The sequence below is a fragment of the Lolium perenne genome, chromosome 6 (assembly GCF_019359855.2).
Source record: "Lolium perenne isolate Kyuss_39 chromosome 6, Kyuss_2.0, whole genome shotgun sequence".
Taxonomy (NCBI): Eukaryota; Viridiplantae; Streptophyta; class Magnoliopsida; order Poales; family Poaceae; genus Lolium; species Lolium perenne.
This window is the reverse complement of record NC_067249.2, coordinates 70132259-70203988: the sequence shown is the minus strand read 5'-3', so window position 1 is coordinate 70203988 and position 71730 is coordinate 70132259. Positions and strand designations below refer to the sequence as shown.

General features: G+C 43.2%; 4 protein-coding genes and 1 long non-coding RNA gene across 5 annotated transcripts in view; 2 read left to right on the top strand and 3 right to left on the bottom strand.

Annotated features, from left to right (window-relative positions):
* Positions 1-1962: 1962 nt before the first annotated feature.
* On the bottom strand, positions 1963-10856 carry LOC127307631 (uncharacterized). Its single transcript, XR_011746918.1, has 8 exons — positions 10469-10856; positions 8365-10315; positions 7182-8263; positions 4509-5855; positions 3808-4022; positions 3012-3069; positions 2872-2930; positions 1963-2272 (listed from the first exon to the last, which is right to left on the bottom strand). It is a non-coding gene; the product is annotated as an uncharacterized lncRNA (long non-coding RNA).
* Positions 10857-13252: 2396 nt separating this feature from the next.
* LOC127307630 (26S proteasome regulatory subunit S10B homolog B) lies at positions 13253-21119 on the top strand. Its single transcript, XM_051338372.2, has 10 exons — positions 13253-13435; positions 17306-17425; positions 18057-18193; positions 18325-18486; positions 18592-18678; positions 18756-18842; positions 19187-19324; positions 20170-20361; positions 20440-20538; positions 20629-21119. The coding sequence occupies exons 1-10, from the start codon at positions 13330-13332 to the stop codon at positions 20701-20703; spliced, it is 1203 nt and encodes a 400-aa protein (XP_051194332.1). The 5' UTR covers positions 13253-13329; the 3' UTR covers positions 20704-21119.
* A 16503-nt stretch (positions 21120-37622) lies between these two features.
* LOC139832422 (uncharacterized) lies at positions 37623-38715 on the bottom strand. Its single transcript, XM_071822180.1, has 4 exons — positions 38517-38715; positions 38346-38418; positions 37982-38245; positions 37623-37903 (listed from the first exon to the last, which is right to left on the bottom strand). Exons 2-4 carry the CDS (start codon positions 38413-38415, stop codon positions 37623-37625), a joined length of 615 nt encoding a protein of 204 aa, XP_071678281.1. The 5' UTR covers positions 38416-38418; positions 38517-38715.
* A 25104-nt stretch (positions 38716-63819) lies between these two features.
* Positions 63820-70291, top strand: LOC127307628 (C2 and GRAM domain-containing protein At1g03370). The gene is made up of 10 exons (XM_051338369.2): positions 63820-64282; positions 64862-66232; positions 66518-66700; positions 66845-67125; positions 67204-67320; positions 67476-67738; positions 68962-69106; positions 69251-69523; positions 69625-69817; positions 69990-70291. Exons 1-10 carry the CDS (start codon positions 63889-63891, stop codon positions 69998-70000), a joined length of 3231 nt encoding a protein of 1076 aa, XP_051194329.1. The 5' UTR covers positions 63820-63888; the 3' UTR covers positions 70001-70291.
* Positions 70292-70636: 345 nt separating this feature from the next.
* Positions 70637-71730, bottom strand: part of LOC127307629 (pentatricopeptide repeat-containing protein At3g02490, mitochondrial) — a 2008-nt gene continuing 914 nt past the window's right edge. The window contains exon 1 of the mRNA XM_051338371.2: positions 70637-71730. This exon is cut by the window's right edge and continues 914 nt beyond it. Coding sequence (XP_051194331.1) covers positions 70799-71730 — 932 coding nt within the window. The 3' untranslated portion in view covers positions 70637-70798.

Genomic DNA, 71730 nt, shown 5'->3' with positions numbered 1-71730 from the left:
CATGAGCTTTGTAATCTAGTTGAATAAGTAGATGCTATTATTCATCTATTATGCTACTCAAGTGATTTTATTATGTGATCTCCGAAAACACCTTATCGCACGGTGTGAAGGTGACAGTGTGCACACTGTGTGTGTCTCTTAGGTTAAATTTTACAGAAATACTCATAAATTGTGGTGTTTTCTAGTACTATCTTTGGATGCTCAAAGTGATAGCGTGGGGCGTCCCTAGATTTGGAACGTGAACTTTAAGGAGTGCTTTTGTAGCCCTACGCGGTGAATTGGTGTTCGTTATCCAACCGGAGAGTGGTTCAGAGTAGCATAGTGAAGAGATGTTATTTATGTAATCAATTATGATATCATTGTTGAGAGTGTCCACTAGTGAAAGTAAGATCCCTAGGCCCTGTTTCTAAGCATTGAAACACCGCTTACAACCAGTTCTGCTACATGTTTGCTTGCTGCCATTTTTATTTCAGATTGCAATTACCACTCGTAATTATCCATATTACTTGTATTTCACTATCTCTTCGCCGAACTAGTGCACCTATACACCTGACAAGTGTATTGGGTGTATTGGGGACACAAGAGACTTCTTGTATCTTAATTGCAGGATTGTTTGAAAGGGATATCTTTGACCTCTACCCCCTTGAGTTCGATAAACCTTGGGTGATTCACTTAAGGGAAACTTGCTGCTATTCTATAAACCTTTGCACCTGGAGGCCCAACACTATCTACAAGAATAGAAGCGTGAGCAGACATCAGTGACGAAGTCAGACATGACGAGGGGTGGAGGCGGAGGAATCTTATCTCTTTGTCATTTCTTCACTTTAGCCCATGCGGTCTTTTTTATTATTCGAAAATGCTCCCTGTAAACGGCTAGGTGGCTGTCATATGGGGCCACCACTTGGCACGTCGGTAAATACATCTCTTTACGGCGAGCTAGTGACCTAAATAAACAAAGAGGCATATTCAGGTACTGTACATTGCATATTTAAAAGATCGATGACTATATCAATTTTAGATAAGTACTAGGACAAATGCCCGTGCGTTGCACTGGGATTAGGAAAAAACCACAAAACCTATTTTTATTGCATTTTGTTCACCCACGAAAATAATCAATTTTTGCTAGTGGGAAATCAAATTTCTCGTGTAAATTCACCTTGATTTTCTTGAAAATAAAATATTAAAATTACTTTGGTGGGAAATTCGTCAAGCACCTAAAGAAACCCCCACAGCCTGACTTGGTGGGAAATTTCTCATATAAATTCACCTTGATTCACCTTGATTTTCTTGAAAATAAAAGATTAAAATTACTCTGGCTGGGTCGATGAAATGCGCAATTTACTGAAGATCGGGCCGGGCTGCTCAGGCCGGACTAGGCTTTTTCGAGCTTTGGACCGGGCTCAAGCCTAAATCCTTGTTCCGACATCCTAGCTTGGACCTAGACTTTTAATTTCGGGCTTTTTAGGCCTGGCCCAAAGCCCAGTCCTGCCCAAAAAATGCCCAGGTATAATCACAAGCATGCCCATTTAAGATGGTATATATTTTCTTTTAAACTGAATCGCTGAATCGCGCTTGTGTTGCATGCTATTGTGGTATATTTGGTAATGGAATTATGGAAATACATGTAGTGGGGAATCCAAACCTTGCAGTTTTGCTCCCAAACACCAAACATAAAGACCTAGGAGTGTTGTTTACAGCGTGCCGATTTCTTTTCCATGAGAATCCAGCTTGTATCATCGTATGTGCAGCGTTTGCTTCCTGACGTTTGGTCTCGTCGCCGAGCCTACCATCACTGTAGTTCGCCAAAGCCTCTGTCGAATTCTTCACACTAGATTTAGATGTGCGCCTTGGCGCACGGTTCCGTGAAATTTGTTCCTATTTACATTTTATATATTGACGATAAAAATCAAGGCAAGAAAATGATAATAGCTTTGATAAATCAAACGGAATTTCGAATGGAGTAGCAAATGCTTATTGACAAAACCCATAGGAAGCTTCTGATGATTGTATTTGTAGCCAGGTCAACATATGTGACAACTTTTACACATGAAGAATCATGTGCTGTTTCATAGTTTTCTGACTTTATTACAAAAACATCGAGGTACACAGGAGAACACTCTGCTGGTAGCGCAAAGGTGTTAAACAGAACAATCACACAAACTTAGATATATTCGCATAGCTCAAGATGGAATTCATCCTTTGAAACACCAAGTTCTTCTAGTATAAGATTGAGTAATATTCAAAAAGGGATCCTGATTATCCTGTGAGTTTCCTACAACAGGAAGTACGCGAGTAAATATTCAAAACAACCCGGCCTAATCATGTTTTTTGTTCAAAGGTTTGTTACTGTAAATTGTAGAGAAAAGCAAAAAAGCCATGTAGTGGTGTAATTGCCTCAATATGTAAATAACATAAGTCCAAGCGGTAGATAGAGAATGAATTTTAAATGATCTATAAACAGACCTTGAGAAGTAACCATAATTCTAATAGCACAATTTGACCAGAAAAACCAAATGTGATGAACCTACGATTTGTTTTCTACTATAACCAATAAAGACATGCAACTACACCAAAATATGTTACTGAGTAGACAATTGAGTTTTAACATGAGCTTAACCTTATAAGACAAGCTCATGTGAAGTCAAACTATTTACCAACTCCACATTTTTAGGAATGGAAAACATAGATATAGTAAATGTGAGGTATATTCATTAGTGCACAACGAAAATTAGTTAGTTACAATAAATAAAGTTTTTACATCTAAGACAACAACATTAGTACATGAGAAAAATGTTGGCTAGGCAAGTGAGTGTTCATATAATATGGTAAGAACAAGTTAATCTAGGAAGCAATGCACTCTTAAGGGTTTACCTGAGCAAGGGTCCATAACTGATCCCTGGCAGTGTAGCTCGGGTGGGTAAAATTGCTCCCTTTATTGAAATGGATGATTAGCATGTAGCATCAAGAACAACTTAAACATAGCTGATATAATGCAATACACCTAATCTGACCATGAGAGAAGATAACATCTTCATGGAAAATCGTATGCATAATTAGGCATCAAATCACCTGTACACAACAGTACGCTTAGTGTGAGACAGACACTTAACTTTGCAAGTAGCAACACACTTGGACATGGCAAACATAATCCGGTAAAAAGTGCAAGTACTTAAATCCGAGTCTAATTTCCACGCACAGACCGAATGATTGCGTAGCTATAAGCTACTGATAAAATCTGCAAACCTTGAATGATGTGTGACAAAGCCTGAATCTAGCAAAATTTAAAGGTTACAACAACTATGAAATCATGATGTGTGTAACTGAGTAAATCAAGATAAGATGGTGTACTATACAAATAGCTCAGTAAGGCAACCATAAATAAAACATATTTATTGCATCATTGTCACTAAAATTGCAAACTTGGACACTGAATTTCTATATCGAAAAATCAAACAGTAAATACAATTTGTGACCTGGCTCCAACCTTGTTCGGATTGCCTAAAACAAAGAGTGCAAATAGTTTCAGCATTAGTTTTTTTAATTCTATGGAGTAGTCTAGAAGTAAGCATAGCTGAAAGAAGAATCAAAGCTACTTTGTTTACTTGATACATCGTATCAAGCTGCAAGCATCTAAATGCTTGTCTATAGTGTTACAATTGTCTTTGTGTTTTATAAAAGGAGAGGGATATATTCAACACATGAATAGCTAGCCACCTCTTTAATCCATCTACAAACTAGTGAAAGTGAGTGGTTCTTCAATACAAAGCAACTACTTTATAAGCCAATAGATAGAGTTTGGGATTTTACCTGGCCCATGCCTCCTTTGCAAGTGAAATCTTTAAAGGAGGAACCAATCTTGATAAAATGCTTCCACCCAGACATATCAAATTATAACATGTACTAAATAATATAAGTCAGCGAGAGATTCATCTATACAACACCAATTCTTCTAGCAAATAATACATTCCTGTTTGTCCCCATTTAGAGAAAATAGAGTATCTTGGATCATTTCTCTGGTCAAACTGCAAGGTGTCAAAAAAAATTAACCAAAGAGTCTTACCAATATCACATTCAAAAAAATAGATGATTCACACTTTCAAACTCGAAACATAACATACATGTGTTATCATTAACAGTTTGCCGAATGGCCAAGTTATGTCTGTTAAAAAACTTATTATGAAACAACAGCCAATGAACAGGGTACTCACTATACATTTTCTTATTTGGAACTGAATATACTAAGTGAGAATCGCTAGGATTTCCATCTATAAAAAAGAAACAGAATATAGGTACCAAATAACACATATATCGTGCGTCCAACCTTTTGCATAGGCACATGAGGAGTACAAAAGGAAAGAGAAGCTGGAGTAATCAAGCAAGAAAGCTTGAGCAAGTAAATAAAGTAGTAGCAAACGTTCATTTTCTATAAGCAAACTTCAGATGACCACATGTTAGTGGCTTCTTTGATTTCAGATATGCATCACAGTATGTTTGTAGAGACTACAAACCTGCTCCTAAATCTTCCACCGTGTTTCAGATTTGAGACACATGGCTCTGCACTTTTTAGAACATAGTGTTTGTTATCTACATTTAAGAAATGGAATTGGGAGTAAGGCACCAAATAAGATTGAGCATGTAAAAAAATCAGCAGTGAACGTCTATTTTCTACAATAAAGTCCAGCTGAACATCTGCTATCAGTTTATTCAAGTTTAGATATGTAGCAAAACATGTGTGGAGAGACTATAATTCTAATCCTAAATCCTTCACGGTGTTTCAGATTTGATACACACGATTCTATTTTCTCTAGAACATGGGGTTCATTCTTTACATTTACAATAACAGAAAATAGCTACCTCACATAATAAATTAGCAGCCACCAGTAATACAAACATTAAAAATAATTCTAAAAGGAAGAAGATATCAAGCAGATACAGGCTTCCAAATAGAATTGTATATACAGTCACTACAAATAATCCGTTCTTGTCCGAGCTACTTTTAGGCATATTCGTAAGTTTCTTAACTGAGCAAGGTCAGATGAAGTTGTGCATCAATATTTTCTTATGTCGTTACTCTTTACGGGAAAAATATAAGGTTAAGCCATGTAAAGAGAAAAGGTACTCAAGCTAACAAATACTTTTCTCATCTGATACCTATCAAAAGAAAAACAGAAAACATATCTTCCAAATAGAATTGTATGTACAGTCACTACAAATTTAAATGATAGAATTAATGAAATAACTTCTCTCACAAATAAATCAAATGTTCAGATGAGACAAGCTTGCATCATGGTCTACATAGGCAATGCAATTGTCACAGCATGGTCTTTAGAAGTCACAATACAAAGAAAATATAAATCTATTATGCCTTGCATCAACAAGAGGAAACACCGCTGTAAGGCAGTAGAAGCTCGTAAACAAAAACTCTCTACATGTTTGACAACAAAACTGATGAAAATGAAAGCTCGGTAAACAAAAGCAGATAGTTCTATAATTAGTCAAGGCAGCTTGTTGCGTGTCACCTGGATTTTAGAATTTCGGCATCCTGCTTATCGGAATAGTCTGAACATCAATCTTATTTAGACTACACAATACCATGATATAACTATTGTAGATAACAAATGGAAAAAAGTTAAGCAGCATGTTGTAATATATTGTTCCATTGCATGTTCCAAAAGGAAAAATCCAATGGGCCCAAGTACGGCTAAATCACAACATTTATAGGGTCATATTCATGTAAGCAAAGGAACACAAAGTAATCAACTTCACAATTAACATAAAGATCTAAAAAAATATCACTAATAAAAGCTCGGCTCCTGGGTTTAGAGGAGTCTTCCTATGAATTTCCCGCCATCAAGCTGCAAATATGGAGGACCAGACAGGTCATTTATCATATAAATAGGGATTTTATATAAATATGAGAGGTTCATGATCTTGATTCAGGCTGTAGTTTCTATTCTAAGACCAAGACGGTTGTTTCAGTAGCTGTGTGGATGTAGATGAAGATCATGTCACAGGACCAATAAAATTACCGCTGATCATCACTCATAGGTAAGAAAATAAGATAGTATAAGATACCATGAACAACTTCTACAAAAGAAGCACCGGAAATAGCCATGTTTGATGTAAAATTCATGTTTAGCTTCTGAAATCAGCTAAGTGAGAAGTCAAGGCTTTTCACCATCCTAAATTAGTGCTGGACAATGCCTTTAGGCTGAATCATCTACTACCACGTCCTAGATGTAACAACCACGAAACATTTTCATTTCTCCAGGCACCAATGTTTCACAAAAGTAATTTGATTTAAATTTATTTGGTTTTTCTTCTGGTAGCAGGTTTATGACTATTTAGAGATAATTTAAAACCAGGATCTGGTTAATAGACCAGATCTATTGTTGCCTGGTAATCGTCTACAATAAATTTGTCAAATATCTTGGGGGCACCAAATATTCATATCTAGACCTGAAGAGTGAATTATCTGAATTGGAAGATACAAACAAAAATTGAACATTTCATCGTATAGTGGAGCCTGCCAGCCTGGAAAGTGAGTATTTTGCTCAAGGAAAGCAATATAAAACTTTCTATACGTAGTTACTTATATATATACATGTATGGGGCAAACATATCTTTCCACAATCTCAAATGATTTGGCAACTCGGCAGATCTACACACAGCCTAAGCCCAGCAAGCACCAGAGGCAGCAACATGCAGAATGATGAATAATGCATCAGTTGCAAATTTCTATGGCATGCATCCACTGAAACATGTATGAAGCCTATAGCGTCCATGCTACCTCCTAGTCGTGAAACTGAATCAAGTTCCAGGTAAAACTATGTATGATGCTCCAGAATGTAGGAAAAGCATGGAAGAGCATCCCTCCTTAAGAATAATGAGACAGTCAGAATTTTTTATGTTTTCTACTACACAGCGTCGTTAAGAATAATGAGACAGTGATTTTTTTAATCTTTTATACTACACAGATTTGCAGGGTGTCTGCATTTTTCTCAGACAAAACAATTTCGAAGTGAGGTCTGCTACAATATTATTATGATACACATACATCCTCGGATTTTGTTTCTTATTTGGACGAAAAATATAAGTCTCTTGGTCTCTATTTGAGTCAGCTCTGCCTCGCCGCTGAACCGTGGGTGTGACACTAAGGAGAGACATCGAAAGAGATGCACCTGGGATCAACATGCAGGCTCGTGGCTACACATACGAGGACGATGTGGACAAAGATGGACTGAGGCAGCTGCAGGAGATCTGCTTGTGTAGAATAGTACAGAAAACATCTGGCCTTGCGATGAAGAAATTTGTTCTCTACAAAAGTATAATTAGCATTTTCTTTCGCTCATATCCTAAAAAGGTTCAGAAATTTATGTTAATATTTCCATTCGCGAAACACTAAATCAGCAGGTGCAGAATGTAAATAAAAAGGCGGACTATTGTGAACTGAAGTACTAACCATTAAAATATGTAGCAATGCCATGAGCTAACCAGTATCTGAATATCCTAAAATTAGTACACTTATCTGTAAGCAGACTTCCATCCATTGTCATTTCACCAAGAACATAAGATGATATATGACATGCATAGTTTAAAATAGCCAGCTATAGCCTTTCCCGCATGGTACAGCTAACTGCATTAGCCCGCTAAAAGGTATCAAAATTCTTAAATAGCCAGCTATAGCCAGGCTATAGCCGAACTATAGCTGTTTTGGGAGACCGCGGCTATATCCTGTAGCTGGCTATTTTAAACATTGATGACATGTCAATCCGCTTCCTAAGAGGGTGGCTCGTGCACTGTACTTTGAGCTAAAATCAGTTCAGCAAGCACTACAGCCTTGTTTTTAAACTCTGCGCGTACCAATATTTTCACTGAAAACTTAACCGTCAAATCAAAATTATCATTGAAATTTCGTTTGTTGCACTCAGAATATGTTTTTCCAATTATATTTATTGCACAACCGAGCACGAGGTCTGATCTATCCTTGCCCAACAGTGCAAAGATAAAATATGGTACCTTGACGTATGTGAAGTAAGAAGCATATACTTTGCGGCTAGGTCCTCTAGTGGACACGAGCTTCTCCATGCTGAGTAAGTGGAGCACCACGCAGGAAAGTCATTTCTGAGGTCTCAGCGATTTTGGAATCCATTTAGTCAAGATGGCTGAGATGCCAGAAAGGTTTATCCAACGTTCTCTGAAATTCTGCTATATATGGGATACAATGGAGTATCAAACCAAATATATAAAAATATATATGAACCTGTATCAAGTAATCGTAACAAATTTGTTCTCAAAACCCAAGTATTATGTAGTTAAGGAAACCAAAGAAAACTGCAGGAGGCGGAGATTGCATGTCCTCACCTGAAATGTCTGAACTTCATGGATGTCAATCTGAGATGCTTCTTTTTTTATCTGATCTTTTCATGCAGTAAATGAGAAGAGATGGTTATCCTTGTCAGAATAAAAACAAATTATGTAACAAAAGTGAAATCACGACAACCTATGAAGTATGTAACCAAAGCAGAAAGACAAAACTTATAGAAAATATGTGTTAGTCTGTGATGAAACAAAGCATATTGCACATGATGACTGCTAAGGTGGAGGTAACAGCATCAACAACAACTTTTCTCGGTAGTTAGTAGTAGTTAGTACTGAGATCTACCTAGAACATGCATAATAGAAGGGATGATTCTAAAAACATATGTATGCTAGCAGAATCATATCGGGAAATATAGTGCTCCTCGTGTTGGGAATTAACTGTTCTATAATTTATAGAGCTAATAAAGTATATATATATTATATACTATATTTCTAGAATCTTGAGGAGGGGAAGAAAGCACCTGCTCGCTGCAATTGGAACATAAACATTCAGTAAATTCAATGTGGCCATGTTCAATGCTTCAATTATAGTTCTTTCACTGCCATCCAACCAAAAAGGAAAATAAGGTCAAAATAAAAGGAGACCAGCAGCCTAGCACACTTCTTTCACCTTAACAAATTGAAATTAAGAATTTTCAGAGGGCGAGCAAGGATCAAAATGAACATGCCAATGTGACATAACCAATGTGACACTAATTCATTCCAATCACCTTACTTCAACTAAAAGCACATACATGGGAAAAAATAGTTTAGCAAAAGATGGAGTAAATTTTTGAGATAAATATGGATAGTTAGAACCATGCCATACCATAATGATATCGGGACCAAGCATGCAAGTGGCAATCCAGACATCAAGTTGAAATAATAACTTTACCATTTGACATCAACCTAAACAACTTACACTATCTGGGGCCAATGAAGTAGCACAACAATTCCTCTACCACCGCCCCAATGTCCACTCCTAAGATAGAAGAATTAACAGTTGTAACAACAAAAGGCAGTACAACCCAAAAACACATCAGGATGCCATCAAGAGTGCATAGTTGTTCAAGTATAACTGTCTGAGAAGAAAATATAACAAAAGTGGAAGGGGCTCAACTAATATATTTTTAAATGCAATGGTCTGGACTGGGTTCAGCAAATCTTTTTAAAGGCAGTGGCTTGGACTAATTATCAACAAACTTTGCACGATGCAATTTCTCCCAAGTTCGAAAAAAACATCATATTCTGTACTATTTCCATGTACTACCAAACTGTTGTTGTCTGACATTGGAACAAAGGAAGATAAGCTGCTGAAAAAATACAGAATTCTGTATAAACTTGAGGTAAGATGACAGTGACATGGTAAAACCTACTAACCCAGTTCATGACATGGTAAAACCTACTAACTTGAGGTAACTTGAGGTAAGCTGCAGGAGACTGGCGGTGATGTAGAGGCGACGGCCACCCCTTACACCACTACCACGCATAGCTGCACGAGCCTGCAATGCACGACGAGAGCGCCGCCGTGACCGGGGAGATGACGCAGAAGAACGCGGCGCAAGCAGCCCGAGGAAGCAGAGCCCAAACTCATTGCTGGAACCAGACTCCGTCCAAAAGAGAGTGGACCTATCCAGCCTCTCTAAGCCATCTCCGGGAGGATCGGGTACGTCGGCCTTCGAAAGCACAGGCCATGACAACACCACCAGATCAAAAGTTCAGAATACATGTAAAGAAAGAATGAAAAGAAAATATAATCACCAATAGCGCTCAGTCTAAAAATTGAGTTAGCAAAAAAACTGATTAACAAATTCAAAAATCAAGGATTGGCCAAATCGACTGCTTGGCTCCATCTTAGTACAGAAGACATCCAACTCCAGTCAGGTATCATGAACATGGAGAGAGGGCGCCGGAGTGCTTATACTCGATGCCTTTATCAACTGCTTTTTTTTAACTGCATCAAATGGTGGAGAACATTCAACAAATCATGTCAGTACAACATGGAAGCAAATCAGAACCCAAAATAAAACAGTAATCTCAAAGAAAAAAATCCACCAACTATATCCATGATTTAGAAGTGGGAAGATGGGAATGAAACCGCATCAACCTGGACTTGCTCCAACGTGCAGCCAGAGCCGTGCTGATGCTGCGGCTGCTGCTCGCCACGGAGTCGAGGAATTGGCCTGCATACGTACGGAAGCTGAGGAGGAGGGCCAGCAGCAGCGGCACTTCCTGCACCCCCTCCCGTGCGCTAAGGACGACGACGTTCTCCTGCAGCTCCCGCCATCTACCTGGCGCCTTCATCTGCTCCGTGCCCGACGGAAAAGCGAGGAGGCAGAGCTCGATGGAGACGATGACATCAACGTGCAGGTTGGGGGCCGGGCTGGGAAGAGGAAGAAATGGAGGGAGAGCAAGGTGGGAGGTGCTGGTTGGTGGCGGCTGCGGCGAGAGGAGGAGGAAGGGGATTGGGGGCAGGAGGAAAAGGGGATTGGAGGCTGAGGATGATACGGGATTGGGGATGGCTAGGGTTTGACTGTGATTTTATACCATGTTGTAAAAAAACGGACGGCTGAGATCGATTCTGAGGAGAGATCCGACGGCCAGAACCTCAAAGCGTTGTGAGGCCCCCTATGGGGGGCATCGTTTATACCTTTAGATGCAGCTCCATGAGCAGGGACACGATCGACCCTTATCCAGCCGTCCACATGCATGGGACAGGCCCGGCCCCCTCGTCGGCGGCCTCTTCATAAATTAATTCACATGCTGTAATGGTACAACACGACGTCGCGGTGCAGGAACGGTGTCTCGAACTCACGCACGCCGTTGGCGGTTATATTTGGCCACCATGGGGGTTAATTTAGTTCATCAGCCCAGCTATATATCGGCTTTGTGAGGATCTGCTCCAATTCTGAATTGGCCTACCTGTCCACGTGATGCTAAACCAAGTGTAAGACTGACCTCGTGATGAAAAGTAAACACCTAATCTTATCCTACTTCTCCTTTCTTTATTACTTTTCCCATACTCACGCGGACATATCTGATCAACCTGAATTCGCAATTATGTGCCACGAACTCGCCGAGTAGGATTGATTGTCACAGCTGTAGACATGTAGTCGAGCACAGGCAGATGGAAGTTGTATGTGTGTTGAGGCAGCGCAAGTCTGTAGTTGCAGTACAGTTGGAATACAACAGGGTCAGATCCCAACCCTGCTATACGATTCTGCAGTCCGACTGTCTAGTGTCCGACTGCATGAGGGAGCATTGAAAATTCGAAACCATCCAACCAAAATATAGATGACCCGCGGCGCCTCGGCGATGCCTCTACGCGGAGGAGCTCCAGCGGGGCTGACAGCGCTGTACCCTGTCGCAGCAGTCTACGGGATGCTCCTGCATGCACCGCCCGATCCACACAAGGCAACGCGCTCAACCTTCCCAAAGATCCATGGGCCATATTCATCCTCGGCCGCCTCTCCGCTGCAAGAGCCGAGGGGCTCCTCCGCACGATGGCCATGATCCTTGACATGCGGTCACCGCAGCCGAACGGCCAGAAGGCAGCCATCATGGTAGGCGCACGTACGGGCGGTACGGCGCCTGCGTCGGCGGCATATGATATGACATCCGGTATTGCTCATGGGATGCCCCCTTCATTCTCAAGGAGCTGGACATGGTCATCACCGACCTCTGCACACGATGTATTGATCTCGTGGGCATCTGCGACATCCCGTTGTGCTCAAGGAACGCCACCTTCATGCTGAAGGCCATGACCATCGTTTGCTGACCTTGGCGCGCTGCCGCGGATCGTCCCGGGCACCGCTTGGACGCCAGGAGGCGAGCCCGCTAGCGCCGACGTAAGAGTTCCCTGGTGCCTGGAGGGGGCATCGGCCGATCCTTATGAGGAGCAATCATGGCCGGGCGCATTGGTTTCCTTGTCGAGATCAGGGAGGAGTATCGACCAGTCTTTATGAGGAGTCATGGGCGCGTTTGTTTCCTAGCTTGTCAAGATCGGGAGGAGGATCTGAAAAAAAAAGAACCGGGGAGGAGTCTGGGTGCGTGTACTTTATGGAAACGTTTTGATTTGCATGGAGTCTGCTCAATCCTGCTTGCTAACGATTCCACATTATGTGGGAGATCGGCTCTGTCCTGTTTGCTTACGATTCAGCGTCACGTAAGAGATCGGCTCGGTGCAGAAAACGTGTGCAGATAGGACGACGCACGCACCAACCTGTGACGGACGACGGAAGAAGCGAACGGACAATGCAATCAACGGACCAAACCAAGGAAACGTTAGCTCCTTTATTATTAGGTATAGATGATACCGTGGTTACACAGGGTTGTCAAACTTATGGGAGGAGTAGAAAACCCGCTTTAGCTCCCAACGTACATGACATCCCCTTACATACATCAGTTCATCAATCATACAAAATCAAGTATTACACTTTCATAACAACATTACGGCCTTGGACTTTACGTATTCGGTCGCAAAAAATAGGAAAATTGTATTATTTGCCCTTCTTTCCTATACGAATTACCCTTCTTTACTTTAATCTTACTTTTTTGCCACTCTTTTCTTTGTCACTCTATCATTTGCGAAAACCTTAGCCCCCAGACGGTTGGGTCGGCCGCCGTCATGGCACCTCTAGCCAACGGGAGCAAGATAAGAGAACGAATGGATCGAGCTCTCCTCGATCTATCCAGGCCAAATGAGTACAAGGGTATTTTAGTCATAGCATGTGGGACCGGCTTGCCAAAGGGCAAATGATAGAGTGGTAAAGAAAAGAGTGACAAAAAAGTAAGATCAAATTTTAAAAAAAGGCAATTCATAGAGGTACTAAGTAAAGAGGGATAAATAATAAAATTTCCCATTGTTATAGGGGTTAGTAGATAGTTTTACGCAACTAGACAGTGAGACTTGTGGGGGCTTTGTTCCCTTCTTGCGACAGAAGCGAAGTTCAGGGACAGATCGCAGCGATGGCCGACGGAGAGGACGCCGCCGCCGCCCGCCGTCGTACTGCCATTTCTGACTACCGGAAAAAACTGCTCAACTGCAGGGAGCTCGAATCGCGCGTCGGAACTGGTAAGGCGCCCAGCCTCCTTTCTCAGTCCGCTCGAATTAGAGATGCGTTCCGGTGCTAGATCGGGCGTCGAAGGTGTAGGGACTTGGCCTGCGCACTCGGTGAAGAGTAGATTCTGTTTCGCGGCGCTAAATCTGGTGCTGTGGGCGCTGGTTGCTTGATGTGGATCTGAAGTTCTGCCAGCAAGTGCGATGTGAGACTTAGGGTTTTGTTGTTGTCGGGGTTAGTCGAATCCTTGGAAAATTTACATCTCCTGGTCTTCCCTGATTGCTTGATGAGGAATAATTGGTGGCCCTTCGGTAGATTTGCGAACTTCTATCTTCCGCGGTTTTAGAAGCGGTCACAGAAGCATTTTTACCAAGAAAAGTCATTAAAGCATTAGTTCATGTTGCCGCATTGTTATTTAGGAGGCAGCTCTCTTTCGGACTCTAGAGATATTTGCAGGTTCTTTTGTTCATTGTTCCCCAGTGAGCCCAGTGAAAATGAATATGTTTGCTACTGATTTCAATCGATAAAAGAATCATGTGCTAGATTGAAAGAGAAAGAGGAATGTATCCATTTCTATTTATCCATTGTCATAGAAAATTAGAAAGTACCAAAAGTTCGCATGAACATTGTATGAATTTTTTAAGAGACTCGATCTTATGTATCTACTTATTGTCTTTTTGCCTTTGCTCGGTAGTTCCGTAGCCGGTTTTTTGGGAGGCCGTCCCTATCTTTCATTACTATAATGTTAATCAGCTTGATACTCAAGAAATGTGACCCTCGCTTCTTAGCGCTAATCTTGCGTTTTTCAGCAGTTAGTTGTAGCGCAACTTCCCTCCTTTTCTCATTTCGGAAAGATTTGGCAGCATTTTCTTATGATGACAGTAGGGCAAGCTGCTGGATTGACAGACAGTTATTAGGATAGTTAAGCTACTTAGGATTGACAGACAGTTATTGCATTCTACACAAACTAATCGATAGAATCTCAGATATCATTGATACTATGAATAGGAAATTGTTAAGATAAGAAAGGATAAGCCAACTTTAACTCGAAATCCTATGTAAAATGTATTACATAAGGCTAATTTGAAGGGGCAATCAGGGTTGTAAGAGCAGGCATCCCCGGTAAGGAGAGAGTTGCCTGAAATGAGCGCTAAAGGCCTACGCATCTTCTTTCTAATAGAGTCGTGAGTTCCCCAGCTCTAGGTGAGAATTCCATACTTTAACAAAGACGCTGGATGCTATTTTGAAGGGAGAATTGCTAAATGCCTAAATCAACTGCTCCTCCAGAATGGCTGGTCACTTCAGGGCAGATAGACCGACGATTGGCAGAGCGAATAAGTCAACTTCAAACTTCAAAGTGGCCCTTTTTTGCGTGATATCCCTGCTGGATAAATAAACAGTCCTGGTTTAAGAAAACTAGCAGAGCTGGGAATTGCGTTTTATGCGGGACTACCTGCCAAGTACATGCGGACAGACGCACTCAAATCTTGAGTCACGTCCCGACCTACAGCAAAGCTTGGCTTCTCGCTCCGGGACACTGGGAGCATAACTGCACACTCACACGATCTTTGCCGAGAGATAGGAGCATTCGGTGGAACCGGTGAACTACACTTGCTTCTTGATAGATGTGTGGAACAGAGGGCTCGTGGTACCTGCTGCCCGCCCTTCCTCCGCTTTGATAACTGTATTGCGCAGAGCAAAAGGGAAGGGAAATAAACGATCACTTGAAACATAGTACTCCCTCCGTTCAGAAAAGGATGTCAGGAATTTGTCTAAATTCAGATGTATCTATACACTAAATGGTGTCTAGATACACCTAAATTTAAACAAACGCCATCCTTTTATGGACGGATGTAGTAGAAAACATCCAAAACAGAATGAAATGCTGTTCAAAAGAATGAATTTTTCTGTGATGATCATGGTGGGCCCTAATCAAAAGTTAGGTCATTCTGTGGGGTATTGGTTTTTCATAGGAGAGTTAGGTTATGACAGGCCCGTATTTGCGCTTTATCTGGGCATACATTGTTGGTTATTTTGGAATGACGTATGGGAATGCATGTTCATAACAACAACATCAAAGCCTTTTTCCCAAGCAAGGTGGGGTAGCCTAGATATGAAACCCAACAGAAATAAAAGGAAGCCAAAACAAGAACGAGAAGGAAAAAGACAGTAAACTAAGATTCCGGCACATGGATCACTGATCTCCATGCAGTCCTATTTTTTTTTCGAGAAAACGCAAAAAGCCTTTGCGTTTCATTTCATTGGATAGGTAGAAGGTTTGCGGTTACATGCCCCCAAAGAGGCGATACAACACGGAGGGAACAAAAAAGGAAAAAAACTAGTGTACATCCCAGGTCTGAGGAAGGATCAGGCGTAGCCCCTGCGCTCCAGCCCTTGCCCATAAAGCGGCCTCCTCCTTGATGTTGTTGACGACGGTGCTGATGGAGGGTTGAGCTCCATTGAACACGCAATCGTTGCGGTGCTTCCAGAGCATCCATGGGATGAGCAGGGTAATGGAGGCTAGGCCCTTGCGGCTGAGAGTAGGGGAGGTCCGATGTGCCCTGTGCCACCAAGTCTGGAGCGAGTCACCACGTTCTGGGGGGTTGCAGGTGGCGCGCAGCCAGGCCAAGACCTCGAACCAAACCTGCTGGGAGAAGCAGCATCCTATCAGGAGGTGCTGCATGGACTCCATCTCCTGATCACAAAGGAGGCAGCGCGGGTGGTGTTGGAGTCCCCGGCGTTGTAGGCGTGCGGCTGTCCAGCATCGGTCGAGGTTAGCTAACCAATGGAAGAACTTGACGCGCTGAGGGGCCCAGGTGCGCCAGGTGAGCTTCCAGGCGCCGCAGTGGGTTGATCCCTGGAACATGGCGTTGTAGCAGGACTTGGCGGAGTAGGTTCCGGTGTCGCTCCACTTCCAAGTGAGGGTATCGGCCTGGTTGGACAGTTCCACGGGCTCAAGCTGTCGCCAGAGCAGGAGGTACTCGCCAATCTCTGGGATCCCAATCGAGCCGTGGATGTCGCGCGCCCAGGAGTGGTCACGCATGCCATCCGCGATCGTCCTGATGCGGCGTCTGCGTTTGGGGATGCACGCGTACAGGTGGGGAGCAATCTCGCTGATGGAGCGTCCGCCCAGCCAGCGGTCTTCCCAGAATAGCGCCGTGCGCCCGTCGCCGAGGACCATGGTCGTCGAGGCGAAAAACAGCGAGCGTTCCACGGCCGAGAATTGCAGGTCAAGGCCCTGCCAGGCTCTGCTTGGGTCTGTTCGACTGAACCATAGCCAGCGGAGGCGAAGAGCGATGCCAGCCTTGTCTAGGTTTAGGACGCCGAGGCCGCCACGGTCGATGGGGCGACAAACCTGGCCCCAGTTGACTTGGCAGTTGCCACCATGGGCCTCGTTGCGCCCGGCCCAGAGGAAACCTCGCTGTATCTTTTCGATGAGGTGCAACGTCTTCTTGTCCGGGGCATAGACGAGGAACTGGTGGATGGGGATCGCACTGAGCACATGGAATGCATGTTCATAAGCTATCCGAAATTTCCTAAACTCGGCCACTTTCCCAAGTAAAAACTAATACTGCATTTGCATATCTACTGTAGTACTATAATATATAGAGAATTTGTCCGTTACTGGAAGTTTAGGCTAAGTAATGTGTACTTTTAGGTGATTCAGATTGACAGAAATTTCAGCTAACTGGGGTAATTAGCAAAACTGTTTTGATATTGGGGGCAAGTTCAGCATAGCTTACAACTCTTGTTATTCTGAGAGCAGATCCATGGTTATACTATACATACTGGATGAGATTTGTACGATAAACATGCATCTATATGCTAAAGAAATACTATTTTCGTTTGAATTTTTATTTGACACATGGTTCATCTTTATGCAGTGAGGGAAAACCTTAAAAATGCTAAGAAGGATTATGCAAAGACTGAAGATGACTTGAAGTCACTGCAAAGTGTTGGACAGATTATAGGAGAGGTTCTTCGTCCTCTTGACACTGAACGCTGTAAGTAAAGAGGCTCTCTTTTCCTTATTGATATGTGTACTTGGACATACATTTTTGAATGGACAGTTGCCCTAGAATGTTAAATATAATGGCTCTCTTAGATGAGGACATTCATTACAAAATTCCCCAAAATCGTGGTTTAAGTACATACACAAAAATTCATGAAAATTTTATGTTCTGATGCAACAAAACAAAAGAAAAAAGAAATTATGTCACATGGTTATCTTCAGTTTTCTAGCACGGGATGATATAAGGTTTGGCATCTGTAAGTACTAGTACCTTGAATTTTGGTGGAATGTTTTTGAGGTGTGCAAATTTACGAAGGTCCTCATAGGAGAGGGTCTCCATATTCTCTGTCTTGGTTGTGGCATTATGAAAGAGCCAACTTGATATTTCAAGGTTCAAAAAAGCACTACGCGTTAATTCCTATTTGCCTCCGTGTCTCACCTAAGCACAAGCCTAGGCGCGCTCGTAGCATGCTTAAGCGCTAGACATTTTGGTGTCACCTAGCACCTAGGCGCGCCTTTTAAAACCATGTTTTATTTTGCATATCAGCATGAAAATGCACATGTAATTTTTTTCTTTACTTTATTGATAACAACTTAAAGCTGAAACACCTGTTTTCTTCAAGTTATTGTTAAGGCTAGCAGTGGTCCAAGATATGTCGTTGGTTGCCGGAGTAAAGTGGACAAGGAGAAATTAACTTCTGGAACTCGTGTTGTGCTGGACATGACAACATTAACAATCATGCGCACTCTACCAAGAGAGGTATAATTAGGCATGCCGACCATCTTCTGTTGTTGCTGCATGAGTTGTTACCTGTTTTATTTTAGGATACACTTGATATATTTAAAATTGGACTGGTGATGTGGAATGAAAAATTGAACCTTTTCTTTCAGGTGGACCCTGTAGTGTATAACATGCTACATGAAGATCCAGGCAATGTCAGTTACTCTGCTGTAGGTGGCTTATCTGATCAAATCAGAGAGCTCAGGGAATCAATTGAGCTGCCTTTAATGAACCCGGAATTGTTTCTTAGGGTTGGAATTAAGCCTCCAAAGGTAAATTTGACAATTGGCTCCACTTTACTATTCATATAAGTTGAAGAGGTAAAGGTATACATGCTGTGATTTTGAGAGACTGTATGTTTGTTTTACTTTCTCCAGGGTGTTCTACTTTACGGCCCACCAGGAACCGGGAAGACATTATTAGCGAGGGCTATTGCAAGTAACATCGATGCTAACTTTTTGAAGGTGTGATTGTCACTTGATTGTTAGTACTTGGTATTTTTTTGCACATGAATAATACTGACGTATTGCCTGAAAACCAGATTGTGTCGAGTGCTATAATCGATAAATATATTGGAGAAAGTGCTCGTTTAATCAGAGAAATGTTTGGCTATGCACGCGATCACCAAGTAAGTCTTGCTGTGTCTTTCTTTTTTCTTTTGCAAAAATAATTGGTCTTCAACTTACTTTCCATCTGGAAGACACAGCTTGCTTGCTTAATAGTTTCCTTTGACCCAGATGTTGCGTCATCCAATCATATTCCTATCCACACACTAGCAAATTTTAAGCAATAGATCTCAATGTCAGTTTTGCATGACAAGATGAAATCAGTGGAAATTGTTGCCTTAACATTTGAGTTGCTGTAATGACAGTAGAAATGCATTTTTGAGATGATTTATTAACTTACGTCAGCATTTAGTTTAGTTACATTCTTCATAAATGTGTTTCATATTCTTCAACTTGTTATTTCTAGCCATGCATTATCTTCATGGATGAAATCGATGCAATCGGTGGGCGAAGATTTAGTGAGGGAACCAGTGCCGATCGGGAGATCCAGCGGACGCTGATGGAGCTTCTTAACCAATTAGATGGATTTGATGAGCTTGGCAAGGTAAACTTAATTATCATCAAGTTTGGTTATGTACTTTTTCTAGGTACCTTTGTGCCATGTGGAAAGGCAATGCATTTGATTGAAGTACGGAGTAATTTACTTGCTTGAATGTGTGTGCAAAGTTTTCTTGGGTCAAATATACCAGTGACAGTGATGCCATCGTCATGTGATTTACTGTTATAACATCACTTATACAAGATTGTCCAATCTTGTTAGTTTGTTTAGTTGTGTAGTTGTGTAGTATTAAGCAAAGGCATCTGAGATGAATTTATGGACAGAGATTTGGTGCACATGGGCACCAGTGATCTCGTTTTTTTTTAAAAATAAAAAATAATAGTTTTGAGTTGTAAAAAATTCTGAAAAAAAATCCACACATAGTCAATGATGTATCCCACAAAAGGGCAAAAAATCAATTTCAAATACTTAATATTTTGAGCTACACAAAAATGACAAAATTGTAGATCTGAGTAGTCATTTTCAAATCTCCAAAACATGTCAGAATTTGTCATTTTTGTCCAGGTCAAAATAAAAAGAATTTCGGATTTGGATTTTCCATGATTGTGGGATGTATCATTGGTAATCTACAGAATTATTTTCATGATTTTTTATAACTTGTAAAAACATTTTTCAATTTTTTTAACTGAGCAAGAGCACTGAAGCTTGTGTGCTAAAAGCACTTTTCGTGAATTTATAGGTTACATTTATTGTTCATCTTTTTCTTGTACTATCAATTTTCTGGCTGTTGATTGGCATAATATTTTCTTGGACTCCCTTTTCGAACATTACATATTGCTTATAGTTGGTGCTGTATCAATTTTTTGACACTAATGTTATTGCTTAAACAGGTCAAGATGATCATGGCGACAAACAGACCTGATGTTCTTGACCCTGCGCTCCTGCGTCCTGGACGTCTCGACAGGAAGATTGAGATTCCACTACCAAACGAACAGTCAAGAACGGAAGTTCTTAAAATTCATGCAGCTGGCATCGCTAAGCATGGGGAAATAGATTATGAAGCGGTTGTTAAACTTGCTGAAGTGAGTATATCTTATATAACCTTCTTACCACATGTATGTTCAAGTCGCAGTTCTCATTCTCAACTCATCTGACTTCAGGGCTTCAATGGGGCTGATCTTCGGAATGTTTGCACCGAAGCTGGCATGTCTGCAATTCGTGCAGAGCGGGATTACGTAGTTCATGAGGACTTCATGAAGGTGCACCGTCTTACACTCTCTTAAAAGCTTGCAATCGGTACCTTAGCATGCTAGTACTCAGGAACTGACACACAACTTTTGGTGTCTCAGGCTGTCAGGAAGCTGAACGATGCCAAGAAGTTGGAATCCAGTGCCCACTACAGCGCAGACTTTGGCAAAGAGTAAGGCGCAGTAGCCATAATGCAGTGGCCGATCTTGCTACAATGGACATGCCCTTTCTCTTTAAGCATGCGGGAGTTCAGCCTCTATGCTATAGACGCTCCGGAGCACGTGGTTATTGACCTTGTGGCTCTAGGCTGGAAGCTGAAGCTGTCACGCCGTCATGTTGTCAAGAGGAACCATTCGAGAATTTTACATCAGATGCTCTTTGCTTGTACGATCACTCTTTTTCCTTCGCAGAGCTTACATGTGGAATTAGTCTTGTTAGCTTTGGTTTGGGCTGTTCCATTCCATGTACTTCTGAAAATGTGCTTGGTAAAGATGTCAGTATTTTTTGTTCAGCATTGAATCGAGGTTTACAGAAAAAGGAGATGCGGAACATAGTTTTTAGAAGTTATATGTGAAATCAATTCATTTTGATATTTTCATTTATCATTGGCGGACCAGCTTGCTACTATGCTTGTAGGTTTGCATGGTCGCATGAGGAAAATATTACTCTGAATAATTTATTTCCGGACGGAGGAAGTGATTATCTTTATTCTTTGTAGTTCATCGGAAATATAGTTGTAGATGCACCAATTGTTCAAAAAACACATTTTAAAATGTTTAAAAAAATCTGAAAAAAAAATCTTGCTGTACATTTGGACATTCTATGTCTGCACACAGTCTCACGAAAAATAACATTTTACGTGACTTGTGTGAAAAAGATAATTTTTGGTTCTCGAGAATAACTTCTCACGACTTTCTTTTTTGCCTTTTTTCGCAGTCCATTAAAAGTATCTTTTTTTTTTCACAATTTTATGTGTTGGAATTGAGTGTACATCTAGCAGACGTTTGGTGGCTTGCATGCCACTTGGACTACACGAGACGAGCGTGAACCTTAAAAGTTAAAACCCCTAAGAGGCACCTCGCTCGCCGGGAGATCGTGGGATTCCTTCGTCTCTATAGGCCGCTCTGGCGGCGGGAGGCGGGGGGATCCCCGATTCGCGGCTTGTACATAGTGTAGGGTCGTTTAGGTCCTCCTCCGGCGGCGTCGTGGAGGCGGTGGCGCGGTCAGGCTGGAGGTTGGTGGCGGCGCTCTCCCCCTCTGCCATTGTGGTTCCTCGGAGCTCGGTGGCGGGGCGCTCGTCGTTTTGGTGCTCGTGGTGCTTCGGTGACCTCGAGCTCGTCAAGCCCTCGGCGGATCTGAGTAGGTGGTGGATCCGGTTGCCGATGTTGAAGCGGAAGATGATGGTGAACCTCGCGACGGTGTCGAAGGACCAAGGTGCAGGCTCTCTGGAGCCATTGCTCGTCGACTTTCCGGCAGTGGAGGGGCCGCTCCGACTTTCCAAGGCGTCTTCAGGAGCGGTGGCAACGGCGCGCCAGCGACTCGTCTTCGTCGTTGACCTCATCGGGATCCAAAAGGACCCATGTGCAATTTTTGTTTTTTATCTGGACCTTCTTGTAAGAACGGGGTTTTAATATCTTGTTTCTAAGGGGATAGGCCAGATCGAGCGCTCGGTTGACAGGTACTCATGCACATGTCAGTTTCTCCTTCCCAAAACTTCATCCTACCAGCCAACTGTTGAAATATTGGGCCTACACTTAGTGGCCCATACTAGATTTCAGATTTTCCTATAAATCTCAAAGCCCACATAGTGGAAGCCTTGTGAGTTTGAGCCCAAGTTGGTGGCAGCTCACTAGGGAGTGGCAAGAGGTGGGAAGTTTAGTCCCACATGGAAAGTTGGGAGGAAGTTAGACCACCTTATAAGGTGGGTTGTTCCACCACTAGTAAGTGAGTGAGAATAGGAGTGCTACACGCGCGCGCTCCTCCTCCTCGCTCGCTCGTCTCGTCTCGTCCCTTACTTTTTGCAGCTCAGGAAAACGAACAGAGTCCTAGACGGACGCGTCGCAGTTAGTCGGTTCGGGTCGCTCCCGGATCGTGGGCTATCTGTAACCGACTCGAAACGTTCGTGCGACGTGGGCGTGGCCCACGTTGCCTAGGGTTTCCCGAGCCTATATAATCTCTTGCCCGGCTACCGCAGAATCATACTGAATACACGAGTTAGGGTTTCCACCTCTCTCTGCTTGCGCCGCCATCGTAGCCTACTCCATCCCGCTCGCCGACGTGCATCGACGAACGGGAGAGCAGGTCTCCGGAACCACTCGTCCTTGCGATCCTGTACGAGAGAGGGCGAATTAGGTTTTTGGGAAGCGCTCTGCGCGACTGCTCAAGCTCTTCATCACGGGTCGCCTTCCGTCCAAGTCGGGCGGTGCTGCCTACCGTCGTCTTCAACGCCGTCTACTTCGACCTGTCATCCCCGTCGTCAACAACGTTGTCATCAACAACGTTACTGCCGCGACATCATCTGCTACACCTCCACCGCCACCTCCACCAGATCGGTACGTGCGACATATCTCGATCTATTTAGCGATGGATCTTTGTACCGTTCTTATTCTTGCTACTCATGTTGATTAATGCATCTAGTATGTTTGAGTTTCACATGTTACTAGTTGCTGCCATCATGTTTTATATTCTGGAATTAATCATGGAAATTGTGCCTAATTATCCAACAATCCAAAAACCTAACTGTAGGCAATTTCCTGAGTTAACAATGGCTGGTTTTGCTGATGCACTGAGGCCGGATAAGTTTACCGGTGTGCACTTTAAGAGGTGGCAGTATAAGGCCATGCTCTGGCTTACTCATCTGAAAGTGTTCGAAGTTTCTGATGGTTTACCTAAAGGAACTATATCTGACCAAGATCAGAACAAGTTCAAGGAAAACAATAATCTCTTCGTCGGATGCGTTCTAAGTATTCTTGCTGATCGTCTGTGTGATGTGTACATGCACATAACAGATGGTAAAGAGCTCTGGGATGCACTGAATGCTAAGTTCGATTGCAACCGATGCGACGATGATGTTGTACATCATGGAGAGCTTCCATGACATCGGGATGGTTAACAAGCGTTACGTAGTCGAACAAGCTCATGAGATACGATTGCATTGCGAAAGAGCTTGAACTCCTTAAGTGTGCCTTACCTGACAAGTTTGTGGCTGGATGCATCATCGCTAAGTTGCCCCCTTCATGGAGGAACTTTGCCACAACTCTCAAACACAAGAGACAGGAGATATCAGTTGAAAATCTGATAGCATCTCTTGATGTTGAGGAGAAAGCTCGGGCTAAGGATAATACTGAGAAAGGAGAGGGTCAGTCTAGCGCCAACATGGTGCAGAAGAAACCCTACATCAAGAATAAAGGGAATAACAAGCCCTCCTTCAATAAGCCTATGAAGACTACAACCTTCAAGAAGAAGAAGATGATAAACAAAGCAGATCTGAGCTGCTTTACATGTGGAGAGACTGGCCACTTTTCTAAGGACTGTCCAGAGAGGGCAGACCGCAAGAAAAAGGCGAGGCAAGTCAACACGGTGACCGCTAGCAATGCTGATGGGTACGGTAATCTCTTTACTGTTCTTTTGGTATTTCAATCTCCATGTTGGTGGATTGATACAAGTGCTAATGTTCATGTGTGTGCTGACAAATCCATGTTCACTTCTTACCAGGTCGCCCGGGATTCTTCCGTCTTGATGGGGAATGGGTCACATGCTTCTGTTCGTGGTGTTGGCACGGTAGATCTGAAGTTCACTTCGGGGAAGATCGTGCAGCTGAGGAACGTGCAGCATGTCCCTACTATGAACAAGAATCTCGTTAGCGGCTCCCTTCTATGCAGAGATGGGTTTAAGGTTGTTTTAGAGTCAAATAAAGTAGTTGTTTCCAAGTTTGGACAATTTATTGGTAAAGGCTATGAGTGCGGAGGCTTGTTCCGCTTTTCTCTTTCTGATTTCAGTAATAAGTCTGTGAACCATATATGTGGCAATGTTAGTGATGATACCAGTGTTTGGCATTCTCGTTTATGTCACATTAATTTTGGTTTAATGTCTCGGCTATCCAGTTTAAGTTTAATTCCGAATTTCACCATTGCCAAAGGTTCTAAGTACCATAGTTGTGTGCAATTAAAGCAACCTCGGAAGCCTCACAAGGCGGCCGAGGAGAGAAACTTGGCACCTCTAGAACTCATACACTCTGATCTATGCGAGATGAATGGTGTGTTGACAAAAGGTGGAAAGAGATATTTCATGACATTGATTGATGATGCGACTAGATTTTGCTATGTTTATTTGTTGCGAACTAAAGATGAAGCTTTAGACTACTTTAAAATTTATAAGGCTGAAGTTGAAAATCAACTAGAGAGAAAGATCAAGCGTCTTAGGTCGGATCGTGGTGGCGAATATTTTCCTAAAATCTTTGATGAATTCTGTGAGGAACATGGCATTATTCATGAGAGGACGCCTCCCTATTCACCCCAATCAAACGGGGTTGCCGAGAGGAAAAACCGCACGCTGACTGACTTGGTGAATTCCATGTTAGCCACTATTTGGTTTATCAAAGGCATGGTGGGGGAGGCTTTGTTGACTTCATGTCATGTCCTGAATAGAGTTCCTAACAAGAATAAAGATAAAACCCCTTACGAGGAGTGGGCTGGGAGAAAACCATCACTTTCGTATTTGCGCACATGGTGATGTTTGGCGAAAGTCAATATTCCAATTACTAAGAAGCGCAAACTTGGACCAAAGACAGTAGATTGTATCTTTCTAGGTTATGCTCCTCAGAGTGTAGGATATAGATTTTTAGTAGTTCAATCCGAGGTACCTGATATGCATGTTGATACTATTATGGAATCTCGTGATGCAACATTTTTTGAGAATATGTTTCCTATGAAGATATGCATAGCATTGCTAGAATTTCTACTGAGATAATTCCTGAGTCCAGTACATCTAATGAGTATTTTGAACAATCACATGAGAATGTTACTGAGAATGATGACAATGAAGCTCCTAAACGGAGCAAGAGACGAAGGATTGAAAAATCCTTTGGTGATGATTTCATTGTGTACCTTGTGGATGATACTCCCACGTCCATTGCAGAGGCATATGCATCTCCAGATGCAGATGACTGGAAAGAAGCTGTCCATAACGAGATGGACTCGATCCTTTCTAATGGAACTTGGGAGCTATCAGAACGACCCCATGGATGCAAGCCTGTGGGCTGCAAATGGGTGTTCAAGAAGAAGCTAAGACCTGATGGTACTATTGAAAAGTACAAGGCGCGGATTGTAGCGAAAGGCTACACACAGAGAGAAGGCGAAGATTACTTCGACACCTATTCACCTGTCGCTAGACTTACCACCATTCGAGTACTACTATCCATGGCTGCCTCCTATGGTCTTATCGTTCATCAAATGGACGTAAAGACAGCTTTCCTTAATGGAGAGTTGGAAGAGGAAATCTATATGGATCAGCCTGATGGGTTTGTAGTAAAAGGTGAAGAAAGAAAGGTGTGCAAGTTGCTGAAATCTTTATATGGCCTGAAACAAGCACCTAAGCAATGGCATGAGAAGTTTGACAGAACTTTAACTTCTGTAGGCTTTGTTGTCAATGAGGCTAACAAGTGTGTTTACTATCGCTATGGTGGGGGCGAAGGTGTTATACTATGTTTGTATGTGGATGATATTCTGATCTTTGGTACAAACATGAGAGTAATACACGAGGTCAAGTCTTTCTTGTCAAAGAGTTTTGATATGAAAGATCTGGGAGAAGCTGATGTGATTCTGAACATCAAGCTGATTAAGAACGAGAGTGGGATTACTCTAACGCAATCCCATTATGTTGAGAAGATTTTGAGCCGGTTCGGCTATATTGATAGCAAGTCTTCTCCAACACCTTATGATCCCAGTGTGACACTACGCAAGAACCGGAGGATTGCCATAGATCAATTGAGATATTCTCAAATCGTTGGCTCACTCATGTACTTAGCGAGCGCGACTAGACCCGACATCTCTTTTGCTGTTAGCAAGTTGAGTAGGTTCATGTCAAACCCGGGTACTGATCATTGGCATGCACTTGATAGGGTCATGCGCTACCTATGTGGTACAATGAGTTATGGGATTCACTATTCAGGACACCCAGCTGTGCTTGAAGGATATAGTGATTCGAATTGGATCTTAGATGTAGCTGATCTGTATGCCACAAGTGGGTATGTATTTACCTTTGGAGGTGACGCAATATCATGGAGATCTTGCAAGCAAACCATATTGACGAGGTCAACTATGGAAGCAGAACTTACTACTTTAGACACAACCACTGTTGAATCAGAATGGTTGCGTGAGCTCTTGATGGACTTGCCTGTGGTTGAAAACCTGTTCCGGCAATCCTTTTGAATTGTGACAATCAAACTGTAATTGTCAAAGTGAACAATTCTAAGGATAACGCGAAGTCATCAAGACACGTCAAGAGACGTTTGAAGTCTGTCAGGAAATTGCGAAACTCCGGAGTAATAACTGTTACATATATTCAAACAGACAAAAACCTGGCAGATCCCTTTACAAAGGGACTATCACGTAATGTGATAGAAAGTGCATCGAGGGAGATGGGTTTGAGACCCGTTGATGTTACACCATAGTGGTAACCCAACCTTTGTGATCGGAGATCCCGTGAATTAGGACCTGGGAAGAACAAACTAGTGGTTTAATTGAGGAGAGTATTATGTAACCCTCTCTATGTGAAGATGCACAACTCTCAATTGCTGTAAGGCAGGTTGGCAACAAGCCTTAATGTGTTTATGTTGGCTATATTAGCAAAGATGCTGTCCTACAGAGCATTCTTGAAATAACACACCTATATGAGTCCGATTGTTAAACGTCGCAATCTATGAGATTTTGGGTGATCTCTAGTAAACTCATGAAGAGACCACGAAGTATGACGCATATGCTTCACCCGCGGGGTAGGCTACTGGCAGCCATGTACTGGTCATGACTTTGAGTGAAACCCTGTTCACGCAAAACTTGCAATTCAAGGCTTAGTCCATTGTTCAAGTGTGAATGGATGTAGCTTAAGGTTCTAGGCGGAAGTTCAACTTAACAGTCTCCGCTGAAACACTGGTATATAAACAAGCAGCGAGTATTGGTAAATCTCTAAATGGGGATTTGAGATCTGGTGGGGGATTGTTGAAATATTGGGCCTACACTTAGTGGCCCATACTAGATTTCAGATTTTCCTATAAATCTCAAAGCCCACATAGTGGAAGCCTTGTGAGTTTGAGCCCAAGTTGGTGGCAGCTCACTAGGGAGTGGCAAGAGGTGGGAAGTTTAGTCCCACATGGAAAGTTGGGAGGAAGTTAGACCACCTTATAAGGTGGGTTGTTCCACCACTAGTAAGTGAGTGAGAATAGGAGTGCTACACGCGCGCGCTCCTCCTCCTCCTCGCTCGTCTCGACTCGACTCGACTCGACTCGACACGTCACGTCACGTCACGACGCGCCGCGCTCGTGGTGAGTGGATTGAGCCTCGAGCCGAGACTTTCCTTACTTTTTGCAGCTCAGGAAAACGAACAGAGTCCTAGACGGACGCGTCGCAGTTAGTCGGTTCGGGTCGCTCCCGGATCGTGGGCTATCGTTCGGGTCGCTCCCAGATCGTGGGCTATCTGTAACCGACTCGAAACGTTCGTGCAACGTGGGCGTGGCCCACGTTGCCTAGGGTTTCCCGAGCCTATATAATCTCTTGCCCGGCTACCGCAGAATCATACTGAATACACGAGTTAGGGTTTCCACCTCCCTCTGCTTGCGCCGCCATCGTAGCCTACTCCATCCCGCTCGCCGACGTGCATCGGCGAACGGGAGAGCAGGTCTCCGGAACCACTCGTCCTTGCGATCCTGTACGGGAGAGGGCGAATTAGGTTTTTGGGAAGCGCTCTGCGCGACTGCTCAAGCTCTTCATCACGGGTCGCCTTCCGTCCAAGTCGGGTGGTGCTGCCTACCGTCGTCTTCAACGCCGTCTACTTCGACCTGTCGTCCCCGTCGTCAACAACGTTGTCATCAACAACGTTACTGCCGCGACATCATCTGCTACACCTCCACCGCCACCTCCACCAGATCGGTACGTGCAACATATCTCGATCTATTTAGCGATGGATGCTGTACCGTTTGCGCTGCTGCTACTCATGTTGATTAATGCATCTAGTATGTTTGAGTTTCACATGTTACTAGTTGCTGCCATCATGTTTTATATTCTGGAATTAATCATGGAAATTGTGCCTAATTATCCAACACCAACGCAGATCAGAACCCGTAAACTAAAATTGTAAAAAAACATATTTCTAAATATGGTACTAGACCCACATGTCAGTTTTTTTTTCTTTTTTTCCTCCTTCCTCCAGCCCACTCCCCTGCAAGCCCTGTGCCACGCCGCCCTGCCCCGCCCCAACCCCGCTGACATAGGCATCCCAAATGGGCCTGCCGAAGATGGTACCCGGGGTTTACTGGAGGCCCAATACCCGAAGAATAAGAAGATTCGGGAGTCCAAGATTTACTAAGGAAAGATAGAGTTGTAATAGGAAGTGTTGTTTGTAATCTGGCGGGATGAGTTAGAAACCGTCCCGGACTCTGTAAACTTGTATAGCACGAATCCCTCGGCTTCACCTCATATATAAGGGGGAGTCGAGGGACAAAGAATTAACCGAATCATTGTCTGCAAACCCTAGTTTTCACAATCGTCGAGTACTTTTCGGCTGAAACCTTCGAGATCTACTTACTCTCTACTTCTAACTAAACCCTAGCCTACAATCCATAGGCATTGACAAGTTAATCCCTTGTCAATTGGCGCCGTCTGTGGGAATTAGAGGCGTAAGGAGCTGATCTCGATGGCACGCTCAAGATCTTCGACATCGTCAACCGCAAGCAACACAATGGATCGAGGTAAACAGATCGCTACTGGTCTTGTCGATTTTGTTCCTCACCCACCCTCCCGTTTGGATGCATATGCGTATCTGGCGGAGCCCATGGAGATGACGTTCGGAAGGTTCCACTTTCGCGTCGAGAAGGAAGGATCGTATCGTGTCGAAATTCCGATTTCGTCGGGATCATCAGTGGCCGATTCCGATTTTTCAAGCTATACATCGTCAAACGAGTCAGGAGAAGAAGAAACCTCGGCGACACGCTACGTCAGTATCAGAGCAAGAGAGAAACTCGCCAAGATCTTCAACGACATATCGTTTGAGTCATCTGCGGACTCGTATATAAGCGATGGCTCAAGCGATGTCGACAGTCATGACTTCATCGACAAATCTCTCACAGTGGGCAAGGTCTTCATCAATCTCAACGATGATGTCACCAAACCCAACATAGATCTGAGTACAAGGTATCATCAGATTTACGCCATTGAAGGTCAAGAGGAGACATCTCGAGGCTTTCGACGGTTTGGGAAATCCATACGTCGATCCCTCCAATCTGCGACAAGGCTTGGGCAACAAATACGTCGGGCCGAGCCGCGAGATAGAGTTCAACTTTCACAAGCAGCGTGGGACAGAGCTGCGAGAGCTATGAACGGCACAGAACCAATGGCTACCACAGCCACACGGAAGAATTGCAAGCATATCAATATAGGCTCGCACGAGCTGCCAGGGAATTGGAAAAACAGACAACTGAGTTGAACAGGAGAAAGGAGGCAGCTTCGCATCCAAAGCAGAGAAGGGCAAATCTAAGTCGACAATCTAGAACTACGGGTGATAGCCATCGGGAGGCGCGGAACAGAGCAAGATCAAGGCTGCAACACATACCCGAGGCAGAAAGAGAACACTTGGTTCAAAACCTCGACATGTCCTTTATGTCGATAGATACAAGAGGAAACATCATCCCTAAGACACCAGAGGCTGGGTATATGGCGACACATGCTTTTATCCTTGCATCTAAACCACCTCCGGGTGACCCAAGGGAAACACTTGTACAATATGGCGGTAGCAGGAGTTGGAGCTATGGGGACAGCGTTTATATCAACGCCTCCCGAAGGAGTGGCAAGGCAAAATAGTCCGCGACCCGCAGCAGAATAAATGCCGGCAAAGACTCGAAGGGCCAAGTGGAGCAAGAGACACAAAGAAGACAAGCAAGAGTCGACGAGAGCGCGGCAAAGCGAAGGGATCATCGGCAATCCCCGAACTTAACGACGAAGATATGTGCGGCTTACCATGCTTCACGAGGAGAGTCCGAAAACGCGAGTCCCCTCGGGATTCAAGTTACCCGATAATTTCAAGAAATTCGACGGCCTTCAAGATCCGGAGGATTGGCTAGTCGACTATCTGGAGACGGTGAAGGCGACAGGAGGAACTAGGGCAACAGCCATGCAAAGCATCCAGGTGCACCTGAGTGGTGCCGCACGATCATGGATAAAGAAACTCGCTCCAGGATCCATCGACAGCTGGGAAAGTTTCGAGGACGTGTTCGTCAAGAACTTCAGATCCACGTGCAAAAAACCCGCATCGTTAGAGGAGTTGAGAGCGTGTCGACAAAAGCCAGATGAGCCAATGAGAAAGTACATCCGCAGGTGGAATATCATCAAAAACTCGGCGAGAAAACATATCCGACGAGAGAGCAATAGATGCGTTTGTCGCAGGAGTCGAGCGTGGAGACTTTGTCGAGGATTTGGGAAGGACCAATCCAAGGACGGTATCCGCGTTGATGGAGATAGCAAATAAATGGGCAGATGGAGAAGACGCTGTCCACAACAAACGACACAGGTCGCCAGAGGAGGACCGTGGTCGAAACTATCAACCGAGGCGAAGATTTCCTCGGACGTACCGGAACTACGACGCCCCAGAACAAATTTCGGCAGGTTTTCGGACAAATACAGGAGGCAACAGAGATGATTACCAGAGAAGCAGTGAACAGCGAGGTGATAATAGGGATGATTCACGCAACAGGCAAAATAGTGGGCCGAGGTTTCCAAGACCTTTCGTGTCCCACGAGGAAATGCTGAACGGACCGTGCCGTATGCACTTCTTCCTCGACAAGAACGGGAAAAGACAGTCAGGGCACCTGCAGACAGACTGTCGAAATTTTCGAGCAATGTTCAGATACGCGAGAAAATGCTCACGCACGAGCAGCCCAGAGACACCCTCGGGAGCCTAGGAGCGAGGTTCATCTACCGCCACCTCCCGCGATTACAGAGGACAATCGACACCAGCTAAGAATAGCGGCAGCACCTGCACCACCACCCTATGTTGATCCTAACTCCAACGGAGCAGTGTTGATGATTCAGAAGGGAAGGCCGTCCAATAGAGCTCAAAAAGTAATCTCACGACAGGTGTTTATGGCAGAGAAAATGCCTCCACCAACAGTTGAGTACCTTAATTGGTCAGGACAAGATATCGGCTTCACAATAGCAGATCATCCGCAGCAAGTTCCTCGACCAGGCGAAGCCAAGACTTATTCTCGCAGAAGCTTATCGCAGGATTTGATGTCTCTCGAGTGTTCATAGACGGCGGCAAGAGCTTGAACCTCATGTATGCGAATACATTGAGGAAGATGAACATATCCTTAGCAAACTTAAAACCAACAGACACAAGGTTCCACGGCATCACACCGGAGAAACCAAGTTATCCATTGGGAAAGATCAATCTTGACGTTCAGTTTGGGACCCGAGAAAATTATAGAATCGAAAGGCTCGAGTTCGAGGTTGTCGATTTTCCATCACAATATCATGCTCTGTTGGGACGACCAGCATATGCTCGATTTATGGCAGTACCACACTATACATACCTGTTGTGGAGGTTGCCCGGACCAAAAGGACCAATCACAGTCAAGGGAAGCTTTGCCTTAGCCGATAAGTGCGACAAGGATTTTCACAAAGTTGGCGAAACTTTCGGGATGCAAGCCGAGTACTTGGCGTCAAAAAGCATGACTGATTACGACGTCTTGTCTTGCCAGGCTGGAAGGCCAAATAAAGAATCAACTTTCAACACGAGAGAAAAATTCTAAGGAGGTGCAGATTCACCCGACAGATCCAAAAAGACGACATCTATCGCAAACGATATGGATATCGCATAGGAAAGCGCGCTCGTCAAGTTCCTCCGTGAGAACTGGAAAATCTTTGCATGGTGTCCAGCTGACATGCCAGGAGTACCCAGGGAACTTGCCGAGCACCACCTAAATTTGGATCCAACAGCGAAACCAATCAGACAACCTTTGCGGCGTTTTTCGGAACCAAACCGCAAAGCCATGCTTTCAGAAATAAATCGACTCGAAGAAGCTGGTTTTATCAGAGAAATATCTACGAAGCCACATGGGTAGCTAACCCAGTGATGGTGCCGAAGAAAAACACGACAGTCCTTCGCATGTGCGTCGACTTTACGTGTCTCAATAAACATTGTCCTAAGGATCACTTTCCCCTCCCAAGGATCGATCAAATTATCGACTCCACGGCAGGTTGCGAACGTCTTTCCTTCTTGGATGCATACTCTGGTTATAACCAGATCAGATTAAAAGAAGATGATGAAGCCAAGACAGCGTTTATTACACCTTACGGCGTGTTTTGCTACAAGACAATGCCCTTTTGTATAAAAAATGCGGGAGATACATATCCGATGATGCTGCAGAAGTGTTTAGCAACAGAGATCGGTAAAAACTTTCATGTATAAATCGATGATGTTGTCATATCATCTAAAAATGGGACTACGTTGATCGAGGATCTCAAAGAAACTTTTGACAACCTCGACAAATTCTGCCTCACACCGAACCCGACGACGTGTTCTTTTGGCGTCCCAAACAGGAGAACTTCTGGGGTTTCTAGTTTCGGCAAGAGGGATTGAAGCAAATCCCGACAAAATACAAGCCATAGTAACAATGAGAAAGCCAACAAAGTTGAAAGAAATACAGCAGCTAATCAAGCGAGTCGCAGCTTTGAGCAGGTTCGTAGCCAGGTTAGGAGAAAAAGCGTTACCATTTTATGCGCTGATAAAACAAGGAGATAAATTCCAGTGGAACGAAGAGGCCGACAGAGCTTTCGAGGATCTGAAGCGAAAAATCTCGACACCACCAATCCTGGTGGCTCCAAAGGAAAAGGAACCTCTCCTGCTATATATTGCAGCCACGCCCCAAGTGGTTAGCACGGTATTAGTTGTCGAAAGAGAAGAAGAAGGGAAAATCCATGGAGTGCAGCGGCCAGTATACTTCGTGAGCGAAGTCTTGTCACCTTCAAAACAAAGGTACCCTCAGTACCAAAAACTAGCATATGGAGTGTTCACGACAGCACGAAAATTGCGCCACTATTTTTCGGCACACCCGATCATAGTGGTCAATGAAGCTCCCTTATCAAATATACCGAATAACCTGAAGCTACGGGTCGTGTCTCCCTTTGGGGAATAGAACTTTCCCCTCGGGACATCACGTATGAAAAAAGAAAAGCAATAAAGTCGCAAATACTGCCAGACTTCATCGCAGAATGGATGGAGTTGCAAAATACAGGACCTCCAGATTTATCGAGAACTTGGACCATGAACTTTGATGGGTCCAAGAGACTAGAAGGAGCTGGCGCAGGAGTAGTACTCATATCACCTGAAGGCGACAAATTGAAGTACATCCTCCGGATGACGTTCCTTAACGCATCTAACAATGAAGCAGAATATGAGGCTCTCATACACGGGATGAAGATGGCAAAAGCCTGCGGAGCAACTCGATTAAAAATCTTTGGCGACTCACAGTTGGTGGCTCAGCAAGTTATGAACCAATGTGATGCAGTCAATGATAGCATGATGGCATACAAGGAGGTATACAATGAGCTTGAGAAGTTATTCGATGGATGCGAAGTAAATCATATTAGCAGGTTGAGCAACGACGAAGCCGACGTTCTTGCAAACATCGGGTCACACGGTGCCTTCCGGTCCCGTGTGTATTCTGGGAAGAGATAACAGAGAGATCCACTAAGCCAACAAAGTCAAAAAGAAGGAGAAGAAACCCTCGGGGGCTGCCAAAGAAAAGCAAGAGGACGAAGAAGATCAGGACTTGGTCATGATGATACGAATACCGTGGATGCAGCCGTACATATCATATATCCTTCGGAAAGAAATACCTGACGATCCAGTTGAAGCAAGGCGAGTAATTCGACGCTCCAAAGCTTTCACGGTGGTCAAGGGAGAATTGTATAAACGAAGTATTTCGGGCGTCTTGCAAAGGTGCGTCACACCCGAAGAAGGAAGAATAATTCTGAAGGATGTACACGAAGGAATATGTGGCCACCACGCAAGTAGTCGAGCTATTGCAGCCAAGGTTTTTCGGGCAGGATTCTCTTTGGTTGACAGCAATCGAGGACGCCAAGGACATAGTAAGAACTTGCGACGCGTGTCAAAGGTTTGCCGCAAAACCCCACTCTCCAGCAGCAGAGCTAGCACCAATACCATTGTCATGGCCCTTTGCTCAATGGGGACTTGATATGGTGGGTAAGTTACACAAATCTTGGCCAGGAGGAAAGGAGTACATGCTAGTAGCTGTCGATAAGTTTACAAAGTGGATAGAAGCGAAGCCGATAAATTCACCAGATGGAGCATCCGCAGTAAAATTAAGTAAAGGCCTCGTCTTCAGATTTGGAGTGCCCCACAAAGATCGTCACGTACAACGGCAGCAACTTCACATCCCATGAATTCAAAGATTATTGCGAAGAGGTGGGTATTAAGCTGAACTTTGCGTCAGTTGCACATCCTCAAACCAATGGGCAAGTCGAGAAAGCCAATGGCATCATCTGCAATGGTATCAAGAAGCGCTTGTTAGGACCACTGGAAAAAGCTCGACATACCTGGCCAGAAGAACTACCAAGCGTGTTGTGGAGCATCCGAACAACACCAAACACAGCAACGCAGGAAACTCCGTTTTTCCTGGTTCATGGAGCAGAGGCAGTACTACCAATCGAGATAGAGCACAACTCTCCACGTGTCGCTGAATATGATGAAGAAACGTCGAGAAGAATGCTAGAAGACGACGTCGACGCACTTGATGAAGCTCGAGATGAAGTATTATCTCGGGTCACCAAATATCAACAGGACTTGAAGAATTACCACAGTCGACGTTTGCGGCCAAGATCTTTTCAGGTGGGAGACCTAGTTCTTCGGCTCACGCAAAAAAGTCATGAAAAACTCGAGTCACCATGGCTTGGCCCGTACATTGTCACGGAAGTAATTGGAGGAGGAGCATACAGAATAAAGGACAAGAAGACAGGGGTGGAGGAGCCAAACCCCTGGAACGTGGCGCAACTTAGGCGTTTTTACGCCTAGAGTCAAAAATATAGTCTTTGTAAAGCTTCAATGTACTGAAACGCCCGCGAGTTTTCAGACGCACTCTTTTCCTTTTTCGGGGCACCGAGTGGGGCCGGAGAAGGTTTTTAATGAGGCGGGCTCGCGGTGCTGCAATATAATAAAGATAGTGACAATATAACTTTTCTTCTTTATCGACATGACCAAAGTCTTCGCTCCGACGAATATCAATATAGTTCATCGACAAAAGAAAAAACTTGCCTTGGTATTCAAATACCTCGTGAGTCAACAAAAATACAAAATAGTGCTCAATAAAAAGCTTGGGGGCTCATATTCGCCTTAAATATATAAATGCCTTGGTTCAAAACCTCGCAAGTATACAAATATAGTAAAGAGTCACCGAAACACTCGGGGGCTAAACAAACAGAGAAATATAATGATTGCTTTACAATATAGTCATGGATTACAAAGAAGAAATATCTACAAGAAGAAACTAACTAGTCTTGATTCAATATGTCATCAAGAGTAACTCTGTTTTCCTCAGGAGCAGCACCAAGAAAATCGGCATAATGGCCATCGGCAAAAAAGTCGGCATCCATCCGAAGCAGGTCCTCAATCATTTCTTCGGCTATAGGCGTAACCTTCGTGTTAATCCTGTCAACACCAACCCTCCGCCGTTTTACTTTTTGGTGAACCTTCTCGACAACCTGGGTAAGGTCAAGCTTCGAGTGGCAGATTTGGAGCATGATAAGAGCAAATCTGGCGCCAGCTACTAGTTGAGCTTTGACAAAATCATGGATACTGCGAGCATCCTTGAACCTTTCCATCAATTCAGGAAGAGTTTTTGGTTGAACGTTGCGAGGAAACATGGAGTTGTAAACCATGGACAAGGTCTTGGTACAGAAGTCGAGGAAATCGCGAGTTTGAGAAGCGCGATCTTGAAATCTGACAATTTGGCGGGTCCTTTCCGGGGTAGCCCAAAACAAAGAACCATGGTCCAAGGAGAGATTAACAAGGAGGGTTGTCCTAGCATTCACTCTTTCTTCCTCGGCAGCAGCATCAGTAAAGGCACCTATCAAAACAAAAAAGCGGAAACCTTCAAAGAAACAATAGTATGCAGATAAAGGATATCAGCGGATAAAACAGGCATACCCGACATATCTGCACTGGCTTCATTCATTAATTCGAGCATGAAATTTTCTCGAATAGTCGCCTTTTCAGCCTCGGAAGCAACAATTTCCTTAGCAGCTACGGCCTCGCGAGCTTGTTGAAGAGCAATTTTCTCGGCTTCAGATGACTTACGAGATTGCTCCATCATCACAAGTGTTTGCTTCTTCGCATACTGAAGTTGTTGCCGAAGTTCATCCAGTTCTTGCGACAAGGTATCGTCGATGTGAGCGGTATCACCAAAAGCTTTCCTCGCGGGAAGAAGAAGGCGAAACATTGGAAGGAGCAGAAGATGGAGTATAGTTATCAAATATCAACTGAAAAATAAACAAGACAACATCAAATAACAAGCAAAGATAGAAGTCTTCATTAATCTCTGGGAATAATTACAAGGGCATTACAGTGGAGTTAAGAAAGTACGTGTCGCCAAATGACTACTTTGGCGACAGAAGCAAAAGAAACAGAAAGAAAAACAGAGGCATGCAACTAGACCTCCGGCCTCGAGGAGCTAGGAGTCGAAGCTGGCTTGATCCCCAGATACGCCAAGATCTTCTTCGTGTTGGGCTTGGCTGCCTTGATCAGCGACCTCCATCTCGAATGCTCTATCTGGCTGGTGTCGCCAACCTTCATCCAATCAAGCGTCTGTTGGCTGTCAGCAACCAGGGCAACAAGATTTCGACAAAGCAACCTTCATATTCTCCTGACGCATCTTCAATCCCAGGTCTTCCGACGAATTGAAAAGCTTGGCAAGGGCAAGGAAAGTCGAAGGTTCCTCTTTCTTCGGGAAGAAGTAGGGGAACAACGCCGACAAACTTGCACTGGCATTGGCCACGCCTTCACGAATTTCGCGCCCATGGAACTCCAGAAGAGAAAGTGCATCAAGGAGAGGGTCATTGACAGGATTATCCAGATCAAAATCCTGGTTTGTTTGGGCTGCCACACGAGACAAGACATCAGTCAACAACCAAGGAACAGGAAGTGCAGTAAAATAAAAGGGATTGATAATATTACTCAGAGTACGTCGACTTTGCGACTTCAAACGCTTGAGGATTCCTTCGTCACGAGAAGCTTGTGCAGCTTTGTGCTCATCCAAGGCAGCTGTCGCATCCTCAAGTTTCTTCTGCAGTTCCTCGACACCAGCAGCTTTCGCCTTAGCTTCATCAGCTTCGACCTTGGCTTTGCTAGCAGCGAGTTCGGCTTTCTTGCGAGCCGCCTCACTTTGCTCAAGTTTTTGAGCCAGTGCGTCGGCGCGTTCGTTAGCCTCTGAAAGTTTTTCTGTCGAGATATGAAAAAGAAAGAAAAGAAAGATCAAAAAATAGCGACAAGCAACAGGAATAGAAAGTCAAAGAAAAATAGCAAGTATAAAAGTCGTTACCTTCGGCTCTGGCGGCATATTCACGGTACCCAACAAATTGGGACCCGATCCGAAGAAGCTCTTTGATCATTGGCTGTTCAAAGGTAAGTACATCAAAAGAAACATCGGCATGAAAAAGAGAAAAGGTGTGAAAAAACAAAATAAGGAAAATATAGATGCCGACAAACTTACATCATCTAAGAGCAGAGTCGACGAACTGCCCAACTGAGGGGCAGGATCAACAATCTTTTCAACCCGTGCCCTTTTTGGTGAAGGGGCACGGGGGCTCGAAGGAGGAGTAGATGTATTAACATTTTGTTGAGGAGGCGACGATTCCTCCCCTTCAACTGGTTTTTCTGAAATAACTAAAGTATGTGACGTGCCTGCTCGAGCAGCCACATCTAAAGTTGGTGTTTCTTCATCATCACTGCGACAAAATAGTGGCAGCATAAAAAGCAAGGCAAAATAAAATTCTTCAAATAGAAAAGGAAAAGAGCAAGGAACCTACGAGCTGATGATACTCTCGATGTATGGATCATAAGTTGCTTTTTGAGGTGCAGGAGCAGTTTCTTCGGGTTTCGAGGTCCCGGAATCTTCGGCATTGCTCCTTTTCCTTTTGCTCTTCGGAGAAACAGCAGGAGGAGGAGATTGCGCTGATGTTGTATCTTCAGAGGCAGCATCCTTCTCAGTAGATCCCGCAGATTTTCGAGAATCTGCGGGTTCATTCACAAAAGAGGGGGTCTCCTGGTTGACATCATCGACAACGGCTCTTTCTTCGACCTCTCCATCCTCGGGGAAGAGGAGGAAGGGAGGCCATAGTAGGATGATTCTACAAAGAAATAGTGACAAAAGAGAATAAGTGAGATACCACCGCCAAATAAGATACGAGGAACAGTTCAAAACAAGATAAAACTTCGAGAAGACAAAATACCTCGGGAAGAGGATTGGAAGCACTGTATGGTTCCACTCGACAGGAGGAGGGAATAGGATCCTTCTTGCCTAATCGAGAAATTCTTCGAACCAATTTTTCCAAGTCCTTTACAGAAAGATCACGGAGATTCTGTTGGCGTCATTTTCACTGAATACGTCCAAAGGGGATTTTTGCGAGCCTGAAGAGGCTGCACTCTAATCCTAAGGAAGTAGGCGTAATTTGAACACCAGATAGCTCTTTGCCTCGAGTGTTTTGAAGATGACGGATACGAGCCATGAGCGCCTCTGTCGCTTTTTCTCTTCTTCGAAGCTTCGGCATCCCAGAACGGCAGCGCTGAATCTTGGCACTTCCGTCGAAAGGAACTATGTTGTGCTCCACAGAATTGGCGCTTTCTTCGTGGATGTAGAGCCACTTTTTGCGCCATCCTTGGACAGAATCAGGAAACTTGACGTCGAAATAATCGACATCAGTCCGAACACAGATAACAACGCCACCTATGTTATAAGTGACGTTGTGGGAGCCATTACGGCGGAGGCAGAAAATGCGCTTCCACAGAGCCCAATTGGGAGTGATTCCGAGGAAGCATTCGCAAAGTGTGATAAAAATAGAAATGTGAAGGATGGAATTGGGAGTCAACTGGTGCAGTTGAATCCCATAAACAAAAAGAAGGCCGCGGAGGAAATCGTGGATTGGGGTTGAAAGGCCGCGGATCAGATGATCAACAAAACTAACCCGATACTCCATTGGAGGCTTGGGGTAGCTTTCTTCGCTAGGAAAGCGGATGGCGTTCTCCTTCGTCATGAGGCCGAGCCTCTTCAGCGTGTTGATGTCTTGATTGGAGATTTTGGATCTCTCCCACTCAAGATCCTCGGCGGCCATCTTGGATTCCGGCGTCGTGGCGAGTCGGACGCGTGCGCGGTGGCATCAACGGCAAGGCAGAGCAATGTATGTGCGTACGGAAGATTGGAGAGAGTTGGGCGCGGGGAAGTTTTGCGAAGAGGAACAGGTGAGCGGCGCAAGCGAGGGATGAACGAAGGTTGAAGAAGGGTTTATATAAGATTCGGGTGAAGCAGTGTGCCGTTGGATGAAGAAATCGTGTGGTGAGGATGGATCTTCTAGACACAAGGGCAAAAGAGTATTTTTACTGAAATAGGCGTTACCGTACGTGCGCCAGGAAAAGCGGAGGACGTGTGTCCACTACTTGCACGACGTGTCAACGTAGTCGAAGCAATGGACCCACAGGGCAGAAAAATCACGACTATTCGAGGAGGATGAAGTAAATTTGATTAAGGGAAGTATGTCGAAACGAAATACGGCGACAGAAAGAATTTTTCAATACCTCGTGAACCTTTGGTCAAATACAAGTTTTTGCCCAAATGCTCGGTGGCTACTTCTGAAAAAAGTAAATTTTCGAGTATGATAAATATAGAAATTGCGGTAGCCTACAACCAAGCACAAGTCCTTGGCTGTAGCCTCGGGGGCTACTCCCATCGAGAACGCTGTTCGCGCACCCGAGAGATAAAAAAAAAAGAGAGAAGAAGAAAGAGATCATATTGGGAAGTAATGAAAATATAGCGACAAGGTGGACTAAAATGTTGAGCCTACAACCAAGCACAAGTTCTTGGTTGTAGCCTCGGGGGCTACTCCCATCGGGAACGCTGTTCGCGTGCCCGATGAAATTAACAAAAATAGAAAAACAAGAGAGTATATTTCGAGTTATAATTAACTCTACATATACTCCCATCGGGAGAACAATATAAGTCATATATGACTCGATAAAATGTGCCATTCCAACAGCCGGAAAAGCACTCGACAATATATTCTCAGAACGCCGAAGTTGCGATCAATTTCTGAATGCCGCAAATTTGCGAAGGTAAGACCCCAGATCCGTTCTGCTGGGCGTGGCATCGCCAAAGACTGCGCTCTGCTACTTTTATCCGTATCAACAGATACGAAGAAAAATCCTAACGGACGCGTTAGGTACCCGATAAATTTGACTGGGACTCGACAGAATGGTAAGACCTTAAGCGGCACCTGTCGACGTTTACACCAGTATCCCGAGATCATGTCCGGGGACGTGATTTTGAAGTAGGTTTTTGCGGATTGCCACTAGAGCAGTTAACTAGTACCTGATCCGTCAGATGAACTAGCCCCAATTACCAGTATCCCTGTACAATATAGAATTTTATGTGAAGAAATATAAAAGGTTAAAGCTTTCGAGTAAAAATAAACAATGGAGATTTTCCCTGACTCTACGATTCAAGCAAAATCTCGGGGGCTACTGACATAGGCATCCCAAATGGGCCTGCCGAAGATGGTACCCGGGGTTTACTGGAGGCCCAATACCCGAAGAATAAGAAGATTCGGGAGTCCAAGATTTACTAAGGAAAGATAGAGTTGTAATAGGAAGTGTTGTTTGTAATCTGGCGGGATGAGTTAGAAACCGTCCCGGACTCTGTAAACTTGTATAGCACGAATCCCTCGGCTTCACCTCATATATAAGGGGGAGTCGAGGGACAAAGAATTAACCGAATCATTGTCTGCAAACCCTAGTTTTCACAATCGTCGAGTACTTTTCGGCTGAAACCTTCGAGATCTACTTACTCTCTACTTCTAACTAAACCCTAGCCTACAATCCATAGGCATTGACAAGTTAATCCCTTGTCACCCGCGTCGCCCCAGCCCTGCCCCGCGCCGCCCCAGCCCTGCCCCTGCCTGCCCATGCCCCGCCTCGCCCCGGCCTGCCCCTGCTCCTCCTCGCCCCGACCTGCCCCGCTCCGACGAACTCGACCCCGCCCCATCACGGACGCCTCCAGGCCGCCCCGCCTGCGCCCGACGCACTTGTGGCTGGCCGGCTGGCCGCTCTCCCTTCCCCGAGCTCGCAACGCAGGTCCTCCGGCCGGATTTTGCCAAATTTTGGTCGTATTCCAGGAGTCCTCCGACAGAAATGCAGTGTTTGGAGTTGAAGTTTCAGCGAGTTGAAGTTTCAGCCCGCCAAAACGCCACTAGGAATACATGTTTGCCTTCAGTTTGACTTTCCAACCCCTACAAATAGGGGGCGGAGTTTGGTTTTCAGGCTCGGCCTGTAATTTTTTTTCGGTTTCGTCCCGTTTAGAGTAACTGATCTGCGCCGATTTTCGAACCGAACCCGTAAACTGGCGGTTATTTCTGGTTTTGCCCAGTTTACGGGCTCTGCTAGAGATGCTCTAAGCGTCATCGATAGGGTTCGTTTCTGACCATCAACACCGAGTTTCATGGAGTGTATCTTCTCGACTTCAAACTTGGATCTTTTTTGGATGAATTTCTTCATATTTTTCACACACAATCAGCCGTTCGAAATTTCGTTTGAAGATCGAGTAGCTTGATCTTGCTATTTTCTACAACTTTGGTATTGCAAATTTCTCCATTTGGTGGAGGTTGAGAAATACATATGTAGTTGTGTACACGTGTACGTGAGGTTGAAGAAGAAGAGAAGAAAGAGGAAGAGGAAGAATGTGGGCGCACAAGGTGGCCTCATCGTCGTGTCCTTGGCGTGCACCCTTGCGAGCAACGGCGCGGCCAAGGTTTCTCATTAAGACGAGGTGGCCTGCTACCGGCGCTCTTGGTCGGGGACGTCAGCCACAAATTCTTGGCAACTGTGGACGCAGTTGGCGGTGCCATCGTCGTGTCGTTTGTGTGCATCCGAGCGAGTGCAACAGCGCGGCTGAAGTTCTCGTGCAGACGAGGTGTCCTGCCGCCGGCGCTCGTGGCCGAGGATGACGGCATAGATTCCTGGCGACCGTGGGAGCGGTTAGCGGCGTCGTTGCCTTGTTGGTGATGTGCATCCGGGCGAGTGCCGCCGGCGCGGCCATGGTTTTGGTGTAGACACCGGTGAAGAGCACCATCGCTCGGCGCGATGGTTGCCACCAACAAGCCACACTACTGGCTTATGTATCCGCAACCAAATAACTTGTATTCTTGGCAACTCGTGCCAACACTGTCGGTGCAGGCTACCAAACCCGAAATGCAGATTTTGCAAAATTCTCGTTTTTGTCCGACCTGTTTCGATTTAGCACTGTCAGCCGAAGACGGAAAAAGGATGCTTGCTACCAAAGTATCCTTAGATTTTTTTAAACATTGTACGTGACTTGTGAAAAAGATAATTTTTGGGTCTCCACAATAGCTTCTCACGAGTTTCTTTTTTGTCATTTATACACGGTTCATTAAAAATATCTTTTTTTTCCACAATTTTATGTGTCTTCTCGACTCCGTGGTCAAACCTGGATCTTTTTTAGACGAATTTCTTCATATTTTTCGCACACAATCAACCATTCGTAATTTTCTTTCAAGAGTAGCTTGATCTTGCTATTTCCCACAACTTTGGTGTTGCAAATTTCTCCTTTTGGTGGAGTTTGAGAAATACATGTGTAGTTGTATACACTTGTATGTGAGGATGAAGAAAAAGAAAAGAAAGAGAAAGAGGAGGAAGAGGAAGACTGTGGGTGCACTCGGTGGCGTCGTTGCCATGTCGTTGGCATGCACCCGTGCGAGCACAACGGCGCGGCGAAGGTTTCTCGTGAAGACGAGGTGGCCTAACACAGTGTGATATCCTGGCCTAGGGCTTAATAGGATTGATAGAATACTCATACCAACAAGTTGCAACTTCTTTTCCGGAAGCTCACCTCCAAAGAACTCCGAGGTTAAGCGTGCTTGGCCCGGAGCGATTTGAAGATGGGTGACTGACCGGGAAGTACTTCCCGGGTGCGCACGAGTGAGGACAAAGTGCGCAGGAAAGACATGTGTTGGTCTGTGGGGCTAGTCTAGAGATCCTAAAGAGCTGCCAGGGGTGACATGCCCGGTCGGGGGGTGGCCGGGGTGTTACACACATGCACTCTTGGTCGGGGACGACGGCCACAAATTCTTGGCAACTGTGAGCGCACTTGGCGGTAACATCGCCATGTCGTTGGTGTGCATCCGAGGGAGTGCAACAACGCGGCCGAAGTTCTAGTGAAGATGAGGTGTCATGCCGTCTGCGTTCGTGGCGAGGATGACAGCCACATATTCCTGGTGTCCGTGGGAGCAGTCGGTGGCACCGTCGCCTTGTTAGTGATGTGCATCCGAGCATGTAGCAGGGATTTTAAAGTCTGAAAAGTTGCGCTTGTCAACCCTGGTTGATGACCTGGAAGCTCTCGCTGAGACACGGTTGTTATCAACGCAAGAAATTGAACTTAAGAGTCAATATAATGCGCAAATGGCTTCCATGTTGAGAGAAGAGGAGCTGAAATGGTATCAACGATCAAAGGTACAATTTATCCTAGAAGGAGACTCGAACACAAGATACTTCCATTCTGTCGCTAATGGCAGACATAGGAAGAAACTTATTCATTCTCTTGTTCAGGATGAGGGTACGATTGTTGGGTATGAGCAACTTAAATCTTATATTACTAATTATTATAAGGATCTTTTTGGGGAACCAGAAGAAGGAACTTTCACTTTGGAAGAATCCAGGACTCAGGATATTCCCCAAGTATCCGCGGAGGAAAATGCCTTTCTTACGGCTCCTTATTCAGAGGAGGAGGTGGGAAAGGCGATTTTCCTAATGGAGCATAATAAAGCACCAGGGCCTGATGGTTTTCCAGCAGAATTTTATCAAAATTTCTGGGACACAATCAAACCGAACCTTTTAGCTTTGTTTTCTGCATTGCACCGCAGATCAACTTGAATTGTTTCGTCTTAATTTTGGTGAGATAATCTTATTGCCAAAGGTTATGGAAGCAGAACGGATTCAACAATACCGTCCTATCTGCCTTCTTAACGTGAGCTTTAAGATCTTTACAAAAACCACAACTTTAAGACGTAACTCGGTTGCTGATCATGTTGTGCGACCGTCTCAAACGACCTTCATGCAAGGAAGAAACATCCTGGACGGGGTAGTAACTTTGCATGAAACAGTGCATGAGCTTCACCGAAAAAAGTTGAATGGTGTTATTTGAAAAATTGACTTTGAAAAGGCTTATGACAAAGTCAAATGGTCTTTCCTTTAACAGACACTCAGGATGAAAGGTTTTTCTGATGAGTGGCGTGCTTTGATTCATAATATCATTTTCGGTGAAAGTGTTGCCATTAAAGTCAATGATGATGTGGGTAATTACTTTCAGACGAAAAAGGGATTACGGCAAGGTGATCCATTATCTCCTATGTTATTCAACATAGTAGCTGATATGCTTGCTATAATTATTGAGCGCGCAAAAGTGGATGGTCATATTGAGGGGGTAGTACCACATCTTGTTGACGGTGGACTTGTTGGAGATATGCCCAAGAGGCAATAATAAAAAGGTTATTATAATACATCTTTGTGTTTATGATAATGTTTACATACCATGCTATAATTGTATTAACCGAAACATTGATACATGTGTGTTATGTGAACAACAAAGAGTACCTAGTATGCCTCTTAACTAGCTTGTTGATTAATGGATGATTAGTTTCATAATCATGAACATTGGATGTTATTAATAACAAGGTTATATCATTGTATGAATGATGTAATGGACACACCCAATTAAGCGTAGCATAAGATCACGTCATTAAGTTATTTGCTATAAGCTTTCGATACATAGTTACCTAGTCCTTATGACCATGAGATCATATAAATCACTTATACCGGAAAGGTACTTTGATTACATCAAACGCCACTGCGTAAATGGGTGGTTATAAAGGTGGGATTAAGTATCCGGAAAGTATGAGTTGAGGCATATGGATCAACAGTGGGATTTGTCCATCCCGATGACGGATAGATATACTCTGGGCCCTCTCGGTGGAATGTCGTCTAATAGCTTGCAAGCATATGAATGGTTCATAAGAGACCACATACCACGGTACGAGTAAAGAGTACTTGTCATGAGACGAGGTTGAACGAGGTATAGAGATACCGATGATCAAACCTCGGACAAGTAAAATATCACGTGACAAAGGGAATTGGTATCGTATGTGAATGGTTCATTCGATCACTAAAGTCATCGTTGAATATGTGGGAGCCATTATGGATCTCCAGATCCCGCTATTGGTTATTGGTTGGAGAGAGTTCTCAACCATGTCTACATAGTTCGCGAACCGTAGGGTGGCACACTTAAGGTTTGATGTCGTTTAAATAGATATGGAATATGGAATGGAGTTCGAAGTTTTGTTCGGAGTCTCGGATGGGATCCAGGACATCACGAGGAGTTCCGGAATGGTCCGGAGAATAAGATTCATATATAGGAAGTCACTTTCCAAGTTTGGAAATGATCCGGTGAATTTATGGAAGGTGGTTTCTAGAATTATCCGGAAATAAATTACTATGGAAGGAGTCCCGGAGGGACTCCACAAACCCTAACCAACCAAGCAAGTGGGAGGGTGGAGTCCATGGTGGACTCCACCTCCTTGGCCGGCCAAGAAAAGGGGGAAGGGGAGAGTCCCTGTCCCTCTAGGTTTCGTCCATAAGGCAGTTTTTCTGTTGGGGTCTTATTCGAAGACTTTGGGCAAACCCTTGGGGTTCCACCTATATAATGAGGAGGAGAGGGAGGGGGCAGCCCATGGCTTGGCCGCACCACCCCTGCCCCCTTGAGGCCGGCGCCCATGGCACCCCCTCTCCTCAAACCCTAGCACCCCTCCTCCACTACTTCTCCTGCATATACTTAGCGAAGCTCCGCCGGAGATCTCCATCGACACCGCCACCACGCCGTCGTGCTGCCGGGATTCCGAGGAGGATCTACTACTTCCGCTGCCCGCTGGAACGGGGAGAAGGATGTCGTCATCAACACCGAACGTGTGACCGAGTACGGAGGTGCTGCCCGATCGTGGCACCGTGATCAAGATCTTCTACGCGCTTTTGCAAGCGGCAAGTGATAGTCTACCGCAGCAATAAGAGCCTACTCTTATAGGCTTTGGAAATCTTCAAGGGTTAGTCTCGTTCATCCCCTCGTTGCTCCCATCTTCTAGATTGCATCTTGGCTTGGATTGCGTTCTCGCGGTAGGAAAATTTTTGTTTTCTATGCAACGTATCCCAACAGTGGTATCAGAGCCGTGTCTATGCATAGATGGTTGCACGAGTAGAACACAATGTTTTTGTGGGCGTTGATGCTTATGTTGTCTTTAGTTCGAGTACTTTGCATCTTTGTAGCATGGTGGGATGAAGCGGCTCGGGCTAACTTTACATGACCGCGTTCATGAGACTTGCTCCACGTTCGACATGCAACTTGTATTGCATAAGTGGCTTTGCGGGTGTCTGTCTCTCCCACCATAGTGAAGATTCAATTTACTCTTTCTATTGACAACACTAGTATCACCGTTGTGGTTCATGTTCGTAGATAGATTAGATCTTACTCGAAAACCCTAAACCACGTAAAATATGCAAACCAAATTAGAGACGTCTAACTTGTTTTTGCAGGGTTTGGTGATGTGATATGGCCATGATGTGATGATGAATATGTATGAGATGATCATTATTGTATTGTGGCAACCGGCAGGAGCCTTATGGTTGTCTTTAAATTTCATGTTGAGTAGTATTTCAAAGTAGTTGTAATAGTTGCTACATGAGGTGAACAACCATGAAGACGGCGCCATGGACCTTGACGCTACGCCGACGATGATGGAGATCATGCCCGTTAATGATGGAGATCGTGTCCGTGCTTTGGAGATGAAGATCAAAGGCGCAAAGACAAAAGGGCCATATCATATCACATATGAATTGCATGTGATGTTAATCCTTTATGCATCTTATTTTGCTTAGAACGCGACGGTAGCATTATAAGATGGTCCCTCACATTAATATCAAGATAATAAAGTGTTCTCCCCTCGTATGCACCGTTGCCAAAGTTCGTCGTTTCAAAGCATCTCGTGATGATCGGATGTGATAGATTCAACGTTCATATACAACGGGTGTAAGCCATGTTGCACACGCGGAATACTAGGGTTTGCTTGACGAGCCTAGCATGTACAGACATGGCCTCGGGACAACAGAAACCGAAAGGTTGAACACGAGTCATATGGATGATATGATCAACATGTTTATGTTCACCATTGAAGCTACATCATCTCACGTGATGATCGGTTTTGGTGTAGTGGATTTGGATCGTGTACCACTTAACAACTATGAGGGATGTTGTATTAAGTGGGAGTTCATTAGTAATTAGATTAAAACATGAACTAATTATCATAAACATAGTCTGAGTAGTATTTTGAATTAATTTTGTAGTTTTGGCATCCGTTTTTCTACCATGCGCTAGTCTTGTTATTGAGATAGAAATACTGCTAAAATCTGACAAGAAACTTTACAGACTGGTACCGTATTGTTAAAGAATCAAGAAGTGATTAAGTCCTATAGAAAACTTTTAGTAAACCTCACATTGTTGATTCAAAGAGCTATGGTTTCAATTAGTACATAAAGTTATCTTGTCTCCATGAAACTTGAAGTTCAAATTTGTTTGAAAAGTAAGGAGCTGAAAATTTAGTTTTCAGAAATAATCAAGGTATGAGATATATGTGATATCTAAGACCTTATTGCAAGATGATAGAATATAATTTGGTGAGACTACATAAACTCATAAGTTTTATGTGAATGTATGAAGGTTGAAGACGCCAGGCGTCACAATCCTCCAACTATTGGGGCACTAATAATATTCGCATATCCATGAAGTTATCTGAAGGAGATATGCCCTAGAGGCAATAATAAAGTGGTTATTATTTATATCTTTATGTTTATGATAAATGTTTATATATCATGCTATAATTGTATTAACCGAAACATTAGTACATGTGTGATATGTAGACAACAAGAAGTCCCTAGTATGCCTCTTAAACTAGCTTGTTGATTAATGGATGATTAGTTTCATAATCATGAACATTGGATGTTATTAATAACAAGGTTATATCATAATATGAATGATGTAATGGACACACCCAATTAAGCGTAGCATAAGATCTCGTCATTAAGTTATTTGCTATAAGCTTTCGATACATAGTTACCTAGTCCTTATGACCATGAGATCATGTAAATCACTTATACCGGAAAGGTACTTTGATTACATCAAACGCCACTGCGTAAATGGGTGGTTATAAAGGTGGGATTAAGTATCCGGAAAGTATGAGTTGAGGCATATGGATCAACAGTGGGATTTGTCCATCCCGATGACGGATAGATATACTCTGGGCCCTCTCGGTGGAATGTCGTCTAAATGTCTTGCAAGCATATGAATAAGTTCATAAGAGACCACATACCACGGTACGAGTAAAGAGTACTTGTCTAAAGACGAGGTTGAACAAGGTATAGAGTGATACCGATGATCAAACCTCGGACAAGTAAAATATCGCGTGACAAAGGGAATTGGTATCGTATGTGAATGGTTCATTCGATCACTGAAGTCATCGTTGAATATGTGGGAGCCATTATGGATCTCCAGATCCCGCTATTGGTTATTGGTCGGAGTGAGTACTCAACCATGTCCACATAGTTCACGAACCGTAGGGTGACACACTTAAAGTTGGATGTTGAAATGGTAGAACTTGAATATGGAATGGAGTTCGAATATTTGTTCGGAGTCCCGGATGAGATCCCGGACATCACGAGGAGTTCCGGAATGGTCCGGAGAATAAGATTCATATATAGGAAGTCATATTCCAAGTTTGGAAATGATCCGGTGTATTTATGGCAGGTTCTAGAAGGTTCTAGAAAAGTCCGGAAGAAATCACCATGGAAAGTAGAGTCCCGGAGGGACTCCACCTTGCATGGCCAGCCAACCCTAAAGGGGAGGAGTCCAAGGTGGATTCCCCTAGGGTGGCCGGCCAACCCCCCTCATGGAAGGGGGGAATCCCACCCCAAGTGGGATTCCCACCTTGGGTAGGTTTCCCTACATATGAGAGGTTTCATTGTTGGGGTCTTATTCAAAGACTTGGATACCAACACTTGGGGATTTCCACCTATATAATGAGGAGGAGAGGGAGGGGGCTGCCTACACTTGGCCGCACCACCTAGGGCTGCCCTTGGCCGGCGCCCTAGCCTCCCCCTCTCCCCAAACCCTAGCGGTCTCTCTCCTCCACCACATCCCGCATGCTTAAGCGAAGCTCCGCCGGATTTCTCCACCATCACCGACACCACGCCGTCGTGCTGTCGGATTCAAGAGGAGCTACTACTTCCGCTGCCCGCTGGAACGGGGAGGTGGACATCGTCTTCATCAACAACCGAACGTGTGACCGAGTACGGAGGTGCTGCCCGTTCGTGGCGCCGGAAGCGATCGTGATCAAGATCTTCTACGCGCTTTTGCAAGCAGCAAGTGAACGTCTACCGCAGCAACAAGAGCCTCATCTTGTAGGCTTTGGAATCTCTTCAAGGGTGAGACTTGATAACCCCTCGTTGCTACCATCTTCTAGATTGCATCTTGGCTTGGATTGCGTGTTCGCGGTAGGAAATTTTTTGTTTTCTGTGCAACGAATCCCTACAGTGGTATCAGAGCCGTGTCTATGCATAGATGGTTGCACGAGTAGAACACAATGGTTTTGTGGGCGTTGATGCTCTTGTTATCTTTAGTTTGAGTACTTTGCATCTTTGTGGCATAGTGGGATGAAGCGGCCCGGACTAACTTTACATGACCGCGTTCATGAGACTTGTTCCTCGTTCGACATGCAACTTGTATTGCATAAGAGGCTTTGTGGGTGTCTGTCTCTCCTACTATAGTGAAGATTCAACTTACTCTTCTATTGACAACACTAGTATCACCGTTGTGGTTCATGTTCGTAGGTAGATTAGATCTTACTCGAAAACCCTAAACCACGTAAAATATGCAAACCAAATTAGAGACGTCTAACTTGTTTTTGCAGGGTTTGGTGATGTGATATGGCCATGATATGATGATGAATATGTATGAGATGATCATTATTGTATTGTGGCAACCGGCAGGAGCCTTATGGTTGTCTTTAATTTTTCATGTTGAGTAGTATTTCAAAGTAGTTGTAATAGTTGCTACATGAGGTGAACAACCATGAAGACGGCGCCATGAACCTTGACGCTACGCCGACGATGATGGAAATCATGCCCGAAGATGATGGAAATCATGTCCGTGCTTTGGAGATGAAGATCAAAGGCGCAAAAACAAAAGGGCCATATCATATCACATATGAACTGCATGTGATGTTAATCCTTTATGCATCTTATTTTGCTTAGATCGCGACGGTAGCATTATAAGATGGTCCCTCACATTAATATCAAGATAATTAAGTGTTCTCCCCTCGTATGCACCGTTGTACAGTTAAATGCGTTTGAAGCATCTCGTGATGATCGGATGTGATAGATTCAACGATTCACATACAACGGGTGTAAGCCATGTTGCACACGCGGAATACTTGGGTTTGCTTGACGAGCCTAGCATGTACAGACATGGCCTCGGGACAACGGAAACCGAAAGGTTGAACACGAGTCATATGGATGATATGATCAACATGTTGATGTTCACCATTGAAGCTACATCATCTCACGTGATGATCGGTTTTTGGTGTAGTGAATTTGGATCGTGTACCACTTAACAACTATGAGGGATGTTGTATTAAGTGGGAGTTCATTAGTAATTAGATTAAAACATGAACTAATTATCATAAACATAGTCTGAGTAGTTTTTTGAATTAATTTTGTAGTATTGGCACCCGTTTACTACTATGCGCTAGTCTTGTAATTGAGATAGAAATACTGTTAAAATCTGACAAGAAACTTTACAGATTGGTACCGTATTGTTAAAGAATCAAGAATTAATTAAGTCCTATTGCAAACTTTTAGTAAACCTCACATTGTTGATTCAAAAAACTATGGTTTCAATTAGTACCTAAAGTTATCTTGTCTCCGTGAAACTTGAAGTTCAAATCTGTTTGAAAAGTAAGGAGCTGAAAATTTAGTTTTCAGAAATAATCAAGCTATGAGATATATGTGATATCTAAGACCTTATTGCAAGATGATAGAATATAAATTTGGTGAGACTACATAAACTCATAAGTTTTATGGGAATGTATGAAGGTTGAAGACGCCAGGCGTCACAATCCTCCAACTATTGGGGCACTAATAATATTCGCATATCCATGAAGTTATCATCCTTAGTATGCACCATTGCTAAGACTCGTCATATCGAAGCATCACGTGATGATCGGGTGTTATAGATTCTATGTGTGCTTACAACGGGTGCAAGCCAGATTTGCACATGCAAATACTAAGGTTAAACTTTATGAGCCTAGCATGTACAGACATGGTCTCAGAAAGTTGTCATAAATTGATGGATAAAATTATGAGTGAAATTGTTCATCATATTACAAAGTTACTAATAGTGAAATCTAGAACACTTTGATCATATGATGATCAACTTCAAAATAAGAACCTCAAGGTTATTGGTATTAGACCAATAAACCTAGAAGTTATTAATGTTGAAGTGTTTTTCTGAATAATGAGGAGAGCTAAAAGAGAAACTGCAAAAGATATTTTGGCAGAAAGAAAGAAAAGACTAGAAAGTCTAGCTCAGGTGTATATAAATGATATACATGTTATGGTTGTATTCCTAGTTAGGTCACACTATGAAATTCTTGGGTATTATTACTATATTGGTTGGTATGAAGTGTCATACAAAACAACGCAATACAAGAATACAATGGCCTAAGTGACTGACAAGGAATATGATAGAAATGCACGTCTGGAACAAAATAAAGTGTTATTATGTTCGTCGTTGGCATTCTATCTAGCCCTTAGAATTTATAATAAAGAACTTAATAATTGTTATTTTGCTCTGGTCAAATGAAAACAATGAGTTGTTCAATTTATGACATTACTCCATATATGATGGATAAGTTATTATAAATCTTAATGGTGAAACACACATACATAACACTGACGCTAAAATGCCATAAGGCAAATGATTTGAATTCCACTTATTTGTGGAACCGCCATTTAGGTCATGTTAGAAAGGAACGCATGAAGGAACTCCATGCAAATGGATTTTGGAGTCATTTGATTTTTGAATCATTTGGCGCTTGCAAATCTTTTCTAAAGAGAAATGATTAAAATGCCGTTCATAGGCCAAGAGTTGAACGGGCAACTAACTTAGTGAAAAATACATGATGATGTATGTGGTTCACTGGGCATAGTTGTGTGCGGGAGATTCTTCTACTTCATGAAAACTTTCAACAATGAATTGAGTATATATATGTGGATATATTCAATAAGGAAGAAGTTTGAAACATTTGAATGGATTCAAATAAATTTCAGCATGAAGTGGAAATCATCGTAATAGAAAACTCAAATATCTATGATTGGATCATGGTGAAAATATTTGAATTACGAGTGTTAGCGAACATCTAAGAGAGTCATGAAATTGTTCTACAACTCACATTTCTTGGAGCATCATAATGATGATATAGTATCCGAGAGATGTATCCAAGCCTTGTTGGATTAATGATGAGATAAAATATTATGACGCCATTATATTTTTGTGGATTATGCTTTAGTGACTACCGCTTTTACACTGAATAGAGCATCATCATGATCTGTAGAAATGACACCATACGAGTTATGGCATGGGTATAAACCCTAATAGTCCTTTCTTTAAATTTTGGTCTAAAAGTTAACAACCAAAATCGGATGAATGTCTTCGTTGGTTATCCCAGAGAATTGATTGGGAATTCTTCCCACTATGGAGACAAAGACAAAAGTGTTTGTCAATGTTTCTTATTTCCAAGAAATTGTTTCTAGTGAAGTATTTGAGTGGGAGGACAATATAATTTGATAAGGTTTATGAACCTGAGCATAATGATTAGAGTAGCGCAACATCGGAATTGGTTTCGGAAGCGGCCACGACGATCATGGCTCCCATGACTACAAAGTGTTTTAGCCATGGAGATCGAAGTACATATTGAACCTTGTAGGTATGGTTTACTTTGTGATCAAATAAATGATTTGTGGACAAAGGATTGATTTTGAACAATGATAAACCAACTACAAACAAAGAAGTTATGATGGGCCCTGACTCCGTTAAAATGGCCATACGCCATGAAATCCATAATAGATGAATACTTTTTGAAAGTAAATGGATCTATAGACTTGGATGAAATATCCTTAAAGAAGCTCGACTTGTCGAAAAATTGTTTACGACAAAGTTCAAAGAGTTGACTACGATAAGATTAGATCTTCCGTAGCAATGCTTATAGTCTATGTGGATTATTCTAGTAATCACTACATACTTCTTTTATGAGATATGCTAGTAGGATGGCAAAATACACTACTTAACAGAAGTATGTATACAAGATACAACCAATTGTTTTGCTAGTCCGTAGAATACTAGATAGGTATACGAACTTCAATTGTATGAAGTGAGTATTACGGAGTTGGAATCTTCACCAGATGAAATAGTCAAAGAGTTTTTGATTTCATCAGAAATGATGAAGAGGCTTGCATTTGCAAGAAATTAAGTGGGAGCGCTGAGACATATTTATAATACTTTATGTAGATGACATATAGTTGGTTATAAATAATGTAATTATATACTTGATTAAAATGTTTCATTGAAAATTAACTTCAATGAAAGGATATGGACTAAAACATATTTAGTGTCAAGATCTATGAAGATAGATTGAAACACATAATAAGTTTAAGTCAAAGTACATAGAATGGATATTGAAATAGTTCAATATAGGAATATTAAGAAAATGTTCTTGTCATGTGAAGGTTTAACAAAACTTGAGTGTATCTGACACTCGATGAGTAAAAACACATGAGTGATTTTAGATCATGAATAATATGTACAAAATCAGATATCTTGTGCTCTAAAATGTTATGAGCATATACCGGAATGATTCATGAGATGATCATTGGACGACAGTAAGAATATCCTTGAGTACTTTAGAAGAACCAAGGATATATATATATATATAGTTTTGTATGGAGAAATGACAAACAAATCGCTGTAAGGTGATTACACCGATATTTGTTTTGTCACATATAAAAATAAAATTTCAATCTCAAATTAGACTAAGTGTTGTTTTTAAAAGTAGCACAATGAGCTAGAAGTTGTCTATGCTAGATTTAGAAGAGTTCTAAATATTGTGACGGATTCTACAAAAGAAGGCAGAATATGTCATTGTTTTGACAAATGACAAAGGATGTTAAAGTCAAGAGGTTCTTTGAGAACTTGGTGTAGTTCCGACAGAGTCAGAATTTTGAAGCTATATTGTGTGTGACAATATTAGTGACATATTTCAGACAGCGAAATTAAGGTTCCACCAGAAGATCAAACATATTTAATGCCGACTCATTTGGAAATGAGTGATGCGTTGAGACGCAAATTAATTACAAAATACATACGTTTCTGAGCGTGTCAGATCCGTTGACTAAAAACCTCTCCCGTGAGCAATACATGATAAAGCACCGGAAGGCCAAGGTGTTATATCTTTACAAATGTAAACTAGATTATTGACTCTAGTGCAAGTGGGAGACTGAAGGAGATATGCCCTAGAGGCAATAATAAAGTGGTTATTATTTATATCTTTATGTTTATGATAAATGTTTATATATCATGCTATAATTGTATTAACCGAAACATTAGTACATGTGTGATATGTAGACAACAAGAAGTCCCTAGTATGCCTCTTAAACTAGCTTGTTGATTAATGGATGATTAGTTTCATAATCATGAACATTGGATGTTATTAATAACAAGGTTATATCATTATATGAATGATGTAATGGACACACCCAATTAAGCGTAGCATAAGATCTCGTCATTAAGTTATTTGCTATAAGCTTTCGATACATAGTTACCTAGTCCTTATGACCATGAGATCATGTAAATCACTTATACCGGAAAGGTACTTTGATTACATCAAACGCCACTGCGTAAATGGGTGGTTATAAAGGTGGGATTAAGTATCCGGAAAGTATGAGTTGAGGCATATGGATCAACAGTGGGATTTTTCCATCCCGATGACGGATAGATATACTCTGGGCCCTCTCGGTGGAATGTCGTCTAAATGACTTGCAAGCATATGAATAAGTTCATAAGAGACCACATACCACGGTACGAGTAAAGAGTACTTGTCAGGAGACGAGGTTGAACAAGGTATAGAGTGATACCGATGATCAAACCTCGGACAAGTAAAATATCGCGTGACAAAGGGAATTGGTATCGTATGTGAATGGTTCATTCGATCACTGAAGTCATCGTTGAATATGTGGGAGCCATTATGGATCTCCAGATCCCGCTATTGGTTATTGGTCGGAGTGAGTACTCAACCATGTCCACATAGTTCACGAACCGTAGGGTGACACACTTAAAGTTGGATGTTGAAATGGTAGAACTTGAATATGGAATGGAGTTCGAATATTTGTTCGGAGTCCCGGATGAGATCCCGGACATCACGAGGAGTTCCGGAATGGTCCGGAGAATAAGATTCATATATAGGAAGTCATATTCCAAGTTTGGAAATGATCCGGTGTATTTATGGCAGGTTCTAGAAGGTTCTAGAAAAGTCCGGAAGAAATCACCATGGAAAGTAGAGTCCCGGAGGGACTCCACCTTGCATGGCCAGCCAACCCTAAAGGGGAGGAGTCCAAGGTGGACTCCCCTAGGGTGGCCGGCCAACCCCCCTCATGGAAGGGGGGAATCCCACCCCAAGTGGGATTCCCACCTTGGGTAGATTTCCCTACATATGGGAGGTTTCATTGTTGGGGTCTTATTCAAAGACTTGGATACCAACACTTGGGGATTTCCACCTATATAATGAGGAGGAGAGGGAGGGGGCTGCCTACACTTGGCCGCACCACCTAGGGCTGCCCTTGGCCGGCGCCCTAGCCTCCCCCTCTCCCCAAACCCTAGCGGTCTCTCTCCTCCACCACATCCCGCATGCTTAAGCGAAGCTCCACCGGATTTCTCCACCACCACCGACACCACGCCGTCGTGCTGTCGGATTCAAGAGGAGATACTACTTCCGCTGCCCGCTGGAATGGGGAGGTGGACGTCGTCTTCATCAACAACCGAACGTGTGACCGAGTACGGAGGTGCTGCCCGTTCGTGGCGCCGGAAGCGATCATGATCAAGATCTTCTACGCGCTTTTGCAAGCGGCAAGTGAACGTCTACCGCAGCAACAAGAGCCTCATCTTGTAGGCTTTGGAATCTCTTCAAGGGTGAGACTTGATAACCCCTCGTTGCTACCGTCTTCTAGATTGCATCTTGGCTTGGATTGCATGTTCGCGGTAGGAAATTTTTTTGTTTTCTGTGCAACGAATCCCTACATTATCATCCTTAGTATACACCGTTGCTAAGACTCGTCGTTTTGAAGCATCACGTGATGATCGGGTGTGATAGATTCTACGTGTGCATACAACGGGTGCAAGCCAGATTTGCACATGCGAATACCAAGGTTAAAACTTTACGAGCCTAGCATGTACATACATGGTCTCGGAAAGTCATCATGATAAGTTTACAACCAAAATCGGATGAATGTCTTTGTTGGTTATCCCAGAGAATTGATTGGGAATTCTTCCCACTATGGAGACAAAGACAAAAGTGTTTGTCAATGTTTCTTATTTCCAAGAAATTGTTTCTAGCGAAATTTTTGAGTGGGAGGACAATAGAACTTGATAAAGTTTATGAACCTAAGCATAATGATCAGAGTAGCGCAGCATCGGAATTGGTTCCGGAAGCGGCCACGACGATCATGGCTCCCATGACTACAAAGTGTTTTAGCCATGGAGATCGAAGTACATATTGAACCTTGTAGGTATGGTTTACTTTGTGATCAAATAAATGATTTGTGGACAAAGGATTGATTTTGAACAATGATAAACCAACTACAAACAAAGAAGTTATGATGGGCCCTGACTCCGTTAAAATGGCTATACGCCATGAAATCCAAGATAGATAAATACTTTTTGAAAGTAAAAAGATCTATAAAATTGATGGACTTGGATGAAATATCCTTGAAGAAGCTAGACTTGTCGAAAAATTGTTTACGACAAAGTTCAAAGAGTTGACTACGATAAGATTAGATCTTCCGTAACAATGCTTATAGTCTATGTAGATTATTCTAGTAATCACTACATATTTCTTTTATGAGATATGCTAGTAGGATGGCAAAATACACTACTTAACAGAAGTGTGTATTAAAGGTGTATACAAGATACAACCAATTGTTTTGCTAGTCCGTAGAATACTAGATAGGTATACGAACTTCAATTGGATGAAGTGAGTATCACGGAGTTGGAATCTTCACCAGATGAAATAGTCAAAGAGTTTTTGATTTCATCAGAAACGATGAAGAGGCTTGCATTTGCAAGAAATTAAGTGGGAGTGCTGAGACATATTTATAATACTTTATGTAGATGACATATAGTTGGTTATAAATGATGTAATTATATACTTGATTAAAAAGGTTTCATTGAGAAATTAACTTCAATGAAAAGATATGGACTGAAACAAATTTAGTGTCAAGATCTATGAAGATAGATTGAAACACATAATAAGTTTAAATCAAAGTACATAGAATGGATATTGAAGTAGTTCAATATAGAAATATTAAGAAAATGTTCTTGTCATGTAAAGTTTTTACAAGACTTGAGTGTATCTGACACTCAATGAGTAAAAACACATGAGTGATTATAGATCACAAATAATATGTACACAATCAGATATCACGTACTCTTAAAAAATGTTATGAGCATGTACCAGAATGATTCATGTGATGATCATTGAAAAACAGTAAGAATATTCTTGAGTACTTAAGAAGAATCAAGGATATATATATATAGTTTTGTATGGAGAAATGACAAACAAATCGCTGTAAGGTGTTGCACCAATATTTGTTTTTGTCACATATGAAAATAAAATTTCAATCTCAAATTAGACTAAGTGTTGTTTAAAAGGTAGCACAATGAGCTAGAAGTTGTCTATGCTAGATTTAGAAGAGTTCTAAATATTATGACGGATTCTACAAAAGAAGGCAGAGTATGTCATTATTTTGACAATGACAAAGGATGTTAAAGTCAAGAGGTTCTTTGAGAACTTCGTGTAGTTCCGACAGAGTCAGAACTTTGAAGCTATATTGTGTGTGACAATATTAGTGACATATTTCAGACCGCGGAATTAAGGTTCCACCAGAAGACGAAAGATATTTAATGCCGACTCATTTGGAAATGAGTGATGCGTTGAGACGCAAATGAATTACAAAATACATACGTTTCTGAGCATGTCAGATCCGTTGACTAAAACCTCTCCCGTGAGCAAAACATGATAAAGCACCAGAAAGGCCAAGGTGTTATATCTTTACAAATGTAAACTAGATTATTGACTCTAGTGCAAGTGGGAGACTGTTGGAGATATGCCCAAGAGGCAATAATAAAAAGGTTATTATAATACATCTTTGTGTTTATGATAATGTTTACATACCATGCTATAATTGTATTAACCGAAACATTGATACATGTGTGTTATGTGAACAACAAAGAGTCCCTAGTATGCCTCTTAACTAGCTTGTTGATTAATGGATGATTAGTTTCATAATCATGAACATTGGATGTTATTAATAACAAGGTTATATCATTGTATGAATGATGTAATGGACACACCCAATTAAGCGTAGCATAAGATCACGTCATTAAGTTATTTGCTATAAGCTTTCGATACATAGTTACCTAGTCCTTATGACCATGGGATCATATAAATCACTTATATCGGAAAGGTACTTTGATTACATCAAACGCCACTGCGTAAATGGGTGGTTATAAAGGTGGGATTAAGTATCCGGAAAGTATGAGTTGAGGCATATGGATCAACAGTGGGATTTGTCCATCCCGATGACGGATAGATATACTCTGGGCCCTCTCGGTGGAATATCGTCTAATAGCTTGCAAGCATATGAATGGTTCATAAGAGACCACATACCATGGTACGAGTAAAGAGTACTTGTCATGAGACGAGGTTGAACGAGGTATAGAGATACCGATGATCAAACCTCGGACAAGTAAAATATCGCGTGACAAAGGGAATTGGTATCGTATGTGAATGGTTCATTCGATCACTAAAGTCATCGTTGAATATGTGGGAGCCATTATGGATCTCCAGATCCCGCTATTGGTTATTGGTCGGAGAGAGTTCTCAACCATGTCTACATAGTTCGCGAACCGTAGGGTGACACACTTAAGGTTTGATGTCGTTTAAGTAGATATGGAATATGGAATGGAGTTCGAAGTTTTGTTCGGAGTCTCGGATGGGATCCAGGACATCACGAGGAGTTTCGGAATGGTCCGGAGAATAAGATTCATATATAGGAAGTCACTTTCCAAGTTTGGAAATGATCCGGTGAATTTATGGAAGGTGGTTTCTAGAATTATCCGGAAATAAATTACTATGGAAGGAGGAGTCCCGGAGGGACTCCACAAACCCTAACCAGCCAAGCAAGTGGGAGGGTGGAGTCCATGGTGGACTCCACCTCCTTGGCCATCCAAGAAAAGGGGGAAGGGGAGAGTCCCTGTCCCTCTAGGTTTCGTCCATAAGGCAGTTTTTCTGTTGGGGTCTTATTCGAAGACTTTGGGCAAACCCTTGGGGTTCCACCTATATAATGAGGAGGAGAGGGAGGGGGCACCCCATGGCTTGGCCGCACCACCCCTGCCCCCTTGAGGCCGGCGCCCATGGCACCCCCTCTCCTCAAACCCTAGCACCCCTCCTCCACTACTTCTCCCGCATATGCTTAGCGAAGGTCCGCCGGAGATCTCCATCGACACCGCCACCACGCCGTCGTGCTGCCGGGATTCCGAGGAGGATCTACTACTTCCGCTGCCCGCTGGAACGGGGAGAAGGACATCGTCATCAACACCGAACGTGTGACCGAGTACGGAGGTGCTGCCCGATCGTGGCACCGTGATCAAGATCTTCTACGCGCTTTTGCAAGCGGCAAGTGATCGTCTACCGCAGCAATAAGAGCCTACTCTTATAGGCTTTGGAAATCTTCAAGGGTTAGTCTCGTTCATCCCCTCGTTGCTCCCATCTTCTAGATTGCATCTTGGCTTGGATTGCGTTCTCGCGGTAGGAAATTTTTTGTTTTCTATGCAACGTATCCCAACAGGACTTTCTATCCTTCAATACGCTGATGACACAATTATATTCATGGAACATGATCTTGAAAAGGCAAAAAATCTTAAGCTGATCCTATCAGCTTTTGAGAAGCTTTCAGGTCTTAAAATTAACTTCCATAAAAGTGAATTGTTTTGTTTCGGCGAAGCCCACGATGAGGCCTCCTAGTATGCTGAACTTTTTGGCTGCGGGATTGGTCAGTTTCCTATCAGTTACTTGGGTATCCCGATTCATTATCAGCGACTCACTTTAGCTGAATGGAAACATGTCGAGGAAAGACTTCAGAAGCGCTTATCGAGTTGGAAAAGAAAGTTACTATCTCTAGGTGGTCGTTTGGTTCTCATTAACTCGGTACTAAGTAATATGGTACTGTATATGATTTCCTTCTTCCAGTTGCCTAAAGGAGTCTTGCGTCGATTGGATTACTTTCGATCTAGATTCTTTTGGCAAGGAGATAGCGAGAAAAAGAAATATCGACTGGCTAAATGGAATGTATTTTGCCGTCCAAAAGACCAGGGAGGGCTTGGGATTCATGAACTTGAGGTCAAGAATCGAGCCCTTCTTGGAAAATGGTTATTTAAGCTTCTTTCAGAAGAAGGTATATGGCAAACAATTCTCAAAAGAAAGTATGTAGGCTCGAAGGCTTTGTCCCAGGTCATCTGGAAACCTGGAGACTCACACTTTTGGGCTGGTCTTATGGCAACGAAGAAATTCTTCTTTCCATATACATCTTTCTCTATCAAGGATGGATCTCAGATACGTTTCTGGGAAGATAAGTGGTTAGGCAATATCACTCTTCGGGAACAGTATCCAGCTTTATATAGTATTGTACGCCACAAGTCTGATACCATTGCAACGGTGATGCAAAATTCACCATTGGAGATGTCATTCAGACGTGACCTTATAGGGCCCAGGCTTGCATCCTGGAATACGTTGCTTCAACGACTCGAGAGGGTCCAGTTGACGCATGAGTCTGATGTGGTTCGCTGGAATCTAAAAGAGGGTGGTAAATTCTCTGTTAATTCTATGTATAAAGCATTGATTCAATCCGATACGCCAGTTGTAAATAATAAAAAATCGGATCCATGAAGATTCCATTAAAGACGAAGGTCTTTACTTGGTATCTTCGTAGAGGGGTTATTCTTACTAAGGACAATCTTGTGAAACGTAATTGGCAAGGTAGTAAAAAGTGTGTTTTTTGTCTTCACGATGAGACTATCAATCACCTTTTTTTCCAATGTCAATTTGCGAGATCTATATGGTCAATAACCCAAATAGGTTCTACCTTGTACCCACCTCGGAGCGTTGCGCATCTTTTTGGCAGCTGGCTCAATAGGGTGGAGCGTAGGTTCAAAACTTTTATTCGGGTGGGGCGATTTCCATTATTTGGTCGCTATGGCTATGTAGAAATGATAAGATTTTCCATGATATTAACTCTTCTTGTTTGCAGGTTATCTACCGGTCCACCGCTTTGCTCCGTTCGTGGTCTTTGCTACAACGAGTAGAGAGTCGGGATCTCTTTATGGAGGTATCTATACGATTGGAGGATGTGGCGAAGGATATTTTTTCCCAACATGGTTGGCGGCGTAATCTACGGATAGAGCCTCCCGCGCCGTAGGAGGGTGTCCTTATTTTGTTTTTTCAGTTCTTGTAACAGACTGGTACTTGGTGTGTGTGTGTGTGCGGCTGTGTGCATCATGTTATGCAGAGGCCGGGTGTAATACTTTTCTAAAGTAATGAAAGCGCCCTTTATCGAAAAAAAATGGTTTTGATGTAGACACTGGTGAAGATTACCGTCGCAGACGTGGTGGCTGCCACCAACTAGCCACGCTACGGGCTTATGTGTCCGCTAATGTCAGTTGCGCAAAATTGAGTGCAGGCAACCAAATAACTTGCATACGCTTGTCTACTCGTGCAAACACTGGCGATGCAGGCTACCAAACGAAATGCAGATTTTGTAAAATTCTCATTTTTGTCCAACTGCTTCAATTTAGAACTGCCAGCCGAAGACGGAAAAAGGATGCTTGCTACCAAACGTATCCTTAGATTTTTTTAAACATTTCGAAACACATTTAAAATGTATTTTCGTTTAAAAATATATAGGCCCATTTGGACGTGTGAGCCATCTGAGTTGTTCATTTCGTAGAGAACATAGGGAAAACATATTATCCCGTGAACCTTTTGCAGGAATTTCTAGATTTGCCTTCGAATAGCAATTGAGATGCTGATTTATCAGTGCACACTTGCAAATAAGTACAGCTTATCTGAATTAGGCAGTTATCCCCAACCTGAGGCGACCCACAAAGATCGGAGCATCTGCAACGTGTTGGGCGAAAGCCATGGCCCGCTCCGCAAATCCAACGGTCCCAGGCCCCCGCACGAATCTCGAGGCCGAAAACGGCACGAGACAAACGCCTCCGCAATTCAAACGGTGGCGGGTAATCCCTCTCCTCGCCCCTTCTCTCTCTCTCTCATCCGAAATCCCCAATCCGCCATTGCTCTCCCCCACCAAACCTGCGTCAGGTGGCGATGGGCGCGGTGGACCGGCCGGAGCCGGCGCAGCGGAGCGCGCCGATGCGGCTGTGCGTGCACGTGCTGGAGGCGCGGGGGCTGTCGGCCATCTACCTCAACGGCACCAGCGACCCCTACGTGCGGCTGCAGCTCGGGAGGCGGAGGGCCAAGACCACGGTGGTCAAGCGGAGCCTCAGCCCCTCGTGGGACGAGGCGTTCGGCTTCCTCGTCGCCAACGTCGCCGAGGAGCTCGTCGTCTCCGTGCTCAACGAGGACAGGTACTTCAGCACCGACTTCCTCGGACGTGTCAGGGTGCCGCTCTCCGCCATCCTCGAGACGGAGGACCATTCCCTCGGCACCGCGTGGTACCAGCTGCAGCCCAAGAGCGGCAAGTCCAGCAGGAAAAAGCGCGGTATGCACGCTCTTCATTTCATCCGTTTCGCAATCCCGCCATGTTCTTTGGTTGCCTTTGATGTTTAGAAAGTATATAGATGCTTTATTGAAGATGAGATTACATAGCATTGTTTGGGTACGGATTGTGAATCTAAGCTATCAAATTGAGCATGGAATGATAGTCTCAGGTAGGAGAAATGCCCCATGTGCTGCTCAAATTGGACACTGCAGGGATCTTTAGCAATAGAAGCTTAATTTCTCGGACAAAGATTGCAAGATTTACATGTAAATGTTTCCAGAAATTGATGAAGCGGCAATTGGAGCTATCAAATTAATCCGAAAAGGATTCCATTAGGTGTTGTTATATTGCGCCTCATGCCAGTGTTGCTTATTATAGTCAAGTTTCTCTATTTTGAGGACTAATCCTTAATTATCAACTAACTGAATTTGCATTGGGTCTAAACTCAACTGAATATTAATACAATGAGAAGTCGCTAGTCACGAAAGCTTTATGCCTTTATTGCTAGAGTCAATTGAACCCTGCTAGAAAGTAAATTTAGCTGACAAGCGTTATTGACTATTTTATTTTATTTCGCAGGTGAAATTTGCCTGAAGATATACTTATCGGTTAGGGAAGGCCATTTCAATGAATCGCAAAACATTCTCATGCAACTTATCGACGAAACGCCGTGCAGCTCAACTAGGTCACTTGAAACTAAGGCCTCATCCTTATCAGCAGTTACTAGCAGCCTGGATCTATCAGCCTGTGCCAGCATGGACCATGCGCTATACCGTAGCGGCGTGGATCAGTTGCCCGGAAGCATCACGGACCAAAAAGACCCTAGCAGCATAGAGCGCCTACCCTGTGGCACCACACAACAATCTGTTCTTCTGGAACCCGAAGAAGATGACGGCGATGCTACTGCGTCATCAGTAGTGGAGGTCTGGTCTCGATACTTCCGGAAAGGTGCAGATAATGCAACTTGTATCGCAACGGATGCTGACTCCATGGAACAGTTTCAAGAAACAGAAATAGTGAATTCTGAATCTTGTGAAAACGGCACACATGAAGTTAATCTTGATGAACTACTAAAAACTATGGAGTCTAAAGATCAAGGTTGTGGAATGCCAGGAAACCTGCCTGGTGGTATTCTAGTGGAGCAATCTTACATTATTAAACCAGCTGAATTGAATGCTATGCTGTTTTCAGCAAATTCAGATTTCTGGCCAGCAGTTGCAGAAGTTCAAGGGCTAAGTGGGCTTCATACTGATCCCTGGAAACATGAGAATAATGAGAGTTCTTTGAAAAGAACATTAACTTACACAAAAGCTGCAACTAAATTAGTTAAGTCTGTGAAAGCTACGGAAGAGCAGACTTACTTGAAGGCAGCTGGAAATTCGTTTGCCGTTCTTTCTAGTGTTAGCACTCCTGATGTTCCCTGTGGTAATTGTTTCAAGGTAGAAATAATGTACTGTATAATACCAGGTCCTCAATTGCCATCTGAAGAACAAACCTCACAGCTTACTATAAGTTGGCGTCTGAACTTTGTTCAGAGTACAATGTTGAAAGGAATGATCGAGAATGGGGCAAAACAAGGCCTCAAAGAAGGATATGCACAGTTTACTGAAGTACTTTCCCAGAAAATTAAAGTAGCTGAGCTCAGTGATGCTAACTCGAGCAAAGACAAGATTCTAGCTTCACTGCAGACTCATGAACAATCAAACTGGAAGCTGGTTGCTCGCTTCCTTGGGAGCTTTGCATTCATTTTCTCAGTTACTGTTGCAATGTATGGCATTGCACATCTTCGTCTAGCCAAGCCCAGTAATATGGTGCATGGAGGGCTTGAATATTTTGGTATTGATCTTCCAGATTCAGTTGGTGAGGTTGTGTTTTGTGCTATTTTGATCCTTCAGGGACAGAATATCTTCAAAGTAGGTCGACGCTTTTTGCATGCCTGGAAGAAACGTGGTAATTTATTTCTCTTCATCCAGAACCAGTGCATATGTATTTATCTGTTGACAGACACTCCTTCTATTATGTAAATATTAATCCAGGAAAAAGTTACTGTTTATTCCCCACCCTCTCTACCTACTCTTTTCTGGAATTGCTTTAGTTCCGGAGATGATTTAAAACAAAGTTTATTATCTTCAGAATACACTATCATTCCCTGCACTTCTACGTCATAAATCCTCTACTCCTTTCCTTGGGTATAAGCAATAAGCACATGCAAACCTTTTGTTCTTCAAATATTAGGCAGCGATCATGGTGTCAAAGCTCATGGTGATGGTTGGTTGCTGACTGTTGCACTTATCGAAGGAAGCGGCATAGTAGGCGCAGGCACACCTGGCTTGCCTGATCCTTTTGTAGTTTTTATGTGCAACGGAAAGAAGAAAACCAGCTCAGTAAAATTCCAGGCGTCAGAACCGAAATGGAATGGTAAGTTCGTCTTTTTGTTAATTTTCTTCCAATCCTGTTTGTTGAAAAGAAAAAGAATACACTGTGTGATTTGGGAACACTTCCATTTGTATGGCCTTCCTTCTTAGAGCATTTGCTGACACCATGATTTTCTTAACTTTTTAGAGATATTTGAATTCGATGCAATGGATGACCCCCCATCAAGGTTGGACGTGGCTGTGCATAATTCGGATGGCCCACTCGATGAAAATACAATTGGTCGCACAGAAATAAATTTTGTGAAAAACAATTTGTCGGATTTGGGTGACATGTGGCTTCCTCTAGATGGAAGGTTTGCCCAAGGTTCTGAGCCCAAGTTACACTTAAGAATTTTCTTGAACAACTCCCGGGGGTCTGAAGTTGTTATGAACTATCTGGATAAGATGGGGAAAGAAGTTGGTAAGAAGGTACGGTTTGGCCAGCATTTGATTTTATCGCCATTTTCAGATCAGGGTACTTACTGAAGTTGCCGACTGAATGTTCAGATGCACTTGCGGTCCTCTCAGACGAATTCATCATTCCGTAAGCTCTTCAGCCTTCCTCCGGAAGAATTTCTTATCGATGACTTCACCTGCCACCTAAAAAGGAAAATGCCACTTCAGGTAATTAGGTGTGTAGAGTTGGTCTTGAATTCCATGGCTAAGTAACTGTTAATGGTTTATTACACACTGACAGCTGCCAGAGTTTATAACTACTCAGTTGCTATCGTTTTGCTTCCATTTCAACCAAGAACTGAAGTAGTTAGTATTTTTCGCAGGGGCGTCTCTTTCTTTCCCCAAGAATAACTGGGTTTTACTCAAACATATTTGGGCGCAAAACAAAGTTTTTCTTTCTTTGGGACGATATTGATGATATCCAGGTTGTTCCGCCGTCTCTATCAACAGTTGGCAGTCCATCCTTGATGATCATCCTACGGAAGGACAGGGGTCTAGAAGCCAGACATGGTGCCAAAACACAGGATCCTCAAGGAAGACTGAAGTTCCATTTCCAAACATTTGTTTCATTCAGCGATGCTCACAGGTGCCTTTCCTTTTGCCATTTGTTTTTTACTTGTTTCATGTCTGCGGGATTGGAACGAGACCTTGAACTCTAAATATATGTTAGTATATGGTTTTAACCGATCATCATAACCCAGCACCAGATGAAGTGTATCCAAGTATTGATTATCATGAATACATGGTATTGTATCCTGAGCTCCTGAAAAAGTATCCCAAACAATCACAGTTACTCATACGACGAAGTAGCATGACAAATGTTTGCGGAATAACTGCTTGACCATGGTTTTACAGCCCGCATTCAATATGATGTCTCCTTTGTTTATAAAGCTAGTTAATTTTTTACTATATTGTCGAAAATAGGTTAGATGTTAGGACATGTATAATATATGATTCCCTCCTAAATAATTTCCCGGACTAATTGAGAGAAAATTTGGAGCATATTGACTGGGAAGGAGATGGTGACTTTGGTCACATTTTACATTTGTAAAGAAAGTAGTTGAACTTCCCATTGCAAGGGAAAGAACCTTCCTAGGGCTAGAGTTGTTCTTGAAACCTGGGTTTTATGTGTTGGTGTGACCACAGAGGCACATATTTTTCTATACCAGCCAGCGAGATGCTTTTTGATTCCTTGGTGAAGACCTCTCAAGTCACTTCCAAGGCTTTTCATGCTATGCAAATTTCCATGGTTAGAAAGTCTTGTCAAAAGTTGTTAGGCCTACTATTTTTGTATCGTAAGTAAGCAAATGTCCATAATTGGACATGTATTGAAAGAAGGTATTTGTAGTTTCAAAGATCCACGGATAATACTTACCTCCAAGTTATATGAGCATGCAAACACGACAGAAATATAACTTACTCTGTCTAGAAATGTAGGCCATTTTGAGGTTTTGCAGTCTTCAGTGCAAGACTTCGATAACAATTTCTGAGCATGCTGCAAGAGATCTAATGTCACTTGATAGGGTGGAAATTTGTAGTCTCACACATTTTAGGTGGTATAAAAAATTCAAAAGGTTGACTGTATATCACATGTCAGCCTAAATTTCTGGACAGAAGGAGCAATCGGTATCAGTCATCCTACACGATTTTTCCTTGGTACAATAATGCTGCATGCAAATAATGATTCATCTTGTTAAACTTCTGTCAAGATTACTTGATAAATCAAATTGGCTCTCATTCTTTCAGTACAATTTTCCATGAATTTCTCTTATCATATGGTTGATGAGATATCAATCTGATGTCTGGCAGAATTATTATGGCACTTTGGAAACAAAAGGGAGAGATGATCGACAAAGAACCTGAACCGAAACAGCTCCCATGTGAAGAAAGTTCTTTGTTGGCCAACGAAGACGTAAAAATGTCAGAAGTCTACTCGGCTGTTCTTTCTGTTGATGTGAGCCTCACTCTCTTGAATATGAATGTGTGTGTGGAACCTTGTGAAAATGTCAGAAGTCTACTCGGCTGTTTTTTCTGTTGATGTGAGCCTCACTCTCTTGAAAAAGCATCTGTTTAAACCTCTTGAATTATGTACTCGCAGGTCAGTGCCTTGATGGAGATGTTTTCCGGGGGTCCATTGGAACATAAGGTGATGCAGAAAGCTGGTTGTGTTGACTACTCACCAACAGAATGGGAGCCGGTAAACAAAAACATATACCAACGGCAGATCAGCTTTAAGTTTGATAAAAGTTCGTCAAAATATGGAGGAGAAGCAACGACCACGCAACAAAAGTATAACTTACAGAATCGAGATGGGTGGGTCCTTGAGGAGGTGATGACCCTGCAAGGCGTTGTGCATGAAGACTACTCGAGTGTGAGATAACTTACATAATCAACAGTGCTTCTGATGAAAATGCTTGCATGCTTAACCTCAAATTTCAGGATCATGACATTCTTTCTCTTCCAAAATTGCAGATCCAGCTCAAGTACCATATGATGAGCACTTCCTTGAAACCAAATTCCTGCAGCATTCAGGTAATGTTAGGGATTGTCTGGTTGAAGGGCACTAAGCACCAGAAGAAGGCTTCAAAGAATGTCATGTCGAATTCCACCAACAAGCTGAAGGAAATATTCTCCGAAGTCGAAAAGGAGCTTTCATCAAGAAAAGGTACCCCTTTTGAGCACACCGGATACCCCTTCTCAGCACACCAGATTGAATTTCTGAGTAGCAAAATGCTGAGACGAGCCTCAGCTCAGTTTGACAGAAATGCTGCCTGGTCAGATAGAAAATAGTGTGATTGTCTTCAGCGCTAACTAGTATTTTTGCAACGTTATTCCAGGTGCAAGTTAACGCGGATGCAGAACAGCAACTAGATTGGCCGATCATGTCGCTCAATTAGATAAAAAGAAGACACAAAAGATCGGCATTCAGAATGATCATAAACATAGTTTGGTGCGGCAGCATCACTGCCCGCTTCAGTGCTTCACCTCCAGCCCTTTTTTTGCACAGATGGGCAGCCCATGTGAATAGATAGAACAGAGATGTTTTCTCCTCACATTCAATCAAACTCAAGCAACACTGTATATACACCATCAACTTATACCACAAGGTTACATGAATGGAATGTAGAATTTTTACCAAGTCTTATGATACCCATCATCTAATGTGCTTGAGCTACTGACATGCATGCTGTCATCATCAACGTACAGAGCTTGGAGAGTTTATATGTACAAGGGCCAACTACAAATAGAAAAGAAAAACTAGCAGCACACAGATAAATACCAGAACTGCTTAACTCAAGCTCATAGGACCATCAAGCTGACAGGACGTAGATAATACCAAAGGAGGATTGCAATGAGAAGAACTACTGGAAACTGATTTGCACTGTTGCCAACTGTTTACCTTGACACAGTTGCCAATCGCTATTGCTACATGAAGCATATAAATGTGTTGGCATATACAGGCTGAAATTCAGGACAGAGAGGAAAAAAAGAATGATGCTGTATTTATTTTTGAAAGGATCACGTAGACATTTCAGCAAAGATGTTTCTGCCATCCAATTTCTGATCCTGGCTCAAAGGCCATACAAAGCCAAAAGAAAATACAAAGTGCCATTCAAAATGCGGGTGTCAGCAATTCAATTCCACATTACAAAGCAGCAGCAGCTGCTGCAGGTTCTTCTTGCAGCTTCTTCGTGTAGAAGAGGTCAAGAACCTCTGCATGGTTTCTGACACTTCCAGGAGATACCAAGAGCAGCTGCTGGGCAATTTCATGCCTCCCCTCTTTGAACAACCCTTGAAACAGGCGCTTGTAAACTGTTCTTGATGGGAACTCCTTTGAAGTCATTGCCTTTAGGAGACCCAGGGCATCCTCCACGGTCCCAGACTTGGAAATGTGCGAGATAAGTGGATCAATATAAGGCGGAAGGTCATTAGTTTTCATTAAACCCAGCACGTCAAATGCTTCGTTCAGATGCCCTTGGCGGATCAACTTGTGGATCAAATACTTGTAGGTACTTTGCCAAGGAACCACAGCATATTTCACCACCAAGTCCTTGAGAACTTTGAATGCTTCCTTTGCTTCTTTTTTCTTGCAAAGCCCAGACACGAGCACCTCAAGAGCGCAACCGACCTGATTGCCGCTTTGTCTTTCGAGCATTTCAGGGAAACATGCAACTGCCATATCAACATCATCACCAAGAGAATACTTCTTAACCAAAGCAGACCATACAACTGGATCCAACTTATACCCTGATTTTTCGACGCGGGCCAAATGTTTGTGTGCATCTTCCAGATTCCCAGCATCACACATTGCAAGAACAGCTTTCCCATGCACAGTGCTATCTGGTGCAAAGCCACCATCCTCCATGGCCTTCAACACTCTACCGCTCTCCCCAAGCCTTCCCATGCTTCTCAAAGACTTGATAACAGCGTCAAACACGGAATGCTTCACCTCATTCCCGGCTTTCTGATAGATCCGCACAACCCTCATCACCATCTTCAGGTCCAGATCATCCCTCACCACAACCTTCTTCAATAAGAAGACAAAATCCTCAGCCGACGGCTTCTCCGTGCCCCCCA

Coding starts and splice junctions, on each gene's coding strand:
- LOC139832422 (XM_071822180.1), bottom strand. CDS start 38,415: ATGATCAAAGAGCTTCTTCGGATCGGGTCCCAATTTGTTGGGTACCGT. Junction 38,246..38,345: donor ATATGCCGCCAGAGCCGAAG/GTAACGACTTTT, acceptor ATATCTCGACAG/AAAAACTTTCAGAGGCTAAC. Junction 37,904..37,981: donor GCAAAGTCGACGTACTCTGA/GTAATATTATCA, acceptor CTCGTGTGGCAG/CCCAAACAAACCAGGATTTT.
- LOC127307630 (XM_051338372.2), top strand. CDS start 13,330: ATGGCCGACGGAGAGGACGCCGCCGCCGCCCGCCGTCGTACTGCCATT. Junction 13,436..17,305: donor CGAATCGCGCGTCGGAACTG/GTAAGGCGCCCA, acceptor ATCTTTATGCAG/TGAGGGAAAACCTTAAAAAT. Junction 19,325..20,169: donor GATTTGATGAGCTTGGCAAG/GTAAACTTAATT, acceptor TTGCTTAAACAG/GTCAAGATGATCATGGCGAC.
- LOC127307628 (XM_051338369.2), top strand. CDS start 63,889: ATGGGCGCGGTGGACCGGCCGGAGCCGGCGCAGCGGAGCGCGCCGATG. Junction 66,233..66,517: donor GCATGCCTGGAAGAAACGTG/GTAATTTATTTC, acceptor TTCAAATATTAG/GCAGCGATCATGGTGTCAAA. Junction 67,739..68,961: donor TCATTCAGCGATGCTCACAG/GTGCCTTTCCTT, acceptor GATGTCTGGCAG/AATTATTATGGCACTTTGGA.